Here is a 71,158-nt window from a genome sequence, read left to right as displayed (position 1 = left end):
CTGGATTCAAGTGACTCTGAACCTCAGTTACATCAACAGATGAATGTTCTCACTGCTCAATCCAGTTAGAGAGGAGTTTCTGCATCTAGGGAGCTTTAGAGAGGGTTGGAAGTGTCTCATATCTAGCCACCATATGGCCCGTCTCTATGGCCCGTCTCTAAGGGCTGTGTCTTCCTTCTGACATGTTAGGAATTGTAGTCAGTTATGCATATTAACCAAGAATGTAGTTTAAAGAGTACACATTGGCAAGTGGACAGTATTAGAAACAATTAATGTTCAAGTACACAATACTGTATAATGATGGGGGGGTGGCATTTTGGGTTCTAACCATCATTTATCACATTATTTCTATGAGCATATATGCTCCAACATTCAAATAAGCAATTTACCAATGGACTTTGGGGGATCCTCTGGGTCTCAGGTTTCTCACGAGAGTATAATATTAGATGAGGTTTAAGGCATTTCCTAGCTTTCTTGATTCTTTTTTAATGGGTTCATTTTAAAGTAAGTAGAAGTGAGTCCTTGTAATAGGGCAGCATTCTTGAATAATAAGGCATCTGACAGTTGTTCACTGGCCTTTAGCAAGTTCTGTCTTGTTCATTTTCACAGCAGTTGAGAATTTGCTGTCATTATTTTAACCACTTTTGAAACTCTAGTACAGTGCTCACATCTTGCCTCTAGATACGTATATACAGAATACCTTATTTCCTACAGCAAACCCATTTTTTGATTTGTCAGTTTTATGAAAACCTGAGGACTGAAACAGGCTCACATTTCTAAGCAAAAGCAAATAGTAATTTTCCCCTTCTCCACCCATGGGTTAGTCAAAGCAGGGACTTTTTTCTAAGAATAGAGGTATTTGTCATCTTTAGATGGTTTCAACACAAAAATGTAATAGTTCATAATATTTTGGGTTCAGGGACTTCCTGGTGGTGCAGTGGATACGACTCTGTGCTCCCACTGCAGGGGCCTGGGTTCAAGCCCTGGTGGGGGAACTAGATCTCACATGCCTAAACCAAGCCCACACGTTGCTACTACTACTGATTTTGCGTGCTCTAGGGCTCAAGCACCACAAATAGAGAAGCCTGAACCACAAGGAAGACCTACCACAGCCAAAATAAATAATAAGTAAATAAATGAAATTTGTAAAAAGCCATGTTTAAACTATTTTTGTTGTTTAGTCACTAAGTGTTCAAGTCACTAAGTCAACTCCTTTGCAGCCTCTTGGACTGTAGCCCACCAGGCTCCTCTCTCCATGGGATTTCCCAGGCAAGAATGCTGGAGTGCATTGCCATTTCCTTTTCCAGTTTAAATTATAAGTTCTCTTTTTAAAAAATCTAAAAAGCAAACAAACAAACAAAAAAACCCCAACCTTTGAGCTCAATAGTTAAGTTATAGATTGAAAAACAAGTGATCAAGTGAGCTCATAGAATGACTTGAAATGAAAGATCCATGCTTGGAATCATGGGTGATGACCTACCTGAATTAAATATTACTAGGAGAGCTTCCTCCAAAATCTTTCTCCCAAGGCTGCCAATAAGCATGAAATTCCACCAGTCTCACCTTATAGAAACTGTACTATACAAAGTCTCCATGGAAACAAAAGTATGTCTCCTCTGATGGGCTGGTTGTTATTAGCCCATGAACTCCCAGTAGCTTAACTTAGATCAGCCTGGTGTCTACTTGTTTTGGGTGGGCTGTTGGGAAAGGGAAGAAGGGAAGGATTGAGTGCGGGGTAACTGATGAGAGTTCTTGTTGATTTCACAGCACTGGCTATGGGAACGAGAGACTGGAGATAATACGACCTATTTCATAGCATTGCTTTGGGCTTTCCCTACATATCTTGATTTAAAGAAGTCACCTCATTTTCCTTCTTGAAGTTCAGAGGATATGGACTGGAATAACTCTTCCCTGTCCATCAGTCTTGTTCTCTGCTCTGTTGTCGCTTACTACGTAGGGCCAGGACCTCCCCAAGGGGTGTTAGTTGCTCAGTCTTGTCTGACTTTGTCACCCCACGCACTACAGCCCGCCAGGCTCCACTGTTCATGTGATTCTCCAGATGAGATTATCTGAGTGGGTAGTCATTCCTTCTCCAGGGGATCTTCCCACACCAGGGATTGAAGTGCAGGTTCTCCTGTATTGCAGGCAGGTTCTTTACTATCTGAGCCACCTCGCCTACAAAGGGGTACACCAGGACCCCTGCATGTGGCCTAGCAGTTGCTCTGTAGGTAGGAGAATAATTGTATGGTGCAGCTTCTCTCTCTTGAATGAGTTCCTTAGGATCATGCCCAGAGCTAACATCACTTCAGTGAGCCCTTGGTTTGGTATATGGAGGGAGGGAGCGGGACAGAATTCTTCCTTCGCCTCTTCCTCGTGACCAGCCCATAGTTCCTGCATCAGTGTGAGAGATGAAGCAAATAAGAGAAAATGTGGTGGCTTCTCCTTCTGGGGAGCACAGGCTCTAGAGAGCTCGGGCTTCAGTGGTTGTGGCACGCAGGCACTGATGTTTGCTCTCGATGGTGTATTACAGAAGTATAGTTGATCCGATATGTGTCTGCAACCGTGCTGTGAATCTATCTGGGGTGCTTCTAACTGGGTGGGACATTTTATGCTGACAATTCTTTTAGGAAAGGATTCTGTAGGGAGGAACTTTATGGATGGTGTTCTAGTAAGGAGCTCCATCTTTCGTGGTGTTGTGTGAGGATGTTGGAACTTCATTTTCCTAGTTTGTCTTGCCCTGTTTCCCACGTATCTGGGGGCTTCCAGGGAGGGAGGACCATGGTGTGGATGGTGGCTGGTTTTCTCCAGGTAGGTCACCAGCTCTCACACTAGGCATATCTTGACAATTGAAGAGACATCTACACTGCCCTGAACCCCAGGACAGAAAACGTAGGTGAAAACGTTTGACATTGAATTCCAATGAATCCTTCAGAAGGGACCCTTGTTTCTCTAGTACTGTTTACCTTTTTTTTTTTTTTGATGTGAACTTATCCTATTTTATTTTTGGCAGATGACAGTTATAAATCTGTTCCTTCATTATAACTACTGGTGAAAGTGAAAGTGAAGTCACTCAGTCGTGTCCGACTCTTTGCGACCCCATGGACTGTAGCCTAGCAGGCTCCTCCATCCATGAGATTTTCCAGGCAAGAGTGCTGCAGTGGATTGCCAACTACTGGTAAAAGACAGTTATTTTCAAGACTGACATTTGTTTGTTAACATTAGAATGATGAAAACAAAGGAGGAGCATGTGACTAGTACTCAATGGATTTTACACCTCACTTCGTGTTCATGGTGTTGGGGATGCTGGTGTTGCCTAATACATTCTTGCTGACTGTTCACCATTGATTCTCCTTTTAAAGTTCTCTTTCTAATTGGCTTAATAAATTATTGGCCAAAAAAGAATTCTGAACATAGACAATATAATATTCTTAAGTGGTTGAATTAAGAGGAAAAAATGTGGAAAGTATTTAGAAGTTGGAAGTAGTAGAAGGTAGTGAAATATAAAGTCCATAAAAACTGAGATGGAGTCTGGAAAATAAAGGAATATGTCTGCTGCAGTATCGGCCTCATGGTGGCTCCTATAAGGACCAACGATATGATGCTTGGGATTAGAGAATTTGCACAGGCTATAGTTGGGATTTGTTTGTATTAAGATTATTGGATCAGACAGTGGCTTATAAAGATATCATTTGATAATCAGCATTTTTCAATATAGAATCCTCCCCAAAAGTTGATGTTCATAGTTCTGGTTGAGAATTCTATTTAGGAGGATATAAGAGAGAGAGAAATAAAAGAATTTTCAAGGAATTTTATCTCTTCAAATAAAGGGATTATTAGCATAGAAAGATCTGACATCAATAATGTTGGAATTCACTATTTGGGCTTACAGCGTGGTAGCTTAAAACTTTCAGGACTTCCCTGGGGGTCCAGTGGTTAAGCATCTGCCTGCCAATACCAGGGGCACAAGTTTGATCCCTGGTCCAGGAAGATTTAAATGCCGTGGGGCACCTACACCGGTGTGCCATGAGTACTGAGCCCGTGCTTTGCAACGAGATAAGCCACCGCAATGAGATGCCCCAACACCGCAACTAGAGAGTAGCCCCTGCTCGCCGCAGTTAGAGAAAGCCCACGCGCAGCAACGAAGACTCAGTGCAGCCAAAAACAAAACAAACACCAATGACAACAAAAAACTTTCAAAGTGATCACACTTGACAGTCTGGCTAGACGCTGTGTGTCCATGAGGATATGAAGATGAAAGAGACATGATCCGAGCCCCCGAGGTCTCATGGACCAGAGCAGCACAGGGATGCAGTAAAGATTAGCCACCTATGGCCCACCTTGTGTCCCAGTGACCACAGCACTGCCTGAGCGTCAGGAAGGCAGCCATAATCGTGGAAATGTGGTGTGGTGGGTGGAAAGAAGAGGGCCACTGTGTGATGGATGGACAAATACTTGACAGCCTTCACTGGTTTTAGGATGGGTCTCACGACCATCAGAGTCACACCAGTCATGACTGCGGACACGGCGGAAGCTTACCGGGACAAAGTGGAGGATGTAACCCCAAGGCCAAGTTCTAGCCATCATGCAGGGTTTCCTAGAGTGAGAAAAGTTACTGACTCGCCAGGAAGAACTTTTTACACTTGCTCATTGTTAAAATATTTGCACCTTGAGAATTTTACTGCCTCCGCAACCTTCACTTTTGTCTCTGATATAAACACAATATGCTGGGTGAGAACCTATGACTCCATTCACTGCTCAAGACATTGGCACATTCATCATTGTAAAGACAGCGCGTTGGAAGGTTTTATACACAGAAAGAGTGAGTTTATGACCTTAAACGATCCCCAGTAGGAAATGTCTGACATACTTATAGGCTTTTTCCCATACCTTTTCTTTCTGCCTTTGATCACCTTCCTACCTAACTGTTTTGAGACCTTGAGATGTCCTCCCTTCTCCCGTCATCTCTCTTCTCCTAGAGAGGTGGCCTGAAATGGAAATGTGTGTTTTTCCTTATTTATCAAATGGCTCAAATAGTCTGCCTGTTGAGCCAGACATTCTTCTAAGCATTTGATAAATATTAACTCATTCATAAGAATTATTTGAGGAGGAGGCTGCTGTTCTTTTTAAAAATTTAATTGATTAATTTAGTTTTTGGCTGTGCCAGATCTTCGTCACTGCATGTGGGCTTTTTCTCTAGTTGTGGCGAGTGGGGTCTACTCTCTAGTTGTGGTTCGTGGACTTCTCAATCTGGTGCCTTCTCGTGTTGTGGAACATAAGCTGTAGGGTGTTCAGGCTTCTGTAGTTGTGGCTCCCAAACTCTAGAGCACCCATACAGTAATTGTGGTGCAAAGGTTAGTTGCTCCTAGGCATGTGGGAATCTTCCCAGACCAGGGATTGAACCCGTGTCTCTTGCTTTGACTGGTGGATTCTTTACCACTGAGCCACCAGGGAAGCCCAAGTCTACTGTTGTTACCACTCTCTTTGTTACAGATGAGGAGAGTCACAAAAAGAGATATTGGGGAGCTTGTATAAGGACACACAAAGAGAGTGAGCTGCTGAGCTGGGATTTAAGCTCAGACCTCCAGCTCTCAACCTCCACGTGAGAGTTTCATCTAGCCATAGTGCTCAGGTGTGGATGAATTTTGCTGCCGGCCCACCAGCTCGACCACTGGGTAGGCTCTTTTCTATTCATGAAGACTTTTTCACTTCTGCCCAGAGCAAGCTGAGCTCTCTACAGAAAGGTGCCTTTGAAATGCACAGGTTGACAGCTTTATTTGTGGATCCACACTGTGGTTTTTGGCTGGAGCTGGCTGGGCATGGGCTATGTGGTTGTCAGTCTTAAAAAATGGTGTAATATTCCCAGTGTTTTTGTTGGATAATTGCATGTCTTTAATTTGTGGGATTATAAACAGAGCAGTAACCTAGCTTAGGAGTAGCCAGAAAAAGTTATTTGATATCCACTAAGTCAAGCTTCTATTTTTAGATACCTCTATAGAAGCGAATATTCTTACCATCAGGAAAGAAAAGCAACATCATAATATACTCTAATTGGCGTCTCTTGACTGGATAGGTTAAAAAAAAAAAGTCTTCGAAAGAACATAGGCAATAATTCAGCTTCTTTCTCTAATAGGTAAATATAATTTTCCTCTATTATGAGAGTTTAGGTTTTTTCAGAATATGAGCTTTAAAGGGGAAAAAAATATCATGTCTTTTAAAATTCATGGATTTGGAACAGTGATTAAAAAAAAGAAAGACCTACCTAAATTTCTGCTTACCTTACTCATAAACTTCTGACTGTTGTTGTTGTTTAGTCAGTAAGCTGTGTCTGACCCTTTGCAACCCCATGGGCTGCCGCACGCCAGGCTTCCCTGTCTTCCACTATCTCCCGGAGTCTGCCCAAATTCATGTCCATTCAGTCGGTGATGTCATCCAACCATCTCATCCTCTGTGTCCCCTTCTCCTCCCACCTTCAATCTTTCCCAGCATCAGGGTCTTTTCCAGTGCTTCGGCTCTTCACATCAGGCAGCCAAAGTATTGGAGCTTCAGCTTCAGCATCAGTTTTTCCAGTGAATATTCAACGTTGATTTCCTTTAGGATTGAGTGGTTTGATCTCCTTGCTGTCCAAGGGACTCTCAGGAGTCTTCTCTAGCATCACAGTTCGAAACTATCAATTCTTTGGTGCTCAGCCTCCTTTATGGTCCAACTAGGTCGAGATATATGAAAACATTAAACTATGTAAAATGTTTACTTATGTAGTAAATATGAAGTCCCCGTAGAGTCACCATATTGGAAATAAGGAAATTCATAGTCAGGGACTGCTTTTTGTCACTGTTTTGTAATTTAGTTGACATGACATATTCATAGGCAAAAATAGATTATTTAGATGACATTTTCCATTGGAAAACCTTTAAATGGTTTGAAAACTTGATCCTGATTTAACTGCTCTGTCTCTGCAGATGAATCATTCCTTTCATTTAGCACATTGGTATAGTATTTAGATTAACTAGCAGGTTTGTATTTAGCCTGGCAGAAGCCAAACAGCCAGATCAGATACATGCTAATGGGCTTCCTGGGCTCTAACAGAACTAAACACAGGGAAGAGGACTCTAGTCACTGATTTGTGATTAATGTGTGTAGAAAGTAATATTTCTACCATTTTATGGATGGAGCAACTGAGGCACTGTGAGGTTAAGTGGCTTGCCCTCGATCATAAGGCTCTTCCATAAATCCAGGAAAACCATGGAGAGACTTTCCTGGTGGTCCAGTGGATAAGACTTTGTGCTCTCAATGCAGGGGGTCCAAGTTTGATCCCTGGTCTGGGAACTAGATCCAGAGAGCCACAACTAAAACAATAAATAATAATCAAATATATATCAACAATATTAGTAAGTCAATAAATTATTATAATTTATTCATAATTAACAAATCTCATATTAATTTTTAATATTTAATAAATAAATGATTTTAAGAAAATAAAGAAAATTATGTAAGTTGACCAGGATTTTACATCTAATTCTCACCAACTGTAAAATTTGCAAGTTACCATTTCTGTTCCTGCACAGGCAGGTTACAAATTGAAAGTTAGAAATAAAATGAGAGAAGGTTAACATCACTTTTCAGGGGAAGGAAGCTACCAAGGTTGGCCTTGACTAACAGAGCTGACATGGGTGCTGCTGTTCCCCTCTGTTGATCCCACATAGCTTCTGTCCATGAGGATTCAATCAGCCAGGGGACTGCTGGCCAGGCTGGGGGGCAGCCGACTGTAAATCTGGGAAGGCTGCAACTCTTCAGGGTCTTGAACTTTATCAGGTTTGAATGTGTGATTGTGAAAGTAAAGAGCAGAGAAATGACAGCATTCAGTAAATCAAAAGGAGAGAAGATCAAGACTGTCAGAGACAAGAGAAAAACAGACTCTGGGCACAAACTTGGCTGGAGACCCGCACAGAGGGAAGACCTCTGTGTTCCCTCCAGAGCTTGCCTCCTGAAAAACAAACCCCTTTTTATATAGGAAACAGTATTCTTTTTTTTAAGTTTTCATTATTGAGCTTTAGGTCTTGTTTTAGAAGATGGGATGCTATAAGAAAAAGAAAAACATAAAGAAAGGAAATCAGTTGGAAAAAAGTCTGGAATGATCTAGATTTTCCTCTATCAATATTGAGGCCCCTCGCTTCTCAATCATAGATCTTTATTTATTTTTATTCCTTAACAAAATGTGATTAATGCGGAGTAAGTCTGCATAAACAGGAATACAAAATTGAAAGGTAAAAAGCATGAGCGTAGTGAATGACCAGGTCAATTTAATTAGTTCTCCCCCCACCCCTTATATGTAATGCCCATCCTCAAGTCTGCCTTCCTTCACGGCCCCCGCTGTTGACTTGCTCCTATCTCCTGCCAGAAAGAAGCTTTTAGGGAGGCAATGTTGCTGAGGATTGAAGTTCTTGGAGGAGAGGACAAGGCTCAAGATTACGATCTTTGTCCAGTAGTCTGCTGCTGGCATTTGCGAGGGCGACAAGGAATTGCTCCTCTTCAAAGGAAACAAAAGCAAGTAGATCTACGCTTGTATCACCCACCCTTCTTTTCCTACCATTATGCGATAAATAAGTCCCCACTGCTGTACAGAGAAAAACCCTTGCGAATGGCAAGTCTCAAAGTTGAATGAGTGCTCAGAGTTCTTTTCTGGGAGCTAATTTAGCTTCAGGGGGATAGGTGGGTCACCCCCTAAATTGAAATCTGATGTAGTAGGTGTGAGTTTGTTACAATACAGATATTGGTAATAGTTCATGATTACCCAGCGCTTCTGATGTGCTGGGTCCCCTCAGCCCCTCACACATAAGACCATTTTTAACCCTCTCAACCATCCTATAAGGGAGGTGCTTTTCTCAACCCCATTTTAAAGATGAGGAAACTGAGGCAGAGAGGTCAGGCAAGTTGTCTTGATCACTCAGCTAGGAAGGGGTGGAGTCACGACTCAAACAGGAAGGCTGGCCCAGACTCTGAGCTCCCTGGGCTCACACAGGATTCCCTCAGTGTGTGAGCTAGAGCAAATACCACCCTCCCTCCTTTTCATATGTTCATCATGAAGACTAGAGGAAAATCTGAGCGCGGGCACTTTTCTAGAGGAAGGAAAAAGGCTCAGACATCTCCCTCTATCTTGAAAGCTGTCTGTGGTACTTTGCCTAACCGGCTCTACAGGAGTGCCAACCTTCTAGACTGTAAACACTTCAGAACCAGTAGGTGCCTCTCCGAGTTCTTCTTTGTGAGGTGCACACTCAGTACTGTTGGGCAAGGGCAGGAAACTGGAGGACTGCATACGGGCAGACAGCCTTTTGGTCCTAATTCTCTGCATATTTGCAACATAGCTGGAGAGGTCGTATTTCTGGGTAGCAAATGCAATACTTAAAAAATTTATTGGGCACTTTTATCCCCTTTGATTGAATCATGGAGGAGCATAAGTTACTTAGCAAATTTCCAAGTGTCTATCATCTCCTTTTTCTGCTTCTCCAATGGCTCCTGCCCCACCAGAAGACCAGTCACAAAGGTCTCTAGGCTGAGACAGCTCCGGGTCAGTGGTATGGGATGCTGACCCTAGAAAGGGCATCACCTAAACACCTGTGGTATCACCTGGTGATACCTGCAAAGCCCAGAGAAAGCCCAGATTTCACCTGTCTAGTGGGATGGAAATTTCTGCATCTCTCTCATCTGTTTGAGACATAAATGGTCCCTTTCTGTCTGATGGTCTGATTTTTCCCACTGCTGGAGGCTGGGTGAAGGGTCAGGATTAGATGAGGTGAATGATCCTCACCTCAGAATTAAATGAGGTGGAGTTCACCTTATTTGAGTGAAGAGATGAGAAAAAATAAAGAAAGTGAAGTTGCTCAGTCGTGTCCAACTCTTTGAGACCCTATGGACTGTAGCCTATCAGGCTCCTCCGTCCATGGGATTTTCCAGGCAAGAGTGCTGGAGCAGATTGCCATTTCCTTTTCCAGGGGATCTTCCCGACCCAGGAATTGAACCCGGGTCTCCCGCATTGCACGCAGACGCTTTACCATGTAAGCCACCAAGGAAGCCCCTAGAAAAAAAGAGGCATCTTTAATTCCTGGAGCCCAGTATGAGATGATAAACAGAAGCTGAAGATGCTCAATGGCCTTTCGAAATTGAGTCTTGTCTCTAACGCTGCCAGAGAAGAGATGATTGAAAAGGCAGAAGATGTGGGAAGAGGCCCCATAGCAGGGAAGCTAAGAGGATTCTCAGCTTCTACCCCCAGTTTCTTGCCTTGCCGTATTTCAAAGTGGTGCATGTGTGGTCGGTGGCTGTCAGGTCTGACTCTTTTGCGAACCGATGGACTCTAGTCCACCAGGCTCCTCTGTCCATGGGATTTCCCAGGCAAGAATACTGGAGTGGATTGCCATTTTATCCTCCAGGGAATCTCCCTCACCCAGGGATCAAACCTCCTGCATTGGCAGACAGGTTCTTTACAGCTGAGACAGCTGGGAAGCCCATTTCAAAGAGGTTAGAAAGGGCTTAGGTGGACCTGAAGTGTGGATTCTTCATTCACTCAGGAGATGGAGGAGAGACTCGGTGCAGGAAACTGAAAACACAGTATCTGACTCGGCACAGCCCAGTTTTCAGCCCTTGATCAGGAAACTGGATATTCTTTGCTTCACCTTTGGTGAAGGAGAAGGCATCACTCAGGGCCTGGTCTCAGCGTGGCTGGCAGTCCAAGGCTTTAGGCAGTGATTACAGCAGTAATTAATAATAATATATACTACACTTCATAACCCAACTCAACTTGGGGATGCCTGAATACTTGGATTGTTGCCTCCCACGTGCACACTGTCCTTCTGACGTCCACACCCTCCCCATTAGCCTCCGTGTGATGCACACGCCGGGTGCCTTCCACCCACTACATTCTGACTGGGGTTCAGCAGGTCTGCTTCGGAGGACCATTGATGCGGTGTAACACTGCCCCTCAGCAAAACCGCAGAAGTGGGCGAGAGGATAGGAGTGGTTTGGCTTTGTAGTGTAAATTCAGCATCAGCAAATAATTCAAATGGGAGCTAAGTTGGGGCTTCCCTGGGGGCACAGACGGTAAAGAATCTGCCTGCAATGCGGGAGCTCCGTGTTCGATCCCTAGGTCCGGAAGATCCCCTGGAAGAGGAATTGACAACCCACTCCAGTATTCTTGCCTGGAGAATCCCCTGGACAGAGGAGCCTGGCGGGCCACAGTCCAAAGGGTCACAAAAGAGTCGGACACGATTGAAGCGACTTAGCTTGCACGAGCTCGGTTTAGGTCTTCAGTCTAGTGCGGGGGGCGGGGGAGGGCACGTTTGGGGAGTCCAGCTCAGGCCTGGAGTCCCCGGCTCTCCCGGGTCCCCAGGGCCTGGCACTCTTTGGCCCGGCAGCGGCCGCAGTTCCCGCCCGGCCCATCCGAGGTCTGAGCCGCCAAGTGGGGACTGTCAGGGTGTCGGGACGCAAGCAGGCCGCGGGGAGGGAGGCCGGCGCCGGTGTGGAATGTCTTTATCGAGATGGAGCCGCAAGCTTCTCCTTCGCTTCTTTAAGCGATCACGGAGAGACACCTTTCGATCTTTTGTCAGACATCTTGGCCCTTAATAGCTAAATTTATTTGGTTTAAAGCAGCCTGGGGAGAAGCAGCGAGGGAGAAAATCTTTCGTCGGTCATTGGGTGGCCTAGATAACAAGCTTTAAAAGAGAGAGGGAAGAAGAAAGTAAAAAGGTTAATGGATGAGGGGAGGGCTGGAAGGCGCCCAGCGTGGGGCTTTTACAACGACCCTCCCCCGGCCGCCCCCTTATCGCGGCCCTAACTTACCCGCGGCGGACGAAGTACATTAAGTCACGTAAACAGCGCGCGGAGAGGAATGCCACCGCGGTGACCTTTCGCGCGCCCACCTCCGCGCCGTACTGGCGGCCGCCGGCGGCGCGCGGGGTCGGCGCGGGGCTGCGGGGCCGCGATCGCCAGCGCCTGGGGCCGGGAGCCCGGGATGCGGCGGCGGGCAGGGGGCTGGGGGGCGCAGGGCACACGGTGGGGCCACCTCCAGGCTGCGCGCGGCCCACGCTTCCGCAGCCGCCGCCACCTGACGTTTCTAAGCAGTATTTCGGGCTTTTAGAGAATTAAAACAAAACAACAAACTCCGTCACCATCACTGTCAGGACCCTCTGGGCGATGACCTGCATCGGAGTGACAGCGGTGGAGTCGAGTCGGGGGGGACGCGCCATCCCGACCCGGCGAGTGGGCCTGGGCGCTGGCGGGGGTGGAGGGGGGCGCCGAGGTGACCCCGTGTCCTTCGCCCAGAGCGTCCCAGGGGAGGGAAGAAATATGGTACAAGCGAGAAGGTCCCATAAATCTGGTTTGAAAAATAAAAACCAAAACCAAAAAGAGAAAAAGAAAAAAAAAAAACTCCGAATTAAAACCACGCTGTTAAGTCAGAAATCGCATGTATTCCTTTTCTTCCTGAACCGTCGCTGGAGCACCCGAGATCGGTGACATGACAGAGGATGCGCTGCGGTTTGCGGGGGTGATTGCGCATCCTCTCCGGGTCTCGCCGCTCCTCCGGAAGCGGCGCACAACGGCCGCCCCCCCTGCCCCCGTCACCCTTCCCCGTTTGGCCGCCAGGCCCCCGCCCCCCCCGCCCGATTGGCGGCTGGGTTCGGCTGGATTCGAGTGGCGAAGAGCGGTGTGGCGCGCGCGGCCCAAATAAATCAGCCCTGGGGACAGGCCGCACCCGGGAGCCAGCCCCCCTCCAGGGATGAGGAGGGCAGGTCGGGGATGCAGGCTTACTCCGGAGGGGCCACTCCCGGGGTCTAAACGATCCCGAGAGGAACGATTTCGTTCCAGATTAGCCAATCCCCAAGGAAGAGAGAGGCGTTAGGAAAAGAAAAGGCGGGGGGGTGGGTGGTGGAAGAAAGAAAGGAAAAGAAACAACTTCTAGGGACATGACTGTCTACCTGGAGCACTGCGGAGGCCTTGGCCAGTTCTTGCGGTGCCCTTCTTCCTTTGCGCCTCCTAATATCCCCCACTTTCCCGGACCAGCTGGGGCTCTCAGAGGAAGCTCAGAGCGCCGGGCCTGGGGCCCCTGGGACGGTGGCTTTGAAAATGCGCCGCTCCTCAGGGGTGTTGTCCCCAGGGCCAAAGTCGATGCGTTGGGAAAACTGCAAAATGGAAGGGTCAGGCAATCTGGCTTTTTGTCTAAATCAATTCCATGGGTCAAACAGTTTTATTTCTTAGTTAATTGGCAAGAAAAAGAAAAATAGTCTTTAAAAAAAAATTGTGACCTTGCAAGAGCGCAAACAATTACCTCCCTGCCCCCACCTTTGTTCTGAGCAATACTCAAACGCGATGGGAGTTCTGGGGCGGGGTGGCGGGGGACGGGAGTAAAATGTCAGGTCCTTTCTCGAGCCTTAGAAATCGCACATAGTGAAGTTGGTGTGTGTCCCACCTCTCACCTCTGTCCCGGCCGTGCGGGGGCCAGGGCACCCTGTCCCGGCTGCTGCGGAGTGGCCGGAAAAGCAGGTCTCTGGGGATCATCTGTTGTCCAAAGAAATTTACACGGTCATCCCCGTAATTGCAAATATAAAGTAATACACACAGCAGGAATCAGTTTCTTGCGGGGGGGGGGCCGGGGGGGACGGGGGCTCAGTCTTTTTTGGGTTCAAACTTGGAGGCCATTCACAGCCTGTATTCCCAACTTAGCCAAAGGATTTATTTGTTAACTTGGTTTCATTAGAAATCACTTCACTGAGTATGTATTTTAAAAAAGAAAACTTTGCTTTTGAGAACAGACCTCAGGAACATTTAAGAACCCTTGGACTAAAAGAAAATCAAATGCCCACAACCGTTCTGTAACGGCTTACAGACGCGCTTTTGCAAAACTCAGTCTGCGTAAAAATTAGGTCAGAATTCAGGTTGAAAAAAAAAGAAAGGCATTGGAAGCTCTCGTCGGAGCTAAGTGGACGGCGGACGCCGGGTTATCTGTTCGGGTAGATGCAGTCGATCGAACCCAGGTTAAATTTTAAAGCCCCTGGATCCTGCTCCAGTCGCTAGTCTCCTTTCCAGAGTTTTCTGCCGTCAGTCTTTCGGAATTGCGGCCGCGCTGAAACTGGGAGCCGCCGCAGTGGTCGGGGGAGGTAAAGAGGAATGTAATAAAAGTGACTAAATTGGATGAGAACGGTTTATGGACCTTCTCGGTAGCAATCTGAAATTCAGAAGTGTTTAGCAGCAATTTACAACGAAGAATGTGGGGGAAAAAAAAAAAAAGAATCGCCGACTTTCTCCATGCGGTTCCCTCCTCCCTCGGGCTGCCAGGCCCTGTCCCCTTGTACCCTAGGACTCACAGGTTCACAGTTAAATCTAGAAGAAATATATATTTAGCCAGGAGGTCTCATGATCTCTAGAAACCCTATTTCACTAAGCCTCTACCTAACCTGGTTCAACTCTGCTAAGGCGCCTCTCCCTTCTCCAGCTAGAAACACACACACATATACACAAAGACACACACACACTTCAGGGAGACTGACCTTTAGAAAATCATTTACTTCGATTTACCTTAAAAAAAATTGTAAAAATCCATTCCCATAAAACAACTCCTCTTGCCCTAGTTAAAACTCTCTCTCTCTCTCGACAGCCTCCTGAGGTCACATCTGTTGGAAAAAATCCTTTTTGCGCGTGAAAGGGAGCGAGACATACATCACGGCTCCTGCCGAGGACAAACCTGCGGCCCCGCGACGCCCTGCTGACAGATCGGCGCTGATAACCCCGCGACGTTCATTTCCAGCCTCCCTGCCGGCCAAGGACCGTATCAGTTTGTACACAGTTGTGATAACCATTTGGAGGGAGCGAAGAAGGGGTGTGTATGTGAAGGCGGGGGCGTGGGGAAGAGGTATTTCTCGCTGGGACCGGGGAAGGTGACCCCCTCCTCTTGCCAACGACTTATCTGAGACTTACCTGAAGTTCTCCAGGGAAAGTTCAGAGCAAACGGGACACCCAAACTGGGAGAGCACCTCCGGGAGCGACTGGCGTGGAAACCCCTTTCCACTCTGCGCACTTCAGGGACTAACCTTTCCGTGCACCGTGACCCCGAATTAAAAGTTTCAGGTTAGCTGGGGAGTGCAGATGGGAACCTCCCGAAACTTCCCAGGAATTTAGCACATTTAGTAGGACAGAGATAGGGAGTTGGACATTCGAGTTTTTTCTTTCTTAGATCCCAGGAGACGAGACCCCCGACGGCCACCAAGACCTCGAGAAGAGATCGGGAGAGTTTAAAGTCGGTCACACACAACTGTGGAGCAAAAAAGCTCATTTACTGGGTTGAGAGGAGAGGGGAAAGCCGGCGGAGGAAAGCATGGTCTCCCCCTTATTAGGAGGGAGCGTTGACTCCAGAGCTAGCGCGTCGCTCCGGCTGCGGTGGCTGCGCGGGGTTGGGCATAGTCAACTCCTCCAGCGCCATCGCCCTCCCCTCCCCCCAACCCACCCCCTTGAGCGCGCGTGTAACGGAGGGCGGAGGAATGGGTGTGGGTCGCCAGCCAGATCAGGCGTTCTGCCACCTCCGCCCCTCCCCCGGCGTCCCCGGGATCGGCGCCCCCTGGATGGACTGGCCTCCTGCTCCCAGGACGGCGCTCGCGGCTCAGCCCACACCCGCAGGCTGCGCGGGGCTCATTGTCTGCCGGGGCGGCGCGCTCCCCTCCCCCCGCCGCTCGGCGTCCCCTCCCCACCCTCTTTTCTCTCCTCCCCTCGCTCCCTCCTCCTCCTCCTCTTCACCTCCAGCGCCCAGCTGCTCGCAGAACGCAGTTCCGACCCACAGCCTGGCACCCTTCGGCGAGCGCTGTTTGTTTAGGGCTCGGTGAGTCCAATCAGGAGCGCAGGCTGCAGTTTTCCGGCAGAGCAGTAAGAGGCGCCTCCTCTCTCCTTTTTATTCACCAGCAGCACCGCGCAGACCCCGGATTCGCGCTCGCCTGCCGGCGCCCTCGGCCTCTCCGCGCTCGGGAGCACCCTCCGCCACGGCTGTTCTCCATGCGCAGCGCCCACCTGAGGTTCGGCTGCTTCCTTTCTTGCCCCAGCTCCCCACTTTCCTCCTCTGCACCTCCCCTCCCTAGTCGCAGGCCCCTTGGCCTCGGCTCTCCGGCCCTCTGCGGGCCGAGATCGGCTCCGGGGGTGTCTACCTTCTCCATTCCCGGCAGGCTCCCAGGTTCCCGGGACACCGCGGACCAACTTATGGTGTCTTTTCCTCTCCCCGAAGCGCTTATCTGCGCTCAGCCTTATCTCAGAGTTATCTTGGCGCAAAGGGGCGGGAGCCGGCAGTCAGGCAGACAGAGAATTCTTTCTTGCTATCTACCCTGGGTCTGTGTGTGGGTATTAATTTTAGTATGGTTATCTCCGATGAGCCGAAGCGATTTGAGGAAGCGGCCCCGAGAAGGCCAGTCCGGCTGCGTTCACCTCCCTCCTCCACCCCCTCCCAGTCTCCCTGTCATTCTTCCTGCTCTCCCCTTTGGGGTGGCCTCGGCTCCGGGGCGGTCTCACGTCCCCCCACCCTACCCCACCCCCTTGCATTTTCCCCTCCTTTTCTCTGCACTCCGCTCCACCCCGCGACGTCCGATTCTAGAACGGTCTGGCTTTTCCGTGGCTGGGGATGACCGCGGGGTGGGCCGGGGTGGCCTGGCTGGCGTGGGCCAGCCGGCGTGAGCGCACGCGCTGGCGGCTGCATAGGCGAGCGGTACCTAAGGTGCGTGGCGCCGGGGACGTGGGGTGGGCAGGAGATTCCGGCCCCGCGGACATCCCGCACAGCTGTGTGTCCCGAAGGTCTGAGACTCCGGTCTCCGCCCTGGCGCCCCACCTTCCCAAGGCTGGGTTGTATTTCACTCCGGGGCTCGCGTTCGGTCTCGTCAGCGCAGTCCAGGAAGCTCTGGGAAAGCCCGAGTGGGAGAACGCGGCGGTTTCGTTTTCGGGGGACAGGTTGCCTTCCCTACGCTAATGATTTTCACGCGGGCAGCCCTCACCCCGAGGCATTTTGGGCGAGCGACCGCGGTACGGAGGCAGGATAAGGCAGCACAGACTCGCATGGCTCCTTAAAAAGTTCCTTTGTGTGCCATTGGCCGGCAGGGAGCCACTTTGGGGCGGAAGGAAAACCTCGGCCAGTCTCCCAGTCACCCCTGGGATCTGGCGCGCGCGGATGAAGGATGCTGCGTCGGGGGTGGGAAGGGAGCTAGAGGGGATCCACGCCTTGCGGGTGAGGAGGAGCGGGTATCCTGGCCCTGGGAGGACCCTGGGGCGGCTGCGCAGGCTCCAAGCTCCTTCCCCGCCCCTGGAACCCGGAGCAGAAAATGGGATTTTTGAGGAATCTCATTAGCTGGAGAGAAGAGTGGAGGTGAGACGCGGTGCAGCCCGCGCCTTTGATAAGTCCTTTTAAAACTTTCTCTTCTCGACCCTGTCTCCCTCCCCGTCTAGTCTCAGGAGCTAAAAGTCAGCTTGCAGCGGCGCCGGACCGTGGATGGCCTTGACTGACGGCGGCTGGTGCCTGCCGAAGCGCCTTGGGGCCGCGCCTCCTGCGGACGCCAGCGACTCCGGAGCCTTTCCAGCGCGGGAGCCCTCCACGCCGCCTTCCCCCATCTCCTCCTCTTCCTCCTGCTGCTCTCGGGGTGGGGAGCGCGGCCCCGGCGGCGCCAGCAACTGCAGGACGCCGCTGCTCGACACGGAGGCGGCGGCGGGACCCACGGCCCGCTCGCTGCTGCTCAGTCCCTACGCCTCGCATCCCTTCGGGGCTCCCCACGGACCTTCGGCGCCGGGGATCTCGGGCCCCGCGGGCGCCCTGTCGAGCTGGGAGGACCTACTGCTCTTCGCTGACCTCGACCAAGCCGCGACTGCCAGCAAGCTGCTGTGGTCTAGCCGCGGCGCCAAGCTGAGCCCTTTCGCGCCCGAGCAGCCGGAGGAGATGTACCAGACCCTCGCCGCCCTCTCCAGCCAGGGGCCTGCAGCTTACGACGGCTCGCCCGGCGGCTTCGTGCACTCGGCGGCCGCCGCCGCTGCAGCCGCGGCCGCCGCGAGCTCCCCGGTCTACGTCCCCACCACGCGCGTGAGCTCCATGCTGCCCGGCCTGCCGTACCTACAAGGGGCGGGCGGCGGGCCCGCCAATCACGCGGGGGGCGCTGGAGCGCACCCTGGCTGGCCCCAGGCCTCGGCCGATAGCCCCCCGTATGGCAGCGGAGGCGGCGCGGCGGCCGGCGGGGCGGCGGGGCCCGGCAGCGCCGGCTCAGCCGCGGCGCACGTCTCGGCGCGCTTCCCCTACTCGCCCAGTCCGCCCATAGCCAACGGCGCGGCCCGGGACCCCGGGGGCTACGCGGCGGCCGGCGGTGGGGCCGCGGGCGGCGTGAGCGGGGGCGGCAGCGGCCTAGCGGCCATGGGCGGCCGCGAGCACCAGTATGGCTCGCTGTCGGCCGCGCGGCCGCTGAACGGGACGTACCACCACCATCACCACCACCACCCGAGCGCCTACTCGCCCTACGTAGGGGCCCCGCTGACGCCCGCCTGGCCTGCCGGACCCTTCGAGACCCCGGTGCTGCACAGCCTGCAGAGCCGCGCCGGAGCCCCGCTCCCGGTGCCGCGCGGCCCCGGCACAGGTAAGGGGCAGGGTCGCGCCGTGGCGTGCGGGTTGGAGGGCGCGAGGCGGGTGTGGAGCAGCTTTTTGACCCGGGCCCTGTTTCCGGGGCTGTCCTGGTGTGGGTGCCGGGAGTCTGGCCGCGTTGCGATGGTGCTTCTGTTTTGCACGAGAGAGACTAGATGCGCCGCTACGCCTCAGTCCAGGGACTGCAGTGGGCCTTTGGGGAAAGTGAGCCCAGGAGGGGCCCGGCAGGGCCTGAGCCTGGTCGCAGACCCCAGTTTTCCCAGGTGGAGGGGTGGGACTCCCATTTGGGAAGGTGACTTTAGGCGAGTGCTGAGCATGGCAATCACCCTCTCCTCAGATACAGTCGTACCCAATTCAGCTCTCTAAAGATCGGGAGTTGAGTGTGTTTTTCTCAAGGAGTGTTTTTATTAAGAGCCCCACGGTGGTGGTTGGCATCTCCCTGCGTCTCGTTGGGAGGGAAGGCAGAGAGGGCAGCCTCGTGACTGTCCCGAGGGGAAGCTGGTGGAAGGGCCATTTCGCTTGGCATCAACAGACGGGGTGTCTGCGGCTGCCGCTCCCGTCTGCACCCCACCTCCAGTCTGGGACTAGGGGTACCCCAGCGCCCACACCTATTCCTCCGCCAGAGTGCACGCCAGTAATTTTTCAGTTTCCAATCCCACTCATGCTTTCCATTCCAATGTCTGGGGGCAGTTTGGAGTGAGCTGGGGAGAGTTGTCAAAATTCCTGCAAATGCGCGTTCTTGAAGAGCGTTTGTCCTGCTCAAGCTGGGAGGGTGTGAACTGTTGTCTGGGCCGAGAGAGGGGTTTTGGCTTCTTTCCTCAACCGCAGGGTTCTGGATCCTTCTTCGTGCTTTCAGGGGTCTGTCTTTGTATTTCACGCGTTTGCTATAACTTGACAGTTTCCTAAGACCAAAAAAAAAAAAAACAAAACCAAACCTAACAAACAACTCTTTTGGTCCATTGCTTCTTTAAGGGGTGTTGTGGGTGTCAGAAGGTGGCAAAGACAAGGAGGCCTTTCAGCCTAAGTTATCCCACGTGGGATTCGCACTTCCCAGGGCTGGGCTCCTCATTTAGGACTTTTAGGGGTCCTGGTTAATGAGGGTCAAGTGAGGCACAGCCAGTCTTGTGCTCAGGGACAATCTGGGAATGCCAGTGGCCTGAAGGTGAAGGATCTGACTTGAACCTCCCTCTCTCAGTAACATTGGGCCGAAAATCTTTACAGTCTGTGGGTCTGAGTGTAGAGTGGGGGTGGGGAGGGGCCCAGTTGAGGTTTGGAGACTGCAGAGAACAGAGCTAGGCCACTCTTGCTGCTGCACAGGGACCCACCTCTAGCTCCTGGGAGCGGAGAGACTGGGAGACCCATCTTCAAAGGATGGGGAGGAGGTGGTGGTTGGGGTGTCAGGCGCTTGTCAAGTTGGGAATCCAGCAGGGAATCTGAAAGCTTGTGTGAATTGGGTTGGGGGCAGCTCTGCTGGCCTGACGGACACACCTTAGCCTGACCTCCATTTCCCTTTGCCCCATTTCAGCATTTCACCGGACAGAGGAAGAGCAGCAGTCGAAAAGGCAGAATAGGAGTCTTGGGATGTTTAAACTGATTGGTTTTGTGAAGAAAACCCTTTTAGAAGGGTTGGGTGCAGTTACAGACAAGTTATGTTATTTCATTTTAAACGTAGTCTATCACTATTTTTTTGCTTTCTGGGTAGGATGCTGCACAGTTAGAAAAGTCTTGTATAGATTCAGAATTTTTTTTTTAGGGAGAGGGTTTGGGAACACCCAACTTTTGTGCAAAGAGTCTTTTAAGAAGGCAGGAAGCAGGTGAGAATAAGCCAGTCTGAGAGCTGGGGAGATGAATGACCTTAATTTTGCTTGTCCCCACAGGTATTCCCCTGCTAGAGAGACCTTGACCCCCAGCCCCTCTCCTCCCAGGTTCCTTATTCTCTGCTTCTCCACTCTGATTTAAAAAAAGAAAAAAAATGGAGGCATTCTTTTAACTGATTTGAGTGGATGGCAGGGGTCAGTGCAAAGGCAGGGGTGTGGTTGGGTGCTCTGGGAACCTGGTGTGTCCACCTCTCTCTGGTGCTGGTGGGTGTGTGGTGGGGAGGCTGGGGGTGAGCTTTCCTGCTGAATTGGGTTCCATTCTCAGTCTGAGGATGACTTCACCCTTCTCCCCAGAGTCTGTCACTCCCCGGGGCACCCAAAGCAGACAAGTTAGGATGAATAGGGGGCCTATTGGGGGCCTGTTGGTGAGAGAGCTTCCAGCACAGTTAGATTTTGTGCTTTATAAAAAGTCACATTTTGCTTATAAAATCAAAGCTACCGAACAAGGAGCCGGCAAAGTATGGAGGGAATGGGAGCTGTAGATTTTACTTAATTAAAAATTAGGCAAACTTCCTAAATTTTATTTTTCCAAGCAGGGCTTTACATTTTGTCTCTAGGTTTTCAGTCGACCAAAGAGATTTACCTGGGGCGCTCACAGTCTTCTATTGGGAGTTTCTTTATTGTTCCCATCCTGCGGGAAGGAGGCCAGGCATGGGGCTGGGTTCTCCAGGGAATGCCCCACTTCTCCATGGAGAGGGGCTCTGATAGGTAACATTTTAAAGTCAACAACAAAGACAAATACCTTGTTTAACTTCAGTGTCCTTGAAGTCCTGAGCATTTTACTGATTACCGTAGTCAATAGTGGCTTTTAGGGCGGAGAAGAATAAATCTCTGTGATGTGTTCTAAGTTGCAGTATCCCCATGACAACTTTAAACTGGGGTTATGGGGGGTGCTAGTTTCTTTTAAATTTATTTCTTGAGGAGGAAGGAAACTTGTTTTGCAGGGAAAATAATATTAATTGAATTAAAGATTTTTGTGTATCCAAATCAGACTGAAATATCTCTACAAAAGCTTATGGTAGACACAAGCTATAAACCAACCACTGACAAATAGAAAGAGAAAGAATAGAAAGTTTTGCTAACACAGTCTTCAAATAAACTCTAAAGTGTAATGTTTATTTACTTTAAAATTTGATTCAAAAGGCTTCTTGAAGAAAGCCAAATTGTAACATTTAAATTTTGTGTAATATAAATAACTCTAAACAGTTATTTTAAAGGAAATATTTTCAAAAGTACTTGATAAGTACCCATCTCACTTTAGTTAATTGTTCATATTTAGCCGATTTAAGGGAAAGTAGTAAATGTTAAAATCATTTACTCTAAAGGCTTTTTTTTAAGTTAGCAGGTTTAGGTTAATTAATGAACTTTGGAAAACTAACCAAACAGTAAAATGACAAATATTAATTTAAATAGATAATATAAGTTGAAATTTTAGTGTAGGAAAAACTTTGATTTTAGCACTGGAACAGTGCTGGTAATTTTCTGAATCCATTCAGTATCGACCGTTTGTAGAAATTTTGTAGATTGTAGCAATTAGACCCATTTTAAAATCATAATATTTTAGTGTTTGGTTTTGTGACATGAAAATTAAACTAACATTCATCTCTGTTCTTACTAATTTCTTACTGCGTTTCCCCCCAGGAGTCAGTATTAATTAATTGGTAAAAGTGCTCAAGAACAGTATCTCTAATTTCAGTTGTCTATTCTTTATGGAGGAAAAGGAAGAGTGGTAGCCATAGCAAATACTTTCAAAAAATTACTTGAGATAAAAGAAAACAGCCTCGTTATGTCCCGGCGTATTTACGGGGATATTTGCGGGTGGGGGCTGGGGTGAGCCATCACTGTTAATATTGCAAAGCTTACTCGGGTTTTGGCAAGTGGTATATTGTAATTATGATGGATTTCAGTTTTGAAAAGCTTGGGAACAGTGGGAAAGGAGAGGTCAGGGGGCCCACACCGACCACCCCACGGCTCATCTCAACTTCGAGGTCCTTGGGGAGACGGAAGGCGGATGATCCGGGCCGGGTTTCTAGCTCTGTCACCGGACTTTGCAGGGCTTTGCACGGGGCGCGCCCAGGGGTGCAGGAGTATTGGACAGATCATCGGTCAACAGATCGGTCGCGGTGACATCAACAGCCGGCTCCGGGCCGGGCCGCCGAGCAGAAAGGCCGGGTGGGGAAGGGCGCGGGAGCGGGCCCGGGGGACTCTGGGTGCGGGTTGTGGGGTTCGTGGGGGCGGGACCTCACCGGCCTCTCGTCCCGCAGACCTGCTGGAGGACCTGCCCGAGAGCCGCGAGTGCGTGAACTGCGGCTCCATCCAGACGCCGCTCTGGCGGCGCGACGGCACCGGCCACTACCTGTGCAACGCCTGCGGTCTCTACAGCAAGATGAACGGCCTCAGCAGGCCCCTCATCAAGCCGCAGAAGCGCGTGGTGAGTGCGGGCGCCGCCCTCCCCAGCGGCCCGGCCCGGATCCGCGCGCTGCCCGCGGGGCCCGGGTCTCCCCGCCCGACCCGGCCCGCACCTGTGCCCGCGGCCTAGAGCGGACCTGAATTGGGCGTCCCGGGTAGTTTCAGCGCCCACCAGGGCAGATCGTCCCCGAAACTAGCCGCAGGGGAATGAAGGCAGCCCTCTGCCCAAATTCACACAGAGTGACATCCTTAAATGAAAAAAAAAAAAAAAAGGTGTGGTGTGCTACTGTCTTTTTTAAAAAGTACCAACCCCCTATCTTTACACATCTCTAGATGTACTTGCAAGTGCACTGAAATAATTTTGGAAGGAGATCCAAGGAATGAGTAATGTTAGTAACCTCCAGGGAGAGAAACAGACTACAGCCCCAGATCAAGTGAAGGTTTCTTTTCACTGTGGACTCTGGTCTGGTTTGGAGTCGATTCTTGAAGAAATCTAGCTCCCCTGTAACATCCGGTAAAATGGATGTTAAAATGGAACCCACAGCCCTCTTGTCCCCCAGGCTCGTCTTGAATCCCTTTGAGTCTGTCCTTTCCGCCTCCGGGCCCCTTCCACCTCTTCAGATTAGTTTTAGCTCCAAATTCCATCCATCCTTTGGATTGTCCTTGAGTCTAGTGAAAAATTTATTTACTCTAACTTTTGTTATTTTGAAATCTGGCTGTTCAGAGAACTACTGTTCATAGAGCTTGAGGGGGAAAATGCAGTCCGCACGTTTTTCTCAAGTAGAAGATTTTCACCATCCCAACACATTTCACTATGATTTAAAGTGTGGGAATTTTGATTTTCTTCAGGGATTAATCTCTTGCTGTCCCCTGTGTTTTTAAGAAGGAAAGGGTATTTACTGCTGTCCTGATTAGAGAAAATAAATGAAAGCTTTCACACGCCCCACTGTAAGGCTAACATTTGTTTAGCCAAGTACTCATACTCTAATACCTTTTAAAGTAAAATATTTTACAGTTAGATGCCAGACATCTTAAGTATCCAAGTAATTTATTTAATTGTTATACTCTAATTAGCAGGAACAAATGCTACACATGTTGTTTGTGTTAAATAGATTAGAGTGAAATTGCATCACAATGTGAGTCTGCCACCTTAAAGAGAAGCAATTAGTTTTATGGTTGTTTTGTTTTTAATGCATTTAAAATAAAGTGGCCGAGGTTAATTTAATGAGTGTATGTGCCTTAAACTTGTTAGTCACCCGCAGCTTAGACTTTGCCTCAAAGGGCATCCTTAACTTCTGTGCCTGACTCCCTGTGTTTTTTCATTTTTCTTACATGCGTTGTATTTAAAAAGTACTGCTGGTCAATATTCCAAGGAAGTTCCTTGTCTTCATGCATTAGCCAATGTATGAACAATGAAAGTGATGATTATTTGGGGGAGAAGGCACATTGAACAGAGTCCTGGCTGAGCCCGGAAAGGCAACATTTTCTCAAGAGTTAGCAAAACACTGGCAGAATAGTAGCCATTTCGTTTCTAGTGGCATTTTAAATTTGATCTGTTAACATCCATATTTAGAGAGTGGCCTTAGTTTTGTGCACTTATCAGTAAAAATAACTGTTAACAGGAAACACAAAACCCGGTTTTTAACATCTCTGAATCTATTAGTTTTCCTTCTGTATGGCAGGTGTCTTGGCAGTGACCAAGGTCCGACAATGTGCTTTGTAAATGGGTTATAAATGATACCAATTGAAGGGTGTGTCTATCAATTAGTTCTCCTGTGGGCTTCTTATTTATGGTTTTGCTGGATCTAGTTAGTTCTCAGACATAGAATGTTGAACCCAAGTTTGTTTAGCTAGCAGTACAGCTACCAATCACAGTGAATTTGAACTTGTAATACATTGCAAAATAAGAGATTTATGGTGTAACTTGAATTCCTTGTTAGTGATGAATATAACTGAGATCGCTTGTTACAAGAAACTTTTATAACCCGCTCACCTTCATTTCACATGTTTATGGGGACTGGCTTCACTTATGATCTGCAGTTGACAGTCATAAAGTTCTTTGTTATAATGGCAAATTCTGATAACAAGTTTGCCTCACATTGGCTCCAAATTCCACTGCAAACTATCATAAATGACCTGTTTATAAAATGAACTTTCCTGTCCCTAATTTACTTATTTCATATTTATGAAGAGAAAGGAGTGCTCTTCTGGGAAATTATTTTCTTTTAAGGATAAAGGAAAAAAAAAAAGAAGCAGCCCCGAAGTGTTCATGTTTTCATCATTTTAACAAAGCAAGTTCCCAAATAGTTCTGTCAGCCAAACGTACTCTTTTCCACCAAAAGTCAAAGTGATTCTTTCTTAGCACCGACTTCTTAAAAATGCGGCAGTGCTAAGAGGATTCCCAGTGCCTCTTTGGTTTTACAACTTGTCTGTAAAGAGTATGCTGTAGCAATAACAACAGGACGTGAGTTGTAAAAACAAAATTCAATTTTTAGCTTTTGACTCTGCCAACAAAGATTTTGAAACTCTGTCTTTTAATCTGAATAGTCAGTGCATGCTCAATCTATGTTTTTGTCGTCTATTCTTTATAACTTCTTTTCCTAAATTAATCATCCCGGCCAACTTCCCTAATTCTATATCTTTCAGCTTGTTTTGGTCCCTAGATTTTCCCCATAGGTTTTTTTTTTTTTTTAACTGATGTCATAGCACATTTTTTAAGTTGCCTGTCTAGGTAATCGAAAAGCAAATTTAGATTTTTGTCATTCTAGGTAGGAACTTAGACTAGCTTAAAAAGCCCTTCTTTATAATTCACACATAATAGTTTAGAGAAGATAAACTCCACATAAGGATGTTATGGGTATAAAGGAAACATAGAAATCAGAGTGACAGTTGACCTTTTCTGATAAATTTAACCCTTTGTACTGAGAAGGAAAAGGCAACCCCCTCCAGTATTCTTGCCTAGAGAATCCCAAGGACAGCTCCTCTGTCCTTGGGGTTGCAAGAGGTTGACACGATTTTATCGACTAAAGCACCACCACCACGTGAGGAAAAGGACTATACTGACAGGGTAAATCAAATACAGCAGCATCACCAAGACAAGGCCAGCAGTAACACAGTGTTGTAGAATTTGCTTGTCTTTTGGAGAATGGATAATACAGAAAATGCAGGCAATAGGTGATCATGATGATAATTAATGAGATGTATTAAAATATGTTTCTTTAAAAAAATTTATGCATCTTCCAAAATTTATTTCTATTAATATATATAGGCTTTTCTACAGTTTCTAGTTTATTCCTCTGCACATATCTGAGAAATAGATCTGGTCAGATGAGGCAAAGAGTCCCCAAAGCCACTTACACATTGGCAGGCAGTTTGTGACTGCATTTCTTTACTCAGACCTCTGACAACAACAGTGAGTGCAGGCATTGGCCAGTATTGTGACTGCTTAATCTATGCTAATGAACTGGGGCAGATCAATTGATCTATATTAGATGGGCACACTTTGGTCCAGGAAGGTCAACCTAATTACACTTCAAGGGTTTTTTTTTTTCTTTCTTTCCTCAAGGGGGACTGCTTATTTATAATAACCAGGTACATGCTTGTTGCTGGCTGGGACACATTGACGTGTGTAGCTTATATGTGAAAAGCACTTATGTCTATCCACTCTCTTGTGCTGCTTTCTAGCCTTCCTCCCGGCGGCTTGGATTGTCCTGTGCCAACTGTCACACCACGACCACCACTCTGTGGCGCAGAAATGCCGAGGGCGAGCCTGTGTGCAATGCTTGTGGACTCTACATGAAGCTCCATGGGGTGCGCCACCTACTCTGCTTCTGTGTATACATCTTCAGTGTCTTGTTTGTTCTTTGTTTCAGCTTAAAATCAGCAAAGGAGAGGGCATGGAGGTGAAGGATCGGATTTTTGTATACGCACGTCTGTGAATCTAGGGGCCTGTTAATTATTCTAGAAACTATTATCATACCAGTAAGAAACAAAAAATGCTGCCAGTGAAACTCACACACATCCATAGTCAGACATCCAGATTGTAGAAATACAAAAACATGGGAAATGTGCATTTTAGAACTGATAAGATGGTAGTAATCTTTTTTTAAAAAAGCTGTAAAATTGAAGTCTAGTTGACTTATAATGTTGTGTTTCAGATGTACAGCACAGTGATTCAGCGATCCATATGTGTGTGTGTATTCTTTTTCAGATTCTTTTCCCTCCTAAGTTATTACAGAAGGTTAGTATAGTTCCCTGTGCTATACAGCAGGTCTTTGTTGGTTATCTATTTTGTATATAGTAGTGTGTGTATTTTAAAAGCTGTACACTTAAAAAGAAAAAAACCATGGAACCTACTAGAAATGCACACTAACTAGTTTATAGCTTAAAAATGTGAGTGCAATCAAATACATCTGTACAGAAGAGTCATCACATTGGATAGCTCTAGTTAAAAAGATTCTACATTTTAAGCATAGCACAAGATATTATAAAATATGCCAATTTTAAAAAGAAAAATAACCGTGGTATATGTAGAAAGAAGAATTCACAATCTCTTTGAAATAAAAATAAGTAATTCAGTGGTTTCACTCCGTAATTAAAAGTTGTTTAAAACAATAAACATTAAGTTGAGGGAAGAGATTCTACCTGGCAAATCACCCCATTCCCCGCCCCCCCCCCCCAGCACCGCTCCTGCCCGCCCAGGAATCTTTGCATTTGATGGGGAAAGTGTAGTCTTTGTGCAGTTGGAATCTATGAAGTGTGTATAAAAATTGGATTGAAATTTATGCCAAGTTCTTTTAAATGAGGGCCTTCAGTACTGACGTTCGGTCTTTAGTTGGTTTGGTTTTTCTGCAGTATAATATTTATTAAACGTATGGCCTATGTGAAAAAATTTTTTAGGTGCCTCGACCGCTTGCTATGAAAAAAGAGGGAATTCAAACCAGGAAACGAAAACCTAAGAACATAAATAAGTCAAAAGCTTGCTCTGGTAAATATAAGAAAATGCTGTTTTGACTGTAAAATATTTGCCAACTTTAGTAGGGTATATGTATATTTATGAGGTTAATTTTGACCGTTGCAGGTAATAGCAATAATTCTGTTCCCATGACTCCAACTTCCACCTCTTCTAACACAGATGACTGCAGCAAAAATGCTTCCCCCACCACACAACCGGCAGCCTCAGGGGTAAGTGTTAAAACAGCATAGACTCTTTCTGAGCTAGTGAGTTGCTCTCCTGTATATTATCTCCAATTTTATCTTATCTGGTAGTACAATAATCTAAACCAACAGTTCAGTTTAGTTAGCTGATACCTAAGAATAGTTTTTAGAGGAAATTACATTTAAATGTCAACAAAATGACAAACTTAAGTACTTTACAAACCTCTTAATTAAGATCTATATCATTTTTTTATGGTTGAATTAACCTAAGTAAAAGCAAGAAGTTTGGGTTTGAAGTGCTTTAAATTGTTTTATTTCCAGGTTTTTATCTGAGTTTATATATGTGTGTGTGTGTGTGTATACGTACCTATGTATGTATATCTATATATTTCTACTGTAGGTCAGGAAAAGTACCACAACTCAATGGTTTTATATATCTCAATGCCCATGATATTTAAATTGCTTTTGCTTATCTTATCAACGTCTTCCCTGGTGGCTCAGTGGTAAAGAATCTGCCTGCCAATAGACACAGGAGCTTCAGGTTCGATCCCTGGGTTGGGAAGATCCCCTGGAGAAGGAAATGGCAACCAACTTCAATATTCCTGACTGGAAAATCCCAGGGATGGAGAAATCTGGTGGGCTATAATCCATGGGGTTGCAAAAGAGTCAACTGAGCAACTAAACAACAACAAATCTTATTGACTCCAGCCTTTTCTGTTCTCCTCTTCTCTTCCTTCTTTCCCTTTTTTTTTTTTTTTTGAAATCATCGACCCAAAGCAATAACGTCATTGCCATGAGCCACGTGCTGCTGTATTCACTGATCTTCACCTAATTGCTGGTCCTCTGCCGGGCTGGGCAGCCTTGCCTTCTTCTAATGTTCCTTGATTGTACCCAGGCTTATTTCAGCCTTGTGATCAGCCTGTGAGCAATTGGGTTTGTGAGAGATTCACACCCCTACGAGGATGCCTGAGTTTTGGTGCAGATCACAGACTTAGTTTCAGTAAAGCCATGATTGAAACTCAGTTTTTCTCAAGTGAAGAGCACTTTCCCACCCTAGGGTTTCCCAGGTTTACCTGGAATGCCCTTTAAGAGCACTTTCCCACCCTAGGGTTTCCCAGATTTACCTGGAATGCCCTTTAAAAATGACCTGGCCGCACTCTGGCCCTCAGAGATGCAGGCTGGCCCCGGGGCGGCAGGTTTTCACAGAGTGCCCTGGGTGAGGATTACACTGAGACTAGTTTAGGATGAAACATTAGTATTAAAATCCCTACTTAGTAATTCTTTTTTCCATTGAATTTTGCTTTATTTGGAATACTTTGAAATACTACAGATTCCTGGGCTCCACCCTGGGTTTTCTGAGTCAGCGTCTCTAGGGGTGGGGTTTGGAAATTTGTGTTTTTGAACAATCACCGCAGGTGAAATTGAAACTACTGCCCTCGAGGTGTCTTTGAACTGGGAACCTTGGAGCTTGTATTTTTGCTGCCTTAAAGTAACAAAAATTAGACATTAAAATAATCTGTTTTTAAACTGCTTTAAACGATATTTGATATTTTCTTTATCCTCCAATTCAAGCTCTTTTGGGGGGGTTCTTTAATAAACAAACACGTTCAGAGTTTCAAAATGGAAAAAGCTTTTTTGCTGTTATTTGTTGCAGACACATGTTCTTAAAGAACATTCTTGCCTTTATTACCTTCATAAAGGTGAATGCTGGTGAAGGACTTTTTTTTTTTTACGAGAGGCTAACATGTAACTTAAAGAGTCTAAAGCAGGTAAATAGAAGTTACTTGTAAGGAAATGAAAAGATCAATATTGTTTTAAAATTTCCTTTATTAAGCCCTAAGTCCTCAGAAGCAATTATGTAGCTTGAAAGTGTGTTAGTCACTCAGTCATGTCCTACTCTGTGACCCCATAGACTGTAGTCTGCCAGGCTTCTCTGCCCATGATATTTCCCAGGCAAGAATACTAGAGTGGGTATCTATTCCCTTCTCCAGGGGATTTTCCTGACCCAGGGATCAAACCTAGGTCTCCTGCATTGCTCGCAGATTCTTTACCATCTGAACTGCCACGGAGGCCAATTATGGGCCTTAAGTGAGACAAGACAGTGTTCTGATTTTCCAAATCACTGAGGGACCAGCTACGATTTTAGCCTCAGTGGTCTCTCTCTACTGGCTGAAAAATGGGTTGCTGCCTGCTTTTGTCAGTGCTATAGTCCAAGCTTAGTGAGGCAAAGCTAAATTTGAATGATAAATGGCACAGAAAGAGAGATATTTGCCCAACAATAGGCTTTAGAAACCAGGTGGGTGGAATCTGTTTTGCTCGCGTGGTGGTTCTGTGATGTAAAAATTCAAAATTGACTCTTTGCAAGTCCAATCAATTTTGCCCTCCAGGGGAGGAACAGTGCAAAGGTGGTGACAGGATTTAGCCTGGGCATGCCTGGAAGTGGGACCTTGGGAATCCAGAGGCTGGTCCCAAGGCCTCTGTCTCATTTGGGAGCTTGCTTCCTGGGGGTAGCTGGCCGGCCAGTGCTGTCAGAGGAAGGCTAAGTTTTCCACTAGCAGTCAGGATGCAAAGTGATTTTAGTATTAAAAAAAAAAAAAGTACTTTAGAGATTAGGGGAGTTGGAGAGCAGTTCCCTTCAAGGTCCCTATAGCTCCTGGAGCCTGGGCAGCTTCCATGGGAGACAGCTGTGCAAGCCGCAGACAGGGCAGTTCTCCGAGCCCAGGTGGCCTCAGAAATGCGTCCTGACAGCTCTTTCCAGAGCTGGGGGCGGCAGGGCAGGGGTGGGGGCGGTGTGGAGAGGACGGCCCATCATCCCCTCTTCCCTCCAAGGATCCGTCCCTCCCGGCTAGGGCTGGCACCTGGGCTCCAGGGTGTTCCCCGACGGCCAGCCCGCCACGGAGTCCTAGGTGCCCTCCTGACGGGGCCGTTGGGGGAAGCAGGCTTACTTGGCAGAAGCCAACCTGCTCGCCGCCTTATGGAAACTGCACCCTCCAAGGATAATTGAAGCCGACTCAGTGGTGTCCCCATGAGTGCCAGGGTGTATCTTTGTTGGTCCCTTGACCCTCCTGGGCTGACCGGTTCTGCGTGTGCGTGACCACTGTGGCAGCGGAGGTGCCATGAAGAGTCTGCTGGAGGTGTTATCTGTGAGCAGCTGGCAGAAGCATTTGTGAAAGGCGGCTGTGTTGACAAAGATGTGACATGTTCCCACTTAGGTCTCAGTTTATGCTGCTGTTGTGACCGACTGCTTATAGGATTTTGTGAGCCCTGTAGGTAAAGGGGATGTTGCTGTATCTCTGTAGGTGTATCTGGTCTGTAGCCCAGGGTTCCTTCTTTGGCTTGACCCTTAAACCTCCTGTGGTGATAAGTCCGCACCGTGGATCTCCAGCGGCCCCTGTGACAGGCGGGGTGGAAATTAGTCCTGCAGGGAAGTCCTAGTTTAATAGGGACAACCGAACTCCAGAACAAAGGGTGATCATAGGCACGTTCCCAATGGAACAAGGAAACGGGCCACGTGCTCTACTTAGAGACATCAGTAGCTGCATATCTGCTTCTCCCGCCTTCCTTAAGGATTGTGAGTTAAAGCAGAGAAGTCGAGTCTTTGAGAAGAGACCTATCAGACTGGTTGTGTTAATTCCCGTCTGAAGAATCAGCTGCTGGAGATCACCAGCAGGCAGTCCTAGAGGACTTCTTTCTTTACGTTCCGAGGCCCCCCCACTGTGGGCACGTTCAGCGGTGGTCCTCTGAGGACCTGGTACCTGAGCAGATCTGGCTGGACTGGAGTATTCTAGCGGGAGAGACAGGAAAATCATTTTTGCACTGCTCTGAAGCTTCATGCTGTTGACGTTTTGGCATGTCTTAGCTTTCTGTTGCTCCTTTGTGTTTTACACTTGATCTTAGCCAAAAGGCTGAGAAGCGATGCCCCTTTGTGTTTTAACTGGACTTCTGTCTCATTCCTTCTCACGGTCATCAGCTCGCTGACCTGGCTCCCTTAGAACTCAGCTTCTCTGTTGCAGGCCGTGCCGTGTGGTGTGGTTTGGGAGGTGGAGGGAGGGCAGTTTGTCTCCTTTATGAAAACAGGAAAACCTGTTGCTGCTGCCGTGCAGCCTGATAGTAAAATAACCCCTGTCTTGTTCCTTTTAGAATTCTTAAAAAATGATTGCAATAAATGATTTATTTGCTTTCATTTATATAACACTTATTATTCACTAGACTGTATTATCTTTCATTTTTCTTTTCCTTATTTTTTTCAGTGTTGATCAGAATTTTAGAATCAATTTCTTGTATGGAATTCTTTGGGTTGAGAAATGTGTTGAACTTAATTTTTGATACGTTGATTAATTTTGTGACTTTGGAACTTAAACTTCCCAGAGTAGTTTTTTTCATTCAGTGTATAATTTTCCTATATCTGTAAATTTACTGAAAAATGAGTCTTTAGTGGACCTGAATAGACATCAGATTTTCTTTGCCATTTGTGTTCTCTGTGGATTATAGGAATATTTCAATCTTTCACTGAATTCCATTCCTTGAGTTGTATTTTTATGGTATTTGTTGTTATTGTTATTAGACAAATATAATAACATTTTGTTTCAGCAATTCCCAAATAAGGTTTAACAAGTAGCCTCTGTAGATTCCTATCCCTCTTAGGACTTGTAGCTAAAAATTTATAAAACCGGAGGATACTTTGGATATGTACTCACATACATAGAGTGAGTGTTATATATTCTACACATACTTGTGTTTGTAACTCATCCCCCAATTTTTAGATAAAGGGTATTTCTCTTAATTTTCTTTGGGACAGGGAGGATTAATTTGGTGAGAAAATGAACAATAAGACAATGTCTGAGACTAAGAAATCACTGAACATATTTTGCCCGCCTGAAAGTCGTTCTGTTGAGGATTATTTTAAAAAGTGAAAGCCTACTTAAATTTATATTAACAGTGCAAATATAATGTTGAAGTCATCATTGAACACATAATGTTGAAATAAACACAAATTCTGAGTAGCCTTTGCCTTGCAGTCATTGTTCTATTTAAGGAGCATTGTACTGGGGCGACACTGTGTTTCATGTCGTAAAACAAGGTTCCAGACATTGGATTGTTCATAATGTGGTGGTAGTGGTGGGAGCACGTATGTACAGACAGATGAGATTTGAAAAAGCTATAAAAGAACAACAAAGTAGAAGTCAAAAAGTAGGGAGCCGTGAATTCCAAGTACGGGGTTGGAAACGGCTTCACAGAGGAGAGGAAATCTGAATCAGTTGTGGAGGACTTTTGTAGGGGAAAAATTGGGATCAAGGCCTCCAGGAAGAAGATCATGGGTAGCTATGATTCTTCAAGGGCACAGTTTTAGGAATTCAGTATGGCTGAGCTTATGGTGTAAAAAGACAACAGCAGGAGATGAGATGGATCCATTAGGTGGAAGGCAGATATTTCAAACTGCTTTCAAGTCCATATTAAGCCTTAGGTAGGGTCCACACTAAGTTCATTTCTACACTTGATCTTAGCCAAAAGGCCGAGAAGCGATCTAAGTTCATTTCTAAATGGTGGGCTTTCTCTTAATACCTACTGTGGTTTCTCGTCAACCATGTCGTTATAGTCTGACAATTAAACCATCCTGAACTGGGCGTGTTTTGATAATTGATGTAAACTAATGCTCACATGATCCTTTTTTGTACATTTTACAAGCAAGGAAAACTCCCTCCTTGAAACATGTGGTGTGTCCTGACCTTAGAACTTAGAATGTTTAGTTTCTTGGTCCCCAGGGGCTCCTTGGGGGCAAGATAGTTTCAGGGTGGCTGCCAGGTGACCCTTCAGAATGGAGACTATTAGGGAGGGCGTGTTAGTGATAGGGATTCATTTCCTCACTTTGTGGTTGGTGCTTGGTGATAGACGGCTTCCTGGGAGAGAGGCAGGCGTCCTTAGACTGAGACACGGGGATCGCACCTCAGATTTCTCTCTTGGTGGGTGGGTCTCTGCCTTTGGGTGAGCGTTGCTCATTGGTCCGTTTCTCTGTGCTGAACAGGTATCTCAATTCCTTCCTCCTTTAACCTCAGGGAGGCTGTCTGCCTAGGGAGACTCTTCCCTGCAGCCTCTCCTTGGTAACAGCTTTATGCAATGACCTTGTCAGAAGCAATACCTCTGGGCTGCATGGTGCTAAATCTCGTGCTAGAAGTGGTTTGAAAGAGTTAAGTGCTTAAGTGCTCGTAGATGAGGGGTAGTGATTTAGGGACTGACACTTCTTGGGCTGTCTGGATGTCTTTATAAGGCCTCTGAAGAAAGGTTAGGTACTTGGCAAGTTAATATTTTATATTCTTTTTATGGATTTTATTTTATATGTTAATATTTGCATCCTATGATGAAAACGGGAAAACATCCCTTGAGTCACGTAGCTTCTTTCTTTATTAGTAAGTTTTATATTCCACTGTCTTTTCCCCTGAGTAGTTGAATTGCTTCGGATTTACTCGACATAATGTTGGTCACACAATTGTAGCTTCTATTATTACTAATTATCCTTATAGTGCTTAGATAGCTGAAAGGAACATTCATGAAGGACCTACATACAGTCAGAGTTGCTTTCACTCAGAGGGCCTCACGTGTCAGAAGGAGAAGATTTAAGAGGCTGTTCAAGTGGGGGCCAAAGTTCCTGCTTAGCTCTTACATTGAATGTTCCACATACACCTTTAGGGCACTCAAGAATTGGGTGTTAGTGGATTAATCATCAGATGGTTGCCTTGAGTTTTCTCTGTTTCTTGTACTTTCTCATTTGTAAGATTGTGGGATGTAGGAAGGCAGGAGACTAACTTACCAAGTACCTTTTATGTTCCAGTTGTTTTTTGTATCTTTTTTATTCCCAATTATCACTGTATAAATGAGGTATCTTTTTCTATTTTCTATTTTGGGGAGTGACACTCAGTAATAGGCCCAAGGTTATGTATCAGATTAAGAGACGGGCTTGGAATTGGATCCAGGCCTGGCAGATTCAGAGTCAGTGTTTTTAACCATTACAGCACACTGAATTCATATGTGATAGTACCCGCGCTGTTGAAATCTTTAGGGGGAAGAAACGGCATTTTCTTAAAGAAATCTGATTAATTTTGGTTAGTTTTGGCTGATGGTACAGCTAGGAGAATAGCACCATAGAAGTGATTTGCTCATGACCAAATATATAAACTATACTGTATACATTTTCTTGTTACATATACTTATCAATAAAACCCATTGCATTTCTAGGGCTTTGTTAGCTGGGTAATAGGAAAAAAAACCAATAGATAGACAAGTTTACTGTTGTTGACATGCCTAATAGAATGGTAAAAAGTCTCCCTTAAAATATGAAATAAAAGATCGAGGTACCAAAATCCTTTTAAAGTGGGATTTAAACCTGTGCTTAGTGAGTGCCAAGTGAGTTGGAACTTGCAGAATATGCAAATTGCCTTCAATTTAATTTTTATAAAATCATTAAAAAGCATTTCTTAAAGAGGCTAGCGTCCATTTCCTCCACCCAAGAGTTTATAGTCCAAGATATTTATTTTTCTCTAAATGAATAAAAAGAGTTAAAAAGGCATTAATCTTGCACGAGGGTATGGGAGAGTGTTGCACTTAGGTATTATGAGGGGCTCATTTGTAAACCAGGATCCGGAGTGACTCCATAAGGTCACAAGACAAGCCCGCCTTGCAGCCGGGGCTGGAGCCGACGTCTCCCACCGCTCCCAGGGAGTCGGCCCATCATCGCAGTTATTAATATACCACTCGCCACTTGCTGCAAGCCATGAACATAAATATTTTGTTGGCATTTTATCTTCACGCTCCTTACGTGCCAGGCTCCCTTTCTTTTCTTCTTTCACAGCCCCTTCTAATAACTCACTCACGTTCCTGTCTGACCACATTGGCCTTCACTGAGAAAGTCACACGTCACCCTGGCAAGGAGCGTGGAAGCATGTGGAGTTTGCATAGTTTCATTTTGATTTGAGGGCCTTTTCTAGACTTCCCGGTTTTTTCTTTTTCTTTTTTATCCTTGTGTGCTTGTGTCCTGAGGAGGATGGTGGTTAGAAATACACTTACTACACTAATATCCAATGAGGCTGTATGTCTGTTAGGAAACAGTAAAGCTGTTTCCCTCTTTAAATAGTTTGTAACCTATGTGTCCACCCAATTTATCACAGGACTGTGGTTTGTTTAATAAGTGACTCATTGTCACAATCTGAAAGCTAGAATGCTAGGTAAAGAATAGTGTGGGTTGGGTGTCGCCTTTTTGTTATGGCCTCAAGTTACACGGATTCATCTCAGAACACGACTTTTCTTTGCAGATTACAGATACTCTGATATTTTTTTTCTTCTGCCTCTATAAGAATATACAAAATTGTCACAAAACATGAAATAATGTTACGGGAAAACACAGCCAAATTTAAGAAATCTGGCTTAGGGTGCCCTGAAATGTTATTGCTAAATGAATCTTCGAAGAAAATGAATTCCTTTACTGGAACAAAAAGTAATTTATTATGCATTTCATGGGTGTCTGCCAAAAGAGTTACTAGCAATATGAAGATCTAATGGATATGAATTAAATACAATCTGTTAAGCTTTGTGTTTAGACCAATTTGTTAATTTTCTCTGAAATTTGAATAATTTTAAAAAGCATCTCCAAAGACAGGTCTTGACACAGGCGATCATTCATGATTCGGCTACCTACCACATCAGGGCAAGTGCTCACGCGTTTGTGAGCTGTAGTGAAAAGAGATGATTTTATTCACCCTAGATTTTAAGAACAATTTGAACAAATAACAGGTATTTGGAGTCTTTTGAGTAAACAATTCCAAGTCATTACTTGACAATGTTTAAATGATAATTTACTTGGTGTATGGCCCCTTTTGGTAGCTGTTAGCATGGCATGGTTTTACCAGAGCTGGTGCACACGCTCCAGAATCATATTTTTACCCTATTAAACACAGCACGTGAACAAGTGCCCAGCCGCTTCAGTCGTGTCTGACTCTTTGCGACCCCATGGTCTGTAGCCCGTCAGGTTCCTCTATCCATGGGATTCTCCAGGCAAGAATACTGGAGTGCGTTGCTATGCCCTCCTCCAGGGACTCTCCGACCCAGGGATCCAACCCTGGTCTCCTGCGTCTTCTGCATCGCTTGCGGATCCTTTACTACTGAACCACCAGGGTAACAATACTTGTAATTGAAAGCTCTCATTATGTTTAGTCATCTGATTCATGGTGGAGCCTGAGTATGGTCTGAAGTTTATTCTCTGGGTTCACGGATTAACAGCTGGAAGGACACAGTCAGGCAGCCAGGCGCTAGCTCCAGCTCTGTGTGTGACTATAGTGAGCTGCCAAGGTTTTGTAAAGCCCCTGTTTTCCTCCCTCTACTAAAGGGGAAAAATAATTCCCACCATCTGGTCCTTAGGAATAGAGTGTAGCGTAAGTGGGAGATGCCTACAGACAGCTTTGAAGCTCGAGAAGACTAGCACTGTTTAAATATGACCTTGGAAGTTGATAGTGATGTGCTTTTATTTGCATGGCATTTTTTTTTTTCCATCCCAAGACATTAGACATAAATCTTTCTTCATGGAGGGAATTTAGAGACATAAAGCTATTATGTTAACAAAGTAACTGTGTTTAAATACTTTTATTTCCCTGATAGCAATGATTTTTCATTTGTTGTGATTCTTAACAGTTTCATAATGCTTGCTTACTTTTTTTTCCCATAATGCTTTCTTGTCAGTGTTGCTGGGTTCATGGACTGCTCTCCATTTTGTCTAGCGGAGATGGCCAGAGCAGGAGGCTCATCCAAGCTCCTATAGCTAATTTTTAAAAATTAAGATCCTGATCCACCAGGTTTTTTATCTTGTCACTGGATCTTTTACCACTGAATTTGACTAAAGTCATCCATTTTGGTTCATTTCAGAAGATAAACCTTTTCTTCAGGAGGCCAGTGACTTCAAGTTGTGGGACAAATCCTTTTCCCCCTGCAATTTAGATTTGTATCAGTTTGGCCAAAAAGGTAGCTCGGATTTTTCCATAACATCTTATGGAAGCTGTGGGGAAAAAAAATGAATGAACTTTTTCAGTATATCAGGCTCGTATTGATAAACCCAAGGTCCTTGTAAACTTGGGGCCAGCCTTCATCACAACATGCTTGCTGTTTGTGTGTACGAACGTGTAAAACAGTTTGTTCCTTTGCCCAGCGTAGAGTGTGTCTATAGAAGAATTCTTTTCCTCCTTAAAAATAGCAGCGTCTAGCCTATGGATCGGAGAAGGCAATGGCACCCCACTCCAGTACTCTTGCCTGGAAAATCCCATGGACAGAGGAGTCTGGAAGGCTGCAGTCCATGGGGTCGCGAAGAGTCGGACACAACTGAGCCACTTCACTTTCACTTCTTACTTTTGTGCATTGGAGAAGGAAATGGCAACCCACTCCAGTGTTCTTGCCTGGAGAATCCCAGGGACGGGGTAGCCTGATGGGCTGGCGTCTATGGGGTCGCACAGAGTTGGACACTGAAGTGACTTAGCAGCAGCAGCAGCAGCAGCAGCAGCAGCAGTAGCCTATGGATGTAACCTGGCCAATTCAGACCCGGAAGGGGGAAGAGGGCTCAAGGGGGTGGCTGATGAACTCTTCTCAGTAAATAATTTGTTTGCTAAATTACAAAGAAATAAACTCTTCTGTGAAACACTGAGTTGGGTCATCGGCTGAGGTGACACTCTCTTCTTGAGCGTTGTTGAGCAGTTGTGGGAGAATTCGTGGTTTTGTCACCATGGATGGCTTTCACACATCCTGGCCGAGACAGAACCTGTGTGTGTTTGTGTAGCTTCCTCGTGTTACCTCCGTGACTGTCAACTGGGTCACTTTTGTGTCTGGCCCCTCTTCCCTCCATCCAAACTGAAATGATCATGGAAGTTTATCTGAAAGTGTTTCTACTTTTGCTGAAACATGCACTTAGTTTTTCTTTCTTCTTCTTCTTCTTTTTTTTTTTTTCTTTTGAGGACGGCTGCTGTGAAGCACCACAGGGGCTAACCTAGAGGTTATGAAAGCAGTCTGGGCTAAGTGGCTCTATTTGCGTCCGACTCTTTGCAACTCTGTGGGCTATAGCCCATCAGGCTCCTCTGTCCGTGAGATTCTTCAGACAAGAATGCTGGAGTGGGTTGCTGTGCCCTCCTCCAGGGGATCTTCCCAATCCAGGGATCGAACCCACATCTTTTCCATCTACCTGCATTATTGTTTAGTCGCTGAGTTGTGCCCCCCCCCCCCGCGACCCCATGGACTGTAGCCCACCAGGCTCCTCTGCCCATGGGGAATTACTAGGCAAGAATACTGGAGTGGGTTGCCATTTCCTCCTCAAGGGGATCTTCCCAATCCAGGGATCCAGAGTCTCCTGCTTGGCAGGTGAGTTCTTTACCACTGAGCCCCCTGGGAAGCCCTAGAAGAGACGAGAGCTTTAGCAGTGAGGGGTGGCTGGCTTCCCCTCACCCAGGAAATAGCTGTAACCCCAGCTTATTTAGAGGTGTAGGAAGGAGAGATCAGACACCATGGAAGCTGACAGCCTGAACCCACGCTGAGGAGGCAGGGTGGTCATCTTCAAAGTCCTGTGCTCTGGGAATGGTCTCACTTCCCCCAACCCATCGGGGGTGCTGGGTTTGTTTCTCCAGATCAGCCCATTCCTTCTTGGTTTTCTTCCTCAAAAACGAGATCTATAATTCACAAGCCAGAGAACCTCTGCAATTCTCCTGGAAAAGCTGTGTCTTTCAGGGGTTCCCTTTGCTCTGATGTATCACCTTTCCAGGACTGCTCCTTCAGGACCGTAGAGGCTTTCTCTGGGCCTGCCTATTATGGGATGTGACGAGGAAAGGAAAAGAGAGAACTCACACAGTTGCTGTGTCTGACTTTTGCAACCCCACGGACTTCAGGCAGGAGCCCACCAGGCTCCTCTGCCCGTGGGGATTCTCCAGGCAAGAACACTGCAGTGGGTTGCCATTTCCTTCTTCAGGGGATCTTCCCCATCCAGGGGTCGAACCGCGGTCTCTTGCATTCCTGGCGGTCTCTTTATCGAGGGAGCCGCCAGGGAAGTCCTGGTGGGCCCCAGTGTGAGTCAGATGCCGCAGGGCATCCACTGGAGGCTTTGCAGATCTGTGTCTGAAAATGAGCGAAGGCTTCTTCTCACTGGAAAACAGTCTGGGTGAGCCAGAAATCACTGTGTCGCCTCTCAGGCCAGGGGAGATTTTCCGTGTTCGCGTCGGCAGCTGCTACTTGTCCCTAAATTAATTTATTCCTGTAGGAGGTGGGGTGTCCGGCTGGTTGCTCTGGGTCCCCCATCTGACCTGGCCTGCTTTTCGGTGCTAAGCCCAGCCTGGGTTGGGGCTGATAACACATTCTTTCAACAGGAAGTGCCTCCATTTTCAGTCTGTGGGAGGGTGGAGGCCGATAAGCTGGGAGTGGAAACACAGAACAGATTTCTGCTCCACCCTCGGGTTGCACTTTGATCAGAGAAAGAGCCAGGACCTGGGCTGGCCAGGCAGCCTCCCAGAGGAAGAAGGATGGCTCGGCTGTGGGCGTCCGGAGTGCTCTCTCCTGCTTTTGTTCAGGAACTTTTGGGGGATTAGGCTGGTTTAGGTTAGTGACGTGCCTGCTTTGAAATGTCTGTGTACTGATCCTTTCAGGGATTTAAGTAGATGTGGGAAAACCTTAACTGGTTGACAGTTATACTTGTCTTTGTGTGTGTGTGTGTGTGTGTGTGCTGGGTCAAGGGTTATAATAAGTTATCTCTGATTTTCTCCCCAAATCGAACTGATTCTCTCTCTCTCTCTTTTTTTTTCCTTTTAACTTTTATTTAAAAATTTTTTATTTTGTTTTGGCATATAGCGGATTATAGAGTCTTCCCTGGTAGCTCAGCTGATAAAAGAATCCACCTGCAGTGCAGGAGACCTCAGTTCGATTCCTGAGTTGGGAGGATCCCCTGGAGAAGGGAAAGCCTATACCCACTCTCCTATTCTGGCCTGGAGAATTCCGTGGACTGTATAGTCAATGGGGTCACAAAGAGTCGGACACAATTGAATGACTTTCCCTTTCACAGCTAATTAACAATGTTGTGATAGTCTCAGGTGAACAGTGAAGGGACTCAGCCATACCTGTACCCATTCTCCTCCAAACTTCCCTCCCATCCAGGCTGCCACATGACACTGAGCGGAGCTCCCTGTGCTTTAAAGGAGGTCCTTGTTGGTTATCCGTTTTAAACACAGCAGTGTGTACATGGCCATCCCAAACTCTCTAACTATCCCTTCCCCCATTCCTCCAGCCGGCAAACATAATAAACTGCTTTTTGAGAGGCAGCTTGCATATGCCCAGTGAGGGGAAGATACTTAACATGACAACGTGACAAGCCAGGTTTCTTAGGAAGGAGAGTTATGCCAGTTCTAGACTTCTTCTGCAGTTAGATGCCAGTTTCAAGAGCTCAGGTTATACTGATTGGCCGAACTGTGTACTCTGTGTGATGTTTTCAGGTACCTGAAACTGTGGTTCACACGTGCATGGCTGGCCAGGTTCCAATCTATGCCAGGTGGTGTGGAGGTGACTTCAGGGTGTGTGTGGGCCCTTCTGATCCTCCCTCCATCTGATTCCTCCCTGTTTTTCATGCTATTTTATGACTCTGTCCAGCCTAGCTCATTTCTCAAGCGCTGGTGCCTTGTGTTTCCAGACCTGATGTCTTCCACTCTCCCCCAGAGTTAGACAGCACTGTGCCACTCCATTAAAATATTCAAAAGAAAGCTATGGATGGCTAATAGGTTGGGCCCTCTCAGGTGGTCCCTTACCTCCTCACCTAGGTTCTCTTGAAATACCTATGTGTGCCCGTGGATAAGTTGTAATTATTTAGAGTTTCTTTCCTGTGGTTTTTCAATTAACATTGCATTACCGGATTTTTCCCATTTTGCTGCATGATCTTATTAGGTTCAATAATTGCATAATTGTTCACTGAGTGGATAGCCCTTGCTTTCCCAGACCATCCCCATATTATGAGACATTAGATTATTTCCATGGTTTCCACTATTATAAAAATTAAGTTTCTCAAACCTTGGGCACAAGTACTTATTTTATTTTTCTTCTCACAGATAACAGATATTGCTTTTGATTTCACACGAGTTGATATTTTTTTCAGGAGCGCATCACCCATGTAATTTTGGATTTGCTTGCCATATAACATTTTTGTCTGAACAAAGACGACAATAAGCATTTCAGTAGTAGCTTTTAAGACTGTTGTTCAGGTGTAAGAATAATATTCAGGGTATTAATATTTCTTTAATGCAGCTTATTTAATAAAGGGCCAGTGAACCTTTTGAAAGGGTGCAGGAGGGCCTGGCTTTCTTTCTGAGGAGAGCCGTCATCGGTGGTTAGAATAACTTCCTGGTTGAAGTGAACTTAGCTCTGGCTGCTCCCACCCATCCATGGCTGCAAATTGCCTGGTGAAGAATGACATTGGGGAGATTCCATTAGGTCCATGCTTCTTCACCGCAAAAACAAAATTCTCAGAGTAGCAGAGGGCTTCCCTGGTGGCTCAGATGGTAAAGAATCCACCTGCAATGCAGGAGACACAGGTTTGATCCCTGGGCTGGGAAGATTACCCTGGAGGAAGGAATGGGCTACCCACTCCAGTATTCTTGCCTGGAGAAGTCCATGGACTGTAGCCCATCAGGTACCTCTACAGCGAGGCCACAGTCCATGAGGTTGAAAAGAGTTGGACACGACTAAGCGACTAACACTTTTTCATAGTAGCATGCACGCACTCAGTCTTGACTACGGTCAGAGACAAGGGCTTTCTTTATATATTCTAATTTAACCCTAGCAACAATCTCCTGATGTAGCTGCCTGTTTATTTCTATTTTCCAGGTGAGGAAACTGAGAAAGTTCTAGGTCAGACTTTCCAGTTTCCCTCTCCCATAGCCTCTTCTGACTCGTTGCTTCATGTCCTTCCCTTTCAGCCGTCTTGTCTTGCGAGCAGGCCTCCCCACATCCTGCATTCTTCCAATTTTGAACACCCTTTCCTCACCCACAACAATAGCTTCCCTTGAAGGAATGTTTAACATGGCAAGGGATTCTGCATCTGCAAACATTAGCTCACTTAATTGTCGTGAACATACTTGAGGTAGGGCTGGTTTCCTGGGGAGGAGGCTCAGGAGGTGGGTGGCTGCAACTAGGGTAGAATTGGAAAGCCAAAGCTGGTCCCACCGTGCAGGCTGTCTGTGGCCGTCTGCAAGGTATCCTTTCTTTGCAATTCCTTTTCGGACCTCTCGTTCCACCTTCCTGTCTCAGACAGTCATAAACTCATGACAGCTGTTGAGCAGTCTTACTTTTGAGTGTATCTGTCCTGGTTTGCCCACACCACCCGGGAGTGACTGTCTCTGGGGCTCTCAGCCCCACTGTCTGGCTCTGCTGTGCCCTACTGATGTTGTTGGTTGTGACTTGTGGTGACAGCGCAGCACGTCTGGCCATTTGAGGTGAGCTGCTTCCTGGGCCAGTCTAGGCACCCCTCCATTCCAGAAAACAGCACTTCCTGCGGTGAAGTCACATTTGTCAGATAGATGCGAAGAAAACGCTTTTTGGGAGAATAGGGAGCTAATATAAATCTGGATATGGCAATCGTGTACGAGGGACCTCACTCTACTAGTTGTATGACAGCTCTTTTCTAAACTGAAGACTCCTTTCATAATTGAATAGCATCCTTTTATGTATTTCTTTGGGGGTTAAGTCTGGATCCATGGTTAGTTTGCTTATAGCTGAGGTTTTCTAAAAGGAATCACCATATTTGTGCATGCATGCTCAGTTGCTTCAGCCGTGTCTGACTCTTTGCAACCTCATGGACTGTAGCCCACCTGGCTCCTCTGTCCATGGAATTTTCCAGGCCAGAATCCTGGAGTGGGTTGCCATGCCCTCCTCCCGGAGATCTTCCCGATCCAGGGATCAAACCAGGATTTCCTGCATTGTAGTTGGATTGTTTACCCCTGAGCCACCTGGGAAGGCCACCATATTTGTATGTGTATGTAAATCCATAGCTTTAGTTTGTTTAACAGGGTTATTTCATCTATTTCACAAGAACCTACTTTAAATATTAGACATCTCAATGAGTTTGTGAAACTTCCTTTTTTTTAGGCACCCAGAGCCCTTTGTTTACATCTTTAAGCTCATGTTATTTAAAAATAAGTTTTGGTGGGGTGTGCTATTGCTGGATTTTCACAAACCTTCATTTTTTGCCAGGGAGGGGAAGGGTTGGTTAGTGTGGAAGGGCCTGTTTCGGTCTATCCAGCTGGGGGGAAGTTCCGTGGTCAGACTTCCTGCAGTCCTGCCTCTCGGTCCCATACAGTTATTCTGAGGATTCGAGACAAAACCAGATCTCTGGAGAGGAGAGGGTAGGATTGCATCCACTACCAGGCCCCTGAGTGGAGCCAGGGACCCTCTGGGAAACTTCCATTCATTTGTCCTGTGTCTGGTGCCCTGTGTTCCTCTGAAGTGGATGTAACATCAACTTGGCCAGACAGATGGATGTTTTAGGATTTAATGGGCTTGTGAATGTAAAAAAGAAATGCTTTGAAAAGTGCAAGATGTTCTACCTGTGTTAAAAGACAAATAGATGGTAGTTTATGGAAACCCTGAAAGTTCAGAAGAAATACCAGGCTTCCCTGGTGGCTCAGTGGGAAAGAATTCGCCTGACAATGAAGGAGACGCGGGTTTGATGCCTGGGTTGGGAAGATCCCCTGGAGAAGGAAATGTAACCCACTCTAGTATTCTTGCCTTAGAAATTCCATGGACAGAGGAGCCTTGTGAGCTAGAGTCCATGGGATCCCGAAAGAGTTGGACATGACTTAATGTCTAAACAACTACAATGCTTTAGAAGGAGGACAAAGTGATTTAAAAGTATTTGAATTTGGTTAGATTAAAAAAAAGCCAAATGCAACTGTTTTCTCAAACCATGGTCTAAACATGATTTTAGTTATTTTGATTTGATTTTACTAAATTATATCATGTTTGCTATTTGACTTTTTTAATTTGGATGGAGGGAATGAAACGAGAAAAATGACCTTTTGCTTCAAGAAATAATTGTCATGATCATGACAGATATAAGATGCTAGGCTAGCATATTCTTTATCATGTGGCCTGCTTCAAATATGACCTGTTCTTCTTGGGAAGAATTAAAGCCTGTGTATGGACGAGGGAGCCTGGTAGGCAGCAGTCCATGGGGTCGCTAAGAGTTGGACACGACTGAGCGACTTCACTTTCACTTTTCACTTTCATGCACTGGAGAAGGAAATGGCATCCCACTCCAGTGTTCTTGCCTGGAGAATCCCAGGGACGGGGGAGCCTGGTGGGCTGCCGTCTCTGGGGTTGCACAGAGTCGAATATGACTGAAGCAACTTAGCAGCAGCAGCAACAGCCGCATGCATGGGTTAATTTTCCATGAAGTCAGTGCCCAAAAATTTCATTTATCAGCCCTTGCTGAACGATGTATCTTTTCCTTCTTAGACTTTAATAGAACTGCTAAGCCTCATGGTTCTGCTGTGTGTGTGTGTGTGTGTCCATGCAGTGCTCTGCACTTTCTCTTTTGCAGAGATTAGAGTGTGTGGGCATCCTTAGGGCCTGTGGACCTATGTGTTGTGGTTTGTTTCACTGTCAGAGATCTGAGCATTTGGCACTTTTTACAAATAGGCTGCCTCCAGTTTCCCTTCCTACCTGTGTCCATGTAGATCTTGCCGGCTGGTTCCTGCCATGAGTTAATAACAGGAGCAGGAGGCTGATTCTAAGAGCTGAAATCACCAGGGTTGGGTCAAGGGCATCTCACCGCCCAGTGAGCAGCTCTGCCAGCTAGTCTACCATCTCGATTGTCTCTCCCTGACATATTTTAAAAAAAATAATAATTTAATATATTTTATATTATGTTTTTCATTGCTGCACAAGCTTTTCTATAGTTGTGGCGAGCGACGGCTCCTCTCTAGTCTCCGATGCTTGGGCTTCTCATTGCAGTGGCTTTTCCTGTTGCGGAACACAGGCTCTGGGGCATGTGGGGCTCAGTAGTTGTGGCTCCTGGGCTCTAGAGCACAGGCTCAGTAGTTGAGGCACACAGTCTTAGTTGCTCCGCTGCAAGTGGGATCTTCCTGAATCAGGAATTGAACCCGCATCTCCTGCACTGGCAGTGGATTCTTTACCACTGAGCCCCCACCAGGGAAGCCCTGCCTGACACGTTTATCGGTAACTGTCTGTCCCCTTCTCTCTGTCCCCCTCTTCCACCAGGCAGGCGGCTCGGTGATGTCCGGTGCCGGGGACAGCACCAACCCCGAGAACAGCGAGCTGAAGTACTCAGGTCAAGACGGGCTGTACATCGGCGTCAGCCTGGCCTCGCCGGCCGAAGTCACGTCGTCGGTGAGGCAGGATTCCTGGTGCGCCCTGGCCCTGGCCTGAGTGGCCGTGGGGACCAGAGGAGGACGCTGCTGGCCCACGGGACCGCCTTCACGGATCCTCTTGGCAAGCAGTCCGGACTGGGCCGAAGATGCTGACCAGACATCTTTCTGATACATGATTTCTGTGCCTTTATTTGAAAGAGATGAATCTCCTGAGAGGCTTGCTCTGCCTTGCCCCTGGGGCCCTGTCTTGAAGACCCAAGGAGAAGAGGGACCGCCTCTGCAGGGAAGGACCGGGGCAGCCCACAGCCTCCCTGGCCACGGTGGCCGCTTCCAGGCAGCTGGTCTCTGGGTCGGCCAGGGGATTGGATGTCTATCATGCCACGTGCAGAAACCGGAACTACGACCGGGGCCTGGCCTGCCATGGAATATCGAAAGAGATTTTTAAGCCAAAGTTTTATGTGTATTGCCCCAAATCATGTGCTTCTTCTGATCGGTTTTGGTTATTCCAGAATTTCTCCGCCCCCTTTCCACAGCCCCCTTCCCTGATTTCCCTTGCGTTCATGGAGAAGATCCTTCGTTTGGTACACACCTCCGGAGGCTGAGTCGGTTCTTGAGGTCTCTTCAAAAACATCACTCGGTTTGCAGGACTGCATCGTAACTGTAACATACACTGTGACTGACGTTTCTCAAAGTTCACATTGTGCGACTGACCCGAAGTCAGTCCGAATTTGTAAACAGGGTAGCAAACAAAAAGATATTTTTCTTCCATGTAAACAATAATTTTTTTAAAAAGTGCAATTTGCGTTGCAGCAATCAGTGTTAAATCATTTGCATAAAAGATTTAACAACATTTTTTATAATGAATGTAAACATTTTAACTTAATGGTACTTAAATAATTTAAAAGAAGAAAATGTAAACTTAGACATTCTTATGCTTCTTTTACAACTACATCCCATTTCTAGATTTCCAGTTTTGAAAAAAATATTTCAAGAACAAATCTTCTCTCAGGTAAATTGCCTTTATCCACTTGTTAAGAATTTTTGTATAAGAACACCAGTATCGCCCCTTTATTTTACTGTGGAATATGTGCTGGAAAAATGGCAACAAAACTTTACTACCTAACAGATAACATTTGTAAATACTTTAGGCATCTGTACACACCATGATGAAGTCAATGGGATGTCATATGGAAACCTATTTCACCAGAGTTTTAAAAATAAAAAGGGTATTGTTTTGTCTTCTGTACAGTGAATTCCTTCCCTTATAGTTTCATTCTGATACTGTGTATGGCTATAGACATTCATATAAAGCAAGTACATGTGATATTTGCAAATGGTCTTACAGACTTTCAATGAATTGTCCTCTTGGACCTGTGTTATACCTTGTTTTGTCTGAAGTTGACATATGGTATCAAGTTTCCACTTTCGTTGCATTGAGGACAATTTTGTAAGTGAAAAAGACCCAGTATTATATGACACTATCTGTGATTATAAGCATTCTGTTTAGGATCAAGCCTTAAAAACATTGAAAAAGTCCTGAGTTTCTTTTCCACTGAGTGAAATATACTCTGTGGCCCAGAGACAGAAGGAATTCCTTCCTAGTTCCTCCGTTTTACAGAGTGTGGTGACATCTCCAAGCTCTCGTGAAGTTAAAGTCTTTATACTCAGCAGAAGAAAGAAAATGGTTGGAGTGGCCTCTCTTTTTTTACATTGCAGCATGGGTTTCAATGAGGAGGCTCTTTCACAACACTAAATGATAGCCTTTCATTTTGGCTCCCTAAACATGACAGCTCTGTAAATCATGTACTGATTACAGCCAATCTGTGGGGTCCAGCCTGAACCAGGAAAAGGGAAGTCGTCTTTTGTGGTGGGGTGTTGCTGGAAGCCAGATGCAGGCCTGGGATGTGTATGTGTTGGGGGAGAAGTCAGTGAAGTCAGTGAAGTGAAGCTTGTACCCTAATACGCTATGATGGGCAGGGACAGTGTTAAAGAGAGTGAGGTCTGGAGTGAGACCACGAGGTTTCAAGTCCCTGCTCTGCAAGGAGAGCTTGGTGACCTTGGACAAGCTACCCAGCTTTCATTTTCCTCATAACATAAGGCATGTGGTGGCACTAAGGAACCTGCCTGCCAATGCAGGAGACATAAGAGATGCGGGTTTGATCCCTGGGTCAGGAAGATCCGCTTGGGGAGGGAATGGCAACCCACTCCAGTAATCTGGCCTGGGAAGTCCCACGGACAGAGAAGCCTGGTGGGCCACCGTCCATAGGGTTGCAGAGTCGGATGTGACTGAATCCACTTAACATACGCACACATGTAACTCATAGGACTGAGATGAGTTACTCACACCCATGTGAAGTGCCTGGTGCATAGCCGGCACTGTGTGAACTTGACGTGGAGGGAAGGGTGTGAGCTCTTAGCAGTGCATGCGTGTTTTGGATACGTCACTCCATATGGTGCTGCTCCAAATGGAATGCTCCCCACTCCACTATTCTTGGGCTTCTCTTGTGGCTCAGCCGGTAAAGAATCCACCTGCAATGCACGAGACCTGGGTTCGAGCCCTGGGTTGGGAAGATCCCCTGGAGAAGAGAAAGACTACCCATTCCTGTATTCTGGCCTGAATTCCATGGACTGTATAGTCCATGGGGTCACAAAGAGTCAGACATGATTGAGTGACTTTCACTTTTCACTCCATGTGGTGTACCTGAAGTTTATGGTCCGTGAGAGTCGTGTCCCTTGGCTTACCTGCACTTTTGAACTAAGTCGGGCTGAGTGGAATGAGGAATTCCCCGTCTCCCCTCAGCCCAGGTGGCTGGTGGCAGAGATGTTCGCTTCAGAAATATTAGTCTGGCTTCGGCTGATTGTTTTGTAGAACTGGTATGATCTGACAGCAGAAGAAAATTACCTCCACTGGCTCATTCTTTTTTCCCTTCCTCCTCTTACGGTTCTCATTACCTTGAGTGATTTCTGATGAGTTGGGAGATGTTCAAGTTAATATGCTTTGACTGGAAAATGAATTTTTCTTACAGAGTCTTTCAGAGGATCTTTTTTTTTTTCTGAGGATGGTCTCAAATATTGCTCCTTCTAATCCTAAGATACCAGTTAGGTTCTAAAGTGCTGCTTCTTTTTTAAAAAAAGGGGAGAGGGGAAGGAATTCTTGAAATATAAGGGGCAGAAAGAGGGGGAAAGGGCTTCTTGTAGCCTGTCCTAACACAATGGACTCCCCTAATCTGGCCTTTTCAGTGGTACTTGCTTACATGTAATTGTCTAAAGCAGACGTTTGGTAGTTTCTTCTAAGTATATAAATTCAGCACTCTCCCCTAAAGTATAACCTACAAAACCCAAGTCATTTCTTACTAGGGAATACATTTAAATACAAGGTGCACTTCAGTTTAAAGAATCCTCAGACCCCCTTACTGAGTGTCGCAAAATTTGTGTCTTCTGTCACCCTTGGCCGAGTCCAGGCCATCTTATGTAACTGAGGGCTCTGTCTGGGGTCTCTCTTCAGGGTCACTTCATGTTGTTTCCTGGTGCCTATGGAGGAAGCCATTCATTTCCCCCTGCAAATTAATTTCTTGCTCATGGGAAATGTTTTCTCCAGTCCTTGGAAATCTGATGTAGTTTCAGATCAGAAATAAATTTGACTGTTGGGAGGGCAATAGAGTCAGCCTTTGGCTCAGCCATATTGCAGGCTGCTCTCCATTTGCAGCAGCATGGTGGCTCTAGCGTCTACCTGCATTGTCCACCGGGCTCTTTGGATCCCTGTGACTCTGAGAGGGTGTGTGGACAGAGGGTGGGAGGGCAGAGCAGAGATCAAATGTTTTTTTCAGAACAAGGCAGCTCAGAATAATTAAAATGCATTGTTTTGGGGTTGAAATAGCAAGTCAGTTTGGTGGCACTGGTTACCTTCTGTTGTTTGGATGCTCTGATGAACCATCAGATGTAATTTGGATTATTTAAAAGGAGACACAAATATTAATCAACTTGCTAGACCAGATCTTTCAAAACACAGTCCGTGGGTAAAAATTTGGTATCTGCAGCTTTGGCCAGTTGAAACTCCAGGATGGATTCTGCGTGGCTGAACCTTTAGCTGGAGCTGGGTTCTGAGAAGATCCCTCTGCTGTGGTCTCTGGGGAAGGGAGGAGTGGGTCAGGGCCAAGGTGATAACTGTCCTGACCTGCAGAGGAAAGGAATCATGTGGTGTTTTCAACTGGTTCAACTATAGGATATTAGGCGGAGAGCCTAAGTAAGTTTGTAGGAACTTTGGATAAGTACATTATGCTTGGTAGTCCCAAATAGCTTTGAAAGGGAAGCTAGGATGATGGAGAGGTGGCTCTGAGATTCAGGTCAGAGTGGTGACCTCTCCAGGCACTGTGCAGCATCTTTGCAGTCTGCCCTGGAGAACTAGTAAGACTGGATACATCACCATGCCCCCTGCTCAGCAGTCGTTACAGGGAAGGGATAGTTTGATGGCTGATGTCATTATTTTAATGAGATACTTATTATGTGTAATAATAAGAATACTTTTTTTTAAGAATGGCTAAAATATGGCAATTAAAGATGAAATAATGTTTAATTAGTAGAAGGGCTTCTATTTTCAGTTACCAGTGGTCCCTGTGGTGAGATAATCATCTAGGTATTACTGAGCTTCAGGATGGGTCATTTCCTCTCTCTGAACCTCAATCTCCACAGCAACCATAAAATGGAGAAAGCAGGCAGTGTGGTCTTGGGGGGTCCCTTCCATCTGCTTTTTTTGCCCACAATCCCATGTGCAGATTATTTGCAATGAGGCCATGGTGGGCCCGCAATCCGGTCTGGGCTCCCAGGGTCCATGACCAGGGAAGCTGGTGAATTTGGGATTCCTTTTGAGCTCGTCCAGTCTCCTCGTCACCTTGGGTTTTTCTGTGGAGATCAAGTCCTCCTGTTGCCTTTGGGGACACTGAGGGTGGCAATCCTGGTCATGTTCATGAGCACAGGGGCTCGGTAAGAGGTCCTGCCACCCCCTAATGCCAGACCTGCTGGGTTGGAGGCTCCTGATATAAAACTTATCCAGTGATACAGACCCAGACCGGAAAATGGAAAGGTCTGGCCGCCGAGCATCAGCCGAACAAGGAAAAAACAGCTTTGCTTTGCTTGGCCCGTTGCTTCAGTATCTTGTAGTTGGGTTTTTATTTCTTGGAAATAACCAACTTTTCATTGTTGTTTGCCTTTTGTGTCTTTTTAGCTATTACAGACTTCTCCTCCCTGTCTCTCCACCCCTTCCCTGGCTTTACCATTTGACAGTCTATGACTTATCTGAAATAGTAATTACAGGTATTTATCCAGCATTACCAGTTTCTATACAAAGTGCTGCACCTATATCAATGTAGCTAATTCCCATGCCAAGTGAATGAGGTGGTGCTATCCCCATTTTAACAGTTGTGTCTGCTGAGGCACAGGGAAGTTAAGTAATTTGCCCAGCTACACAGTGGCAGAACTGGGATTTGAACCCAGGCCATCTGGCTCCAGAGCACATGCTCCTAATCACCCCCACCATCTGTTTTTCCACCTTGGTTTAAAGGGGAAGAAATTGAACACAGAGCAGGAGCCAAAACGGTGTGAAACTTGAGGCTATGCCCTTGCCCTGCCCCCTAGCATCTCAGAAGTACACAACTGTGGCTTGCAACACAGACATGCCTAGACTGAAGAAATCTATTAAACGTATGTGCTTCTTCCTTCCTCCCAGTCATCAGCTTCTTTAGAACACGGAAAGTGCATAGTTGTTAGCCGAAAAGTGGTGAATTTGGAGGTGTGCTGTCTTTGAATATTTCACTTCTCTCCTTTTCATATAATTTCAAGTAAGGCTTGTTATGCTCTTACCTAGCTCAAAAGATGAGAGTAAAGCATTTTGCTAAACTATTACAAGCTGGTGAAAGGATTAACAGTGGTTAAAACCGAACACCAGAGAGAACAGGGAATACTTCGTCATGGAGTAAACTCTTTCTATGCTTGGTTGTGCCAAAGAATTTTTTTTCTTTTTTTCAGGAAAGCTTGTGCAAGATTTTGGCAGTGGTGTCTTAGACTTTATCTTTCCAAAGAAGTGTTCATTACTGCTTACATCACTGTTGCTATTATTATTTTGATAACTTGCGTTTCCAGTGATGTTATCCGTTGGGGCTTCTCAAACTTCTCTGCACAAGAATCACACACAGTGCTTGTTAGAATTGCAGCCCCTGGTTCCTGCCCCAGAGAATCTGATTCTTGAGGTCCTGTGTAAGGCTGAAGAATCTCCAGTTTGGGGGCCTTTGTGTTCATTGAAGTTTCTTGAATAGTACAAAAATAAAACGTTATAAGTGGGATATAGTGGAAAACAATTGCCCTTCTTATATCTGTTCTCCAGATACTCAGTTCATGTACTAGATACAACTTATTTCTTGCATTGATTATACGCATTAACTGTCCATGCATACACACGCATTATAATAGCATTTTTTTTTTTACACGTGGTAGGGTACTATACACATTGCTTTACATTTTGCTTTTTTTACTTGGTATGTCTGAGTAGTTCATTATTTAATCAGTACCCTCTTGAAGAACATTTGTTTCCAGCCATTTGCTTTTCAAGCAATGTTGCAATTACTATCCCGTATCTGTGTCATTTCACTCCTATGCAAATATACCTACAAGATCAGCTTCTAGAAGTGGCATTATTGAGTCAAGGGATATCTCTACCTATAAAATTTTTATAGATATTGCCAAATTACTCTTAGGGGTTTTTCCTATTTGCAATCTCATGGGCAATTTTGAGTGCCCTTTTTTTACCTTAGTCAAATGAGCCTGTTATCAAATATTCTGGTTTTTGTCCGTTTACTATCCCTGAGCTTTGTTTTGCATTTATCTTACTGTGACTGAGGTTGAACATCTTTTCTTATGATAAGAGCTAGGTGTATTTCCTTTTGTGTGAACTCTCCTCAATTCTTCATATTCTTTACTTCTTTTTACTTCTTTTTTTAAATAGGCTGTTTATCTCATTGATTTGAGAAGTTCTTTGCAAGAAGGAAATTAGCTTTTTGTCTAAAACATACTTTAAAGATATTTATTCCTGGTTTTTCATTTGACTTTATGTTTTTTTTAAAAATCAGGATTTTTAAAAAAGGTAATTCAGTTTATCAATTTTTTTCTGAGTTTGGAATTTTGTATAATATTTGGGAAATCTGTTTCCACTGTTGAGATTGTTTTTTAAAATCTCATGTTTTCTTCTTGGACTTTTGTGGCTTTGCTTTTGGGGTTTTCATTTGGAATTTTTGTTTTTGGTTGTTTGTGACATGTAGAGTATACATGTTAAATATATTTAACCTATGTTTTTCCAAATGGCAACTTAATTGTCCCAGCATCATTTCCTGAATAATCCCATATACCTCCCACTGATTCAAAATGGGAATTGAAAAAAAAATATAGATTCTCATATGTATATGTATTCTTGTTTATGTATATGTATACATATGTATATGTATATAAATTCTTATGTGGATATATATTTAACATAAAATTTTTTTATATATTTGGGTTTATTTCTGGATTTTTCTATTCTGTATCATTAATCTATTCATGCTTTGGTATCAAATGCTTTGACTATTATACCTTTCAGTATAGTTAGAAGGCTAGCCCATTCTTATTAATCTCTTAAACAATAAGAATTTGATCACTATTTTTGCTTATTTATTTTTCATAGAAACTTTAGAACCACCTTGTTCCATTAAAAATCCCATTGGTGTTTTACTGGGATAATATTAAAATTTGAAATTAATTTTGAGAGAATCAATATCTTATTTTGTTAAGTCTTCTGGTCCTAGATGAAGTGTGTGTTTTCATTTGTTTAAGTATTTTTCTGTGTCCTTCATCAGCATTTTAAACTTTTTTTCCACGTAGATTTTGTGTGTGTTTCAAGGGAAGTTTATTTCTAGATGTTTCACACTTTTTGATGTTAGTATAACTCTTCTCACTGGTTGTTAGGTATGCTAAAAGTATATTAAGCTTGTTTCCCAGAATTGTTCTGAATTCTGAAATTCATTCTGAATTTTCATTTGCTTCTCTTGCATTTTCTGGGAGAAGATACAGTTTTTACTTGCATGGCTGGTGTATTGGGTGTTGATGGGAGACCCCTGTTCTTGGTGTTGTCTGATCGAGGAAATACATACGTGCACTTGTTCATTTAAATCATGGGTTCATTTAACTTTAGAAATGGAAGGGCCCTTGGTGAGGTCCTACTGAGGAAACTGACTCTCAAGAGGTTAAATCCTGCAAATTGGTATGGAACCTGGATTTCCAGATTACTTGTTCAACAGCCTTGGCTCTGGGCTAGGCTGAGAGATCGTGGAATGAAACTCGAGAACCAAACACTGTGAGCAAAAGCTTGGCCTTTGGCAGAGTCTGGCAACTTCTTCCTACTCTGAGCATTATTTCATTCATCAGTTTAGGAATTAACAAGCTATTGAGACTTGGGCCAATCTGCATACACCCCAAACACCAGCTCTGAGTTACGTCCAAGGAGCAGCACAAATGATGGTCTCCAGTGAATCATCAGGCTGCATTTGCTGGAATAAATGAAAGCATTGTGAGAGCAGGAAGTCAGGACAAACACCTACACTTGCAAACCCAAACAGTTTCCCTCTCTGAGCCCCTGGAGATCACTTATCACCAAATGGAGAGATAGACGCTGCAGAGTTTTTGCAGGCCTCGCAGCTTGTAAATAAGAGACTGCATTCTTCATGCTCTCCTCTTGTTGTATCTGGAAAAGCGGAGATCTCTGGCTCCAATCAGCTGGGCAATGACCAGTGACTGGGCTGGCTGGGTGAGAGTGATGACTTTTGTTGAGTGAACCTTGTAAACTCACTCTGCTTAGTTCATTGTTGTTGCTGTTTAGTCAGTCAGTTGTGTCCAACTCTTTTGTGACCTCATGGACTGTAGCCTGCCAGGGTCCTCTGCCCACAGGGTTTTCCAGGCCAGAATACTGGAGTGGGCTTCCATGTCCTCCTCCAGGGGATCTTCCTGACCCAGGGTCTCCTGCATTGGCAGGTGGGTTCTTCACCACTGAGCTAACCAGGGAAGCCCCGTTTAGTTCATAACACCCTATATTTTGAGAACACAGGCATCTTATTCATGGAAAATCACACTGGGAGCACCTGCTGGGTATTTCCTATCACTCATTGGTCCCTGTGGAACACACTGCATGATTACACAATATTTGACATTTCTATAACTCTTATCCTATTTTCTCTCTCTTACATACTTATTATTCTTTGTACTTTTATAGGACTTTAAAAAAAAATTCTACTCTTCCATTTACATATTGACTTGAGTCTACAACAGACATTTCTGACTTTTTAATTCCGCTAGCTTCAGTGGTGGAATTTCCAGTTGGGTCCTTCTAGGAGAAATTCCCAAAGGTGTCTCTTCTCCTCCACAAACAGTTGAGAGAGTCTTTTATTTTGGAACGGATGGTGAGAAGCTGTTGGTTGGTGGTTGTATCTAGGATCAGGGCGGTGGAGGGAGCTGTTTCCGGTTCAGCCTGCCTCCCTTGACCTCTTTGAAGCATTTGACACTATGACCCACTCCATTTTTCCTGAAGCTTCTCCTTTTGACTTTCATGATGTTATAGATAAATCAGGGGTGCAATGAAGTGGAAAGACTGTGGACTTTTGAGTCATGCAAACGTGGGTTAAAACCCTGACCCTGCACACCAGCTCTGTGGCTTGACCAGGTTACGTAACCTCTCAGACTGCAGTGTCCTTTCTTCAAGGAGAAGAGCAGATTTCCCTTGCGGTCCAGTGGTTAGGACTCTGCGCTTCTGCTGCAGGGGACACAGGTTCAATCCCTGGTCAGGGAACTAACATCCTGCATGCCATGGCTCCACCAAAAAAGAAAAGGAAAAAGCAATATTACCACCTTACAGCCTTGAAGTCTCACTTACTTTCAGCTTTGTGAAGGGAGGAGCAGAGTTTGCAGCTCTGACCATGGGGCTAGCTGGAACGGTGCCTTCATGAGACAGTTACTACTCTGGTTGCTCTCTAATTTCTGTGTGCAGCTAAGAACATCATTCATTCATTCTCCATCGTTTAGTCAGGATTCTCCAGAGAAACAAAACCATATGTACGTGTTTATATACATACACACATAAACGTTTCTGTGTGTGGATATCCATCTATCCATCTACTTACCTATAGATATTTATTTTAAGGAATTAACTCACTGGATTATTGTGGGGGCTGGCGAGTCTGAAATCCACATGGCAGGCCAGTGAGCTGGTTACTCAGGTTATGAGTTGATGTTGCAGTCTTGAGTCTGAATTCTCAATTCAGGGCAGCAGCTTAAAAACTTAGGTAAGATTCCTACATTGCATTCTTTTTTTTCTTTTTTTCCTGTTGAAGTATAGACGATTTACAATGCTGTGTTATTTTCAGGTGCACAGCAAGGTGATTCAGTTATATATATATATATTCTTTTTAGATTCTTTTCCATTATAGGTTATTTCAAGAAATTGAATACAGTTCCCTGTGCTATACATTTTTTAAAAATTTTTTGAATGTTGAGTTTTACTTTTTTTTTAAATTTATTTTTATTTTTACTTTATTTTACTTTACAATTCTGTATTGGTTTTGCTCCCTGTGCTATACAGTAGGTCCTGTTGTTTATCTGTTTTATGTATAGTAGTGTGTATCTGTTAATCCCAAACTCCTGATCCTGCCCTCCTCCTTTCCCCTTTGGTAACCAAATATTTGTTCTGTATGTTTCTGAGTCTGCTCCTGTTTTGTAAATAAGTTCATTTTTATCTTTTTTTTTTTTTAGATTCCTTATACCAGTAATATCATGTGATACTTGTTTTGACTAACTTCGTATGATAATCTCTAGGCCCATCGATGCTGCTGTAAATGGCATTATTTCATTCATTTTTATGGCTGAGTAATGTTTCACTGTATATGTGCACCATGTCTTCTTTATCCATTCCTCTGTTGATGGGTGCTTAGGTTGCTTTCACATCTTGGCTATTAAATTAGTGCTGCTGTGAGCATGAGGGTACGTATATGTTTTCGAGTTAGAGCTTCTGTCTTTTCTAGATATATACCTAGGAGTAGGGTTGCTGTATCATAAGGGTAACTCTGTTTTTAGTTTTTTTTTTTTTAAAGGTTAATGAAAAAAAGATGTAATTTTTTCTTTATCTACATTGAAAGTGAAGTCGCTCAGTTGTGTCTGACTCTTTGCGACCCCATGGACTGTAGCCCACCAGGCTCCTCTGTCCATGGGATTCTCCAGGCAAGAATATTGGAGTGGGTTGCCATTTCCTTCTCCATGTTTTTAGTTTTTTAAGGCACTCCCATACTGTTCTCCATAGTGGCCACACCAATTTACATTCCCGCCAACTGTGTAGGAGGATTCCCTTTTCTCCACACCCCCTCCATCATTTGTTATTTGTAGACATTTTAATCATGGCTATTCTGACTGGTGTGAGGCAGTCCCTCATTGCAGTTTTGATTTGCATTTTTCTAATAAGTAGCAATGTTGATCATCCCTTCATGTACCTGGCCATCTGTATGTCTTTGGAGAAATGTCTGTTTAGGCCTTCTGCATCTATTGCATCCTTGGGGGGATTTTTTTTTTCCTTGCGAAACAGTCTCTGTGCTTAAGGACTTCCACTGATTAGATGAGACCCATCTACATTATAGAGGGTAATCTGCTTTATTTATCAGTCCAGAGACTGATATTTGACCAAACAATTGAGTGCCATAGCCTAGCCAATTTGACACCTAATGTTTACCATCATATTCCACAGGCGTGGCCATTGAACCTTAGCAACTGGGCTTTAGTCTAATGTTGATGGGGTTAATTGAAGTGGATGTTGTGATGACACAGCTTGGAGGGGCCCTTAGGATCTTTAGAACTCGGGCAGGATCAGTTTTCTGTGCTGGGTATTTCCCTGGGGACTCTCTCAGGATTCTTACCGAGGGGGAGTTTTGTGGAAGGGGCTGTTGTCTGAAAGTGCAGGATGCCCTGTGCCCCTCCCCTCACTTCTGGGCTCGGCTCCCACGGTCAGTCTGTGTGACCCTGGGCAAGTCGCGGGGCTCCTGTGGGCCTCCACTTGCCTGCAGAGAGTGACATGTAGACTTGGTGCTGGAAGTTCCTTCCTCACTTTTCAGCACCGAATTTCTCTGCTCCTCTTTTGGTACAAGATTTGTGGAGACTTGTTAGGAATTTACAGGTTGTGATTGCTTTCTTTGAAAATGGCTCCTGATTTTCAAATAGCATTAAGAATTGACATCATATGTGTTTATTGATCAGAACACTGAAGCCTTTTTATCATTGTAATGTGATGATGTCATACATTCAGTAAGTATCATAGGTATTTTTTGGATTAAAAAATATTTTTTAAAATATGTCTCATTTAAGATACATGCTCATTGTAGAAGCTCCAGGGTAATGATAGGTAGACACACACTCTGCCTTCATTTTCTTGGAGTTTAGCGATCTGTAAAATATGTTGGAAAGAAGCAAGACTTTGGAATAAGACGGATCTGGACTTAAACCTAGGCTTTTCCACCTTCCAGCCATGTGAACTTGGTCATAGTATTTAACCTCTGTGAGCCTCAGTGTACTCATCTGTAAAATGGGAGTAATGAGATGTCATGACAGGGTTGTCATGAAATTAAATAAAATGGCCTACATGAACTGCCTAGCATAAAGCTTGACATAGAGTAAATGTGAAATAATGAGTTCCTTTCTCCTCCTTTGGGTATTTTCTGACATTCTAGGACCCTGAAGTGCCACTAGGAGATCTGAGGCCAGATGCTCACTTTGTGACATGCTAAAGTCTACCTTAAAAAAAAAACAAAAAAAACCCGCATCAGGATGTGGTCACCTTCTGAGCTTGTCAAATGTGAAAAAGGAGGGTTAAGCTGTGTTGCTTTACTTTTATAACAGATAGTCTGTCTTCTAGGAATTGGCCGTTCTTCCATTCTAGGAAGAAGTGATGAATCATTACAAGAAACACTGTTTTCTTTCTCAAGTACCTTATCAATGTGAGTAATTAAAAATAGAACCTTCAGTTGGGAGCAATTTGGGGAGGCATCAGAGTGGAGATTGCCATCCCAGGGTCGGAGTCAACATCTTTGAGTTAGTTCATCCTGGCTTTTAATTCCTGTCACTCTCTCCCCAAGGCCTCAGAAGGCTTGTAGACTGAAAAAAAAATTACTTAAAATATAACTTTTATCAAAAGACTACAATCGGTGAAATAAATAATGGTAAATGATGTTCTAACTAAGTAACTAACTAAAAACAGGACTCGTGGATACTGGAGAGAAGCTTTGACTTGCCTGGAAATACTATGGTGCTAGGGCGCTGAGCCAGCTTGCCCTCCCCTCAGGCAGGCTGAGCACAATCCTGACCAATCTAACAGCATCATTTGTGCCCCTCTCTCCAACTGGTTTCATTCGAGCCCTAAATTACTGTCAGTTACCGTTAACCTGTTTCTTTCAACTGTTCTGCTCTTCAAAGAAGATAGATTCTCAGTTATCCTTTCCTTTGATTATGGCTGCAAGGTCACATCATTACATTCTAAATGTGATTGTAATGGGGATTTCCCTGGCAGTCGAGTGGTTAAGACTCTGAGCTTCCAGTTCAAATCCTGGTCGGGGAAGTAAGATCCTCCAAGCCATGAGGCCAAAAAAACAAAGAAACAAACAAAAAAAAACCCAACCCCCAAAGTCATATGATTGTAATGGTCAGTCCCAGATGGCTGCAGTAGCAGTTTGGTGTTACTTGTGCCCTTAGCTCTACATTTCCTTTGGGTTGGTTACTAAACAGCCACCAGTCTCAAGTCCACTTGTGTGTGAAGATGTTTCTTACAAGGGTCGTTGTAACCAAGGGCCAAGTTTTCAGGGGTCTTGGTCTTCTTTTCCAAGGAAGATCTTGCCTTCCTCCTTCACTAGTCTCTGAGTCTTTCCCTGCAGTGAGGTGGCTGACGTTTATATGGTAAGAGGAAGAGAGTGAGAAAAGAGAGAAAAAGAGGGCTAAACAGACCTTGGTTGGGTGTTTTTGTAGAGCCCACGCCCCATGGCTGGGCTACAAGAGGCGGTAGTTTGTCGTCTGGCCTACAGCTTCTGTCTCTCGCCTGGGGCTGAGACCGAGGTAGGCGGGCCCCTAGGAGGGAGTCCTCCGTTCTGCTCATCTGCTCTCTCTCCCTTCGGGTGTGGAGGGCAGGGGTTCCAGTGGTCCAGCCTCAGTCCCTGAGCACACAAAAGCTGGGACTGGCCCGAGCCCTGTTCACAAATTCTTGGAGGTTCGCTGCTCATATTCCAGCAGGGTCAGGAAACAGGAAGCCAGACAAAGAAAAGAAGTACAGAGGGAGAAACCTAAAGACACAGAAAAGATATGCTTTCACATCTGGTCTAGAAATTGGCACTCTGTTAACTTCACATGGCGTGGGCAATGGAAACAGAGCAGACACGTTTTATGTTTGTTTTTTTAATTGATGGATAATTGTTTTACAATATTGTGTTAGTTTCTGCCATCCATCAACATGAATCAGCCATAGGCATATATATGTCCCCTCTCTCTTGACCCTCCCTTCCACCTGCCACCCCATTCCATGAGAAGAATTTTAGATGAAATGTTTTATTTTCATGAAATATACAATCAAAGGAGCATGTGTTTGTGTAAAATCAGTTTTAATAATAATAATAAGCCCAGCTTAAGAAATAGAGCATTATCAGTATATTATGGGGCATAGGGGCAGTTTCAGTTACCTGTGGTTATTTAATCCACAGCCAGATGTTGGGGCTCAATCAGACATTTACATTTAAATATGTCAAATTATCACCTCTTTTAACATTGTCCAGGTAAGAGTTGGTTTTAGTGGTTTGAAATCTTGAAATCCCTACTCCCTAAAATATACTCATTATCTGACCCCTACCACTATTAAAGATTCCCCCCAATTTTTGTCTGCAAAAATATGGATTGATAATCCATATCAAGAGCCCTATTTCTAGGAATAACATCCACTTAACTACCCGATTCTTCCTAAATTCTGTGATGTCAGAGCCAGGAATCCTTATAGACTTGACGAAGCAGCAGTACCTCCCTTGACAACACACATAAGGGACATATTTTGGGGTCTTTCAAGGAAGGGGGATGGAAGGGTAGGTTGCAAATATGACTTTCCTCTCCTTAATACACAGACATTGAGTCTTGCCACCAAGAATTCTCTTCTTCCTTGTCTGGCCTTTTCCAGAGGGACATCGTAAATGGTTTCAGATGTTCTGTATGAGGGACCTTGTGTACACGTGTGCTAAGTTGTTTCAGTAGTGTCCGACTCTTTGCAACTCTATGGACTGTAGCCCGCCAGGCTCCTCTGTCCATGGGATTCTCCAGGCAAGAATACTGGAGCGGGCTGCCATGCGCTCCTCCAGGTGGGCTGCCGTGCGCTCCCCCAGGGGATCTTCCCGACCCAGGGATGGAACCCATGTCGCTAATGTCTCTTGCATTGGCAGGTGGGTTCTTTACCACTAAAGCCACCTGGAAAGCCCCATGGGTGATCTGGGGAGCTATTAACATGAGTTGGGTACTTGGATGGAGCAGGTAGGCTTGGTCATCTTCAAACAGGTGGTGCCTGTGCTGAGTCTTCGTTGCTGAGTGGGGTTTTCCTGTGCAGCAAGTGGGGGCTACTCTCCAGCAGTGGTTTATGGGCTTAGTAGTTGTGGCGCATGGGTGTAGTTGCTCCATGTCATGTGGAATCTTCCCAGACCAGGGATCGGACCCATGTCTTCTGCATTGCCAGGCAAATTCTTTACCACTGAGCCCCTGGAGAGGTCATTCTGAGCAGCACTGACGTCTCCCTGCTGCTCGAGGTCAAGAAGCATCTTCCATTGCTCATCACTCAAAAGCAGTGATGATGTTTCCACCCATACACATCCTTGTATGAGTGTTCCTGCCAATCTCTCATTTCCTGGGTGTCACCAGACATGGTTTCTAAAATTTTTAGGTGCTTCCCACCCCATTCCTATACCCTCGGCTGCTGGGCTGAATCTGGACTGACTTCTAGCTCTCCTACCTTTTGCTGCTTTCTTCACAGGGCTTTGAGAATGATCTGGATCTGAGACCTAGATGGACTTAAATCTGTGTTTCTTGATCTTATTTCAGAGTGACTTCTCCTTCTCCCTGTCTATTTCCTAGATCCCAAAGACCTTACACCACCAGGTGGAGCTTTCTGGTCCTGGACTCAGATGAACTTCTAGCCTTGGGGCTTTTCTGCAAGGGGGTGAGAGTGGACATTGTTTTGGATACGGCATATCATGGATGGGCAGGGTCCAGGCCAAAGGAGAAGAAGCCCCATCTTTGTTATTGCTCTCATAAAAATGCATGCCACTGTGCAGAAGGTTAGTCCTGAGAATCTCAGGGTCTGAGTGTGGGGTCTTGTCTTGAGTCTACTGCCGCTTACAGAGAACCCTAGAGCCAATCGTGATGACAAGAGGATAAAGTTATAAGTGAGTCACTCACTCACATGTTAATAAACATCAAATGTTCCCTGACTCAGTGGTTGAAGACGGAAAGTATCCCAGAAAGGATGAGAGTGGCGTCCTTGCTTGCTGACTGGTTTGTGAATTTTCTCTCCGCTCTTACTGGTTCCCTTCCTTGAAAAGGGAATCTCTCGCGGAATGCAGACTGCCAAGAGTGAAGCTCCTGTCAGCTTCGGGCGGTGGTGATGAGGAGCTTCAGGGGTTGTTACCGAGGTGCCCCCCAGGTGTGGACCCGGGTGTGGACAGTCCTCGGGGACTGTGCGTGTGTGGGGCCCCTCTGGAGTTTCCACTCAATTTTGCAGTGAGCCCAGAACTGCTCTGAAGATGTGTATTAGCAACAGCAGCAACTGAATGTGTGAGCTGCGGGCTTTGCCAAAGATGGGGTTGCCAGGAAGATAAAGCCTGTTAAATTCTTTTTTTATCCATTTGGATAAAAGGTGCTTTTGAAAGAGAGGGTTTTGTCAAGTGCCATGATCTCATTATCTGGCAGCACCCGCGGGAAAGAATCCAAGGGAAACCTGGGGCGTCGACATGTGGGTGACTCAGGGCCCGCTCCGCTGACGGTGAGCAGCCGGGGCTGCGAGTCCGTGGGAGGGGGCCGTGTGGAGGGTAATGAGGCCTGGAGGCTCCAGCCAGGGGCTCCTGCCTGCCCAGGAGTGCCGGCCGCTGGCCTTGGCTTCTCTCTTCTGCATTTCCTCTGTGTTCTTCAGTGGATGGTTGGAATCTGTGGTGGTTCTTTCAAGGGCTCGGCTAACATGGAATAGCCTGGACCTTAGTTTACTGACATTCCAGCCCAGTTCCCATGCTGGGCCTTCACTGTCAATTCCTGGAGGCAGTTAACATGCCTGAAACACACCCTTTGATGAGTTTTGCTCATCTTTTTGGTTTACTTAATAATATTGCTAACATATGGAAAAAGGTTTTTAAAACATTTTATTCCCATATCTCATTTGATTCTCACGGCAGTGTCTGATGAACAGGGAAAGTGAATGATAGCGGAGTGGCCGGTCCTTGTCTTGCAGATGATGAAGAGACAGACGTTCTGCCTGAGAAATGACTTGCTCAGCTTCATGCCGTGGGCAACATGGATGATGTAGGCAATGTGGACCACAGTTCCCAGGACTCTTCCAGGGCATCCCAAGGTTTCTGGTCTTCTAAGCCCTGGGGTCCCACTGCTGCTGCTGCTGCTGCTAAGTCGCTTCAGTCGTGTCTGACTCTGTGCGACCCCAGGGATGGCAGCCCACCAGGATCCCCCGTCCCTGGGATTCTCCAGGCAAGAACAGTGGAGTGGGTTGCCATTTCCTTCTCCAATGCGTGAAAGTGAAAAATGAAAGTGAAGTCCCTCAGTGGTGTCCAACCCTCAGCGACTCCATGGACTGCAGCCTACAAGGCTCCTCCGTCCATGGGATTCTCCAGGCAAGAGTACTGGAGTGGGGTGCCATTGCCTTCTGCCTGATGCAGCTTAAATGCTGTGTATTAGTTGCCGCGTGTTAGTTGCTCAGTCATGTCTGACTCTTTGCAATTTCATGGACTGTAGCCCTCCAGGCTCCTCTGTCCATGGGGTTCTCCAGGCAAGAATACTGGAGTGGGTAGCCATTCACTTCTCCAGGGAATCTTCTTAACCCAGGGATCAAACCCAGTTCTCCTGTATTGCAGATTCTTTACCATCTGAGCCACCAGGGAAGCCCAAATACTAACTAGGTCAGCAAAATAGGTGATGCTTTACTTATTAGCCACTGAAGAAGACAATTTACCCTGTATGTGTTTGCATTTGCAGGAATTTTCCAAAGATAGACTTTCACAAGAGATTTAGGATCAGGATGAAAAACAATATAACAATGAAAAATTCTTTAAAAAGACTTTTTTTCCCCCAGTTTGGCTGTGCTATTGGTGCTGAGTCCTTGAATAAGCCCTTTTTATATTTATCCATGGAGCTAAATTTTAAGAAACAGATTACCAGGGAAAACAAGGCTGAGAGAAATGTTTAGGTAGGGTTCAGGTCTCATCTTAACCAGAAAGACACTGGGTGGAACCACAAGGCCCTCAGGGAGGCCGTGTTATCAGGATTTGAGGCAAATGGTCCAGGTGGCTGTTTAGCATCTTCGAGTTTACAGCTTCCATTCCAAGCCAGTAACTCAGTTGGGCCCCCCAGTGACCTGTGTTCCACACCTGGAGCAGTTTCCCTGGAGGTGGCTTATTCATTAGCAAATGTGAGAAATTACTAATTAGCACCCCTCTACCGAATTAAAGCAGTGGAGGTTGTAGGTGGGTGTTTAAAAAGGAGACCAGCTCCTCCTCCCTTTCTCTTCCCTTCTGAGCAACTTGGATTAACACTGAAAGGAAGTCTCCATTCATGAAACCACTATAACATTCAAGACTTTTAAAAACGAAAGTTCAGTTCAGTTGCTCAGTCATGTCCGACTCTTTGCGACCCCATGAATCGCAGCACGCCAGGCCTCCCTGTCCATCACCAACTCCCGGAGTTCACTCAGATGGATGTAAAAAGAAGGCTAAAAACATTTGAAAAAAAAATGAAAAAAACTCACAACACTACCATCCTAATGTGGCTGTAGTATTTATTTTTGTCCACACATGTTGGAAGAGGGTGTTTGCTATGACCAGTGCGTTCTCTTGGCAAAACTGTTAGCCTTTGCTCTGCTTCATTTTGTACTCTAAGACCAAATTTGCCTGTTACTCCAGGTATCTCTTGACTTCCTACTTTTGCATTCCAGTCTCCTATGATGAAAAGGACATCTGTTTTTGGTGTTAGTTCTAGAAGATCTTATAGGTCTTCATAGAACTGTTCAACTTCATCTTCTTTGACATTAGTGGTTGGGACATAGACTTGGATCACTGTGATATTGAATGGTTTGTTTTGGAAATGAACAGAGATCATTCTGTTGTTTTTGAGATTGCACCCAAGTACTGCATTTTAGACTCTTTCATTGACTATGATGGCTGCCCACATCTAAGGGATTCTTGCCCACAGTAGTAGATATAATGGTCATCTGAATTAAATTCACCCATTCCAGTCCATTTTAGTTCACTGATTCCTAGAATGTCGATGTTCACTCTTGCCATCTCCTGTTTGACCACTGCCAATTTACCTTGATTCATGGACCTGACATTCCAGGTTCGCCTGGCCTGCTGCAGTCCATGGGGTCTTGAAGAGTTGGACATGACTGAGCGACTGAACTGAACCGAACCACACATGTCCTTTGGCAGTGTGGCAAGTTCATTAGAACATAACCATTTAGTATTGTGGTTTTTTCCCCTAATATCATATCATACGTATACATTGTCTTCACCATGATAATTTTCAGTGTCTACACCATCTTCCTCGGGTTGATACTTTCAATCTACTGACCAGTTCCTTTGATGAACATTTTGATTGTTTCTAGATTTTTTGTTATTGAGGCGGCCAGCTACATTTTGGTGTGTTAGATACTTTGTCTTCTTTGAAATGGTTTTCTTAAGGAAATACCAGCAGGCACACCTGGAAACAACTTAGCTGGGGGGATGATATCACTCTTCTGCTTCTGTCCCCACTGGAGGGAGATGCTGAGGGGTTTCAAACCATCTCACAAGGCTACTCTTTGAAGTGCTTTTTCGATTGCCTTAAAATAATCTGTCCTTGGGGCTTCCCTGGTGGTCCAGTTGTTAAGGTTTCACCTTCCAATTCAGGGGGTATGGGTTCGACCCTTGGTCAGAGAGCTGAGATCCCACATTCCTCAGGCCCTCTCCCCCCAAAAAACCCAAAATGTAAAACAGAAGCAATACTATAACAAATTCCATCAAAACTTTAAAAATTGTCCAAGTCAAAAAATCTTTAAAAAAAAGGAAGAAAAAAACAATAGAATACCATCTTCAGTTCTTACTTTGCTTCTGCCTTTATTTCCGTCTCCTGCCCACCTCCACCCCCCACTTACCTCTCTCACTGTCAGTCCTCAGCCCAGATCTGCCCCTTGGACCCCTCATAAATATCCATCTCCCCATCCCTGGAAGGGTCTTGTCTGACCCATCTTTTCACTCTTGGCTCTTTGCTGAAGATCTGCTCTCAATGGGATGGAAAAGGCAGGGGAACAACACACATATGAATCATATCAGTCTCTGGATCTGATGTCTTATCTCAGCATTATTTTTTGTCCCACTTACATCAGAGGCCCTCAAGGCAAGAGCCCTGCCCCTACATGTGCCATGGAGAACAGAGAGCCCTGTTGGCACTGGGTGAATGTGGAATGTTGTCGTTGTAAGGTGTTGACGGGAAGATGTGAATAGGTGTTCAGGGAGGCAGAACCTGTGCTAGAAATGAGTGAGTGGGGCTTCCTGGGAGGACCATGAAGGGAAGAGTCTTCACAAGAAGAGGGTGTCTTCTGTGTTTTCAGAAAAGTGTCTGGGACTTCTGCTACTGGGGGATACTGGCATTGGAGAAGGTGCTAGGCTGGAGGGCTGGCCATTGGAATATGCTCCATGGAGCACTTGAGTCCTGTCGAGTTCAGGGCTATAGACAAAGGGAGCGACACACAAACCTTTGGGATAACCATTCAGTGATACTGAGCAGTGGGGCTGGAGCTCCTTTGACAGGTTCTATATTTTAATACTTTAAGTTTCCAAAGGGAAGTTGAACTTGAGAGAGGATTTATCAAGGATAAAAATCCCTTGTCGAGTCAAGCCAGTGGGACCATCCATTCTCTGCTGACATCCATTCTCCATAAGCTCTTTTGACATTATCCTAAAATACTAGTGATATATACTTAACCTTCCTAGATAATTTTAGCCAAGGCCTTTCATGAGTTAAACAGAAATTACAAGTTGGAGAGAAATAAAAATCCTATCTAGTCAGGGCCTTTCACTTCAGGATTCAAAATAGCTTAGAGGAGTAGGATGCTTCTACCAATGGGTTCTTTCTAATGCAAAATCTGTTCTTGTACTTGGAATGTGTTGACTGTTATGAATTTGCTGTTATTTTTATACAAGTTGCATGGGTAAGACACCCATAATTCTACGTACACATCGTTCTATAGTCAACAAGTGTTTTAATATACGTTTTCTCTTTATTCTTAGAACAACTTGTGAAGCAGAAGTAAGTCTGCTTCCATTTACAGAAGTGGACAGTGAGGCAGAAGAGAGGGATTCAGGTGGTCCACTCCCTGGTCCACTCCCCACTTGAAATAATGCATTCTGTACAACAGTGTGAATATATCAACACTTAATGTCATGGATCCATATACTCAAAATTGGTTAAGATGATAAGTTTTAATGTTATGTATATTTTACCACAATTTTTTAAATGAAAAAAATTGTACTTATCACCAGTGAAAGAGCAAACTTGGCATTGATAGTACATGTAAAGGCAAGTTAGCCTGTATAATAGTAGTAATAGTTAACATTTAGGGGATTCCCAGGTGGTGGAATGGAAGAGAACCCACCTGCCAATGAAGGAGATGCGAGAGATGTGGGTTCAATTCCTGGGTGGAGACGATCCCCTCAAGGAGGAAATGGCAACCCACTCCAGTATTCTTGCCTGGAAAATCCCATGGACAGAGGAGCCTGGTGGGCTGAGGTCCATGGGGTCAGAAGAGTCAGATGCAACTGAGCACGCACGCACGCACGCCAACTAAGGGATTCATTTAAACATAATCTAATGACCATATGTGGTACACACTAATGTTATTGCCACTTCATAAAAGAGGAAACAGAGGCACAGAGAGGTGAAGTCACTTGCCCAAAGTCACACAGTAGTGATACTAAATGTAGTAAGAGACCCTAAAGACAAGAAAGGAATTTATGTGCCTGCATTTGTGGGCAAAGCACATCGCAGATGTCAGCAGGTCTTGCACAGAGATTCAGGTGACCATTGTCTGGTGGTTCTCTGAGCAACTGTCTTTCTTCATTTCACTGGCTTCTTTTGCTCAATCTTTTTGAACTTTATGAACCCGAGAAGTGAAGGCCTGGGTTCAGATTCATTTTGTGGATATTATTTGTTGGAATGTTAGCAACTCAATAGCAGAGAGAACTGTTTGGAAGACCTATGCTCCTTCATCAGAGGTTCATGATTCTTGTCTTCCAAGGAATGTGGATAAAGACCAGCGGAGGACTTGGTGATTTTACTGCATTCCTTGAGATAGACAAGGTCAGAAATTTAGAGGGTGGCTTCCTTGGTGTCTCAGGCAGTGAAGAATCTGCCTTCCAATTCTGGGGATGCAGGTTTGATACCTGGTCAGGAAACTAAGATCCCACATGCCTCGAGGCCACTAAGTTGCAACTAGAGAAAGCCCTTTTGTGGGAGCAAAGACCCATCATAGCAAAAAAAAAAAAAAAAAAAAAAAGGAGGTCAAGTTTTGAAAATCATAAGGTTGTGAGGGCAAATGGACCTTAATAAAAATGGGAAGTCTATGTCCCCTAGCTTTCAGATTTTTTATTCAAGTTGCTAGTGACACCATAACCCCATAGCTAGAGAGCATGAGAACAGCTGAAAAAGGGACTGATCTAAAGCTTGGCACATGTGTCTGCAAATCCAGTGTCAGAAAGGTGGTTTGAAATTCATTTACTCTTCCACGTATTCCTTCAACTAATGTGTACTGAGTATGTGCTAGAAATTGTAGTGGTCCCTGGAATTCTGCTTGAAAGGATCTCATCTCCCCCAGAGAGGGTTTATTGCAAGAATTTTCTAAAAATGTAGCTTTGGGGGACACATGCCTTTTATCCCAAGTGTTCAATTAGGTATTTAACTCTTCTGGGCCTGTTTAGTGTGCAGGTGTCAAACAGACACAAGCTTTTCAATACCTGTGAGAGATCCTCAGTTGGCAGACTATTAAACATCAAAGGCCATCAGCTGGCTCCAGGGTGGATGCTCCAGCAGTTTCTAGGTGCTCAGAGAGTGAAGTATTGGCAGACTCAAGGGTCCAGGTGCACACACCTAGAGGCAGCCACCTCGGGGCTAGGGATTTTCACTTTTTTCCAGCTTTATGGAGATATCACTGGAGCACAACGTCATGCAAGTTTAAGGTGTACCATGTACTGACTTTATGTGTGTGTCTGCCACTTGATGATTGCCGCAGTAAGGTCTGTTAATGCACCCATCACCTCACGCAGTTACAATATTTTTGCTCTGTTGAGAACTTTTAAAATTGACTCTTGGCAACTTTCAAGTACAGAACACAGTACTGTTAACTCTAGTCGTGGAGCTGTACATTATGTACCCAGGATCTAGTCATCATTTTTTTTTGTTGCAGTTGTTAAATATTTGTTCATTTATTTAGCTGTGTGGGGTCTGAGTTGTGCCATGTGGGATCTTTCACTGTGGCGCAGGGACTTTCTAGCTGTGGTGCACGGGCTTAGTTACTCTGCAGCGTGTGGGATCTTAATTCTCCGACCAGAGATTAAACCAGTGTCCCCTGCATTGGAAGGTGGATTCTTAACCACTGGGCCATCATGGAAGTTTCACTTATTCATCTTATAACTAGAAGTATGTAACGTTTGACCAGCTTTACCCATTTCCTTCACTCCCATCCCCTGCCCCGGCAGTCAATGACACTATAAATATGGTTTTTTAAATTTATTCTTATTAATTTTTTTCAGTTTTATTGATGAAGAATTGACAAATAACACTGTAAGATATCTAAAATCATCATCAGCATGATTTTTATAGGACATTGGATTCTGAGACCTCATTCATTTTTTTTTTTTAGCTTCTTTATCAACCTCTCCCTATTTCCCTTGGAGTATACTTTTTTTTAGATTCCAGATGTAAATGAGATGCTACAGTGTTTGTCTTTCTCTGTCCTAATTGTGTCAGCACTGTGTCCTCAAGGTTCATCTATGTAAATGGAAGGATTTTTCCTTTTTCCTGAATAACATTTCACCATATATGACAGCACCGAAGTCTTAGTTTGGATGAAGAGTATAGAGACGTGGGTATCTGAGCATGCCAGGCCTCCCCTCCTGCCTTTTCTAGGTAAACAAAACTGCCACCTTCCTTTCATGCAGAGCCACCTGGCCTCTGGCCTCGCACCTGGGATGTTTCATCTCGAAGTATCTGATTGACCTGCCTTTCCACTCTCTGCCTCCTACTCCTAATTGGAATCCGGGGAGTTGTGAATGTGTGTGTTTGGGGAGAAGGTAGGAATTGTACCACCACCTGGAGGTTTGGTAGGCACACCCCTGCAG

The 71,158-nt window shown here is 45.5% G+C and overlaps 1 protein-coding gene across 4 annotated transcripts; it reads left to right on the top strand.

Moving 5' to 3' along the window:
* GATA6 (GATA binding protein 6) lies at positions 13,538-47,772 on the top strand. 4 transcript variants are annotated; one of them, XM_018039632.1, is made up of 9 exons: positions 13,538-15,108; positions 15,215-15,277; positions 15,934-16,043; positions 17,455-18,623; positions 22,770-22,936; positions 26,599-26,724; positions 27,814-27,901; positions 27,995-28,098; positions 46,339-47,701. In XM_018039632.1, the coding sequence occupies exons 4-9, from the start codon at positions 17,498-17,500 to the stop codon at positions 46,504-46,506; spliced, it is 1,779 nt and encodes a 592-aa protein (XP_017895121.1). In that variant the 5' UTR covers positions 13,538-15,108; positions 15,215-15,277; positions 15,934-16,043; positions 17,455-17,497; the 3' UTR covers positions 46,507-47,701. The 4 variants fall into 4 exon arrangements, with proteins under 4 accessions (XP_017895121.1, XP_017895120.1, XP_017895122.1 ...); XM_018039631.1 differs by lacking the exons at positions 13,538-15,108; positions 15,215-15,277 and having other exon boundaries at positions 15,786-16,043; XM_018039633.1 differs by lacking the exons at positions 13,538-15,108; positions 15,215-15,277; positions 15,934-16,043 and adding an exon at positions 16,050-16,732 and having other exon boundaries at positions 46,339-47,772.

The sequence above is a fragment of the Capra hircus genome, chromosome 24, assembly GCF_001704415.2.
Source record: "Capra hircus breed San Clemente chromosome 24, ASM170441v1, whole genome shotgun sequence".
NCBI lineage: Eukaryota > Metazoa > Chordata > Mammalia > Artiodactyla > Bovidae > Capra > Capra hircus.
The sequence above is the reverse complement of the archived record's forward strand: the minus strand, read 5'-3'. Positions and strand labels throughout refer to the sequence as shown.

Bases quoted from the DNA above. Each gene is read 5' to 3' on its own strand.
- GATA6 (XM_018039633.1), top strand. From the start codon at position 17,498: ATGGCCTTGACTGACGGCGGCTGGTGCCTGCCGAAGCGCCTTGGGGCC. The intron at 27,902-27,994 runs GTAAATATAAGA...TGACCGTTGCAG, and splicing joins TAAGTCAAAAGCTTGCTCTG to GTAATAGCAATAATTCTGTT. The intron at 28,099-46,338 runs GTAAGTGTTAAA...CTCTTCCACCAG, and splicing joins CACAACCGGCAGCCTCAGGG to GCAGGCGGCTCGGTGATGTC.